This window comes from Dendropsophus ebraccatus, chromosome 6 (assembly GCF_027789765.1).
Source record: "Dendropsophus ebraccatus isolate aDenEbr1 chromosome 6, aDenEbr1.pat, whole genome shotgun sequence".
NCBI lineage: Eukaryota > Metazoa > Chordata > Amphibia > Anura > Hylidae > Dendropsophus > Dendropsophus ebraccatus.
The window spans coordinates 105350264-105422352 of record NC_091459.1 but is presented as its reverse complement, the minus strand read 5'-3'; the positions used below and the strand labels follow the sequence as shown (position 1 = coordinate 105422352).

The window sequence follows — 72089 nt, the reverse complement described above, 5'->3', positions numbered from 1 at the left end:
ATAATTTAATTCATCATCATCATAATTGATTTTCAATGATCATTCTCAGGCTTTATGGAGTATAAATGAATATGACATCAGGTTTATAGTCAGCAGGAAGCACAGGTGGACAGATGTGCCTCCCTCTATTTGCTCTCTATATTCAGCCATTTGACACAGATGCAGTCAGTGAAGGTAAAGATAATGTAGACTGGAAATTTCCCATTATCTTGCTTAAAAGGACACGCTTCATTTCAGGCGATCATGCTATAGATGTTTATGTAGGTACAGAGTGCATACATTGCTGTCCTGACCAGCCGGCTTCTTCACTTCTATACATTACTTCTTATCATCAGATATCATTAAGACAGGTGCAGTAACTATAATCAATACACCACGACCAGAGACAGCTAAAAGTTTCAGTTTAGTCCGGATTATGGCTGAGCATACACATCTCGTTCTATATACACTCAGTGATGTGCTTGGTCAAGCAGACATCCCATCTGTTGCTTCAATGTGACAGTGGATAGAACAGACAGAGAGGTAAAGCAATAGGCAGACACTCGCTGCAGTGGGATCTCTAGGTTATGGATATGGATTCTACCATTTTCTCCAATAACATGATCTTTGTGCCAAGATTTTGAGGACATGAGCTTTAATCCGAATGACATCGTTCATCTGGGGGAGTCCTGGATCTAAAGAACTGACATGAACTCTTCGGGCTGTGCTGTAGCACTGATGTTACAAAGAGACGTGGACAACTTCTCCCAAAATGTGGCCATGCTGTATCACCATTGGCAACCAGATTTTCCACTACGTCCCTTTCACCTGGGAATGAGGATGTTTCTGCTTCCTACCACCATCTGCTTTGTAGCTGCCATTCTAGTGACACCTCCAATCCTGTTCTCCATCTTTTCCAACTTCAGTCTACGCCAGGAAACTCGCTTCCTGCTGATTGGAAATGCTTTGGTTTCCGATTTAATATATTTGCTTTTGTACACTATAAGCACCATATGTAATATGGTGGACATACATATCTCGAAACAAGTGTGTGCATTGCTTCTGTTCTCACTGGCTGTGACCTATGGTGGCGGAGTTCTCACGGCAGGGGGAATGGTGGTGGACACATACCTGGCCATTCTGTGGCCTCTACATTATTTGATCCTTCTACCTCCATCAAGGACGAAAAAATTGATTGTCCTGCTATGGTTCTCCTCTTGCCTCTTTTCTGGAGTCTTGTTTTTAGTCCTGTACTTTACTCAAGAACCTGTTCCGTGCCAATACGACGTGTGTTCTCTTCCCGTCATACTTATTATGACATTGCACGGTGACCAGACTATAAGGTTGTTCCATATTCTTTTTATTACAGGCTTCCTTTTATTCTTTTCAATGATTTTGTGCTGCTACATATTCCTTTGTTACAAAACCAGAGAAAGTGGTTTGTGGAAAGGCGTTTCGTCCAGGGCGAGTGTTACGTTTCTGATGCATCACATTATACTAGGGTTCTACTTCTGTCCTCTTATTCTTTTGTTGGCAGATTCTTTACTATACATTAATAATGTCATAGGTTTAAAGATAGGGATAATAATCACATTGACTATCTGTAATGTCCTATTAGTCCTGCCAAAGGGCGTTTCTCCATACCTATATGGGTTCAGATATAGGGAGATATATAGATCTCTCAGGCTGTTCTGCAAATTCAATCGACACAGTCTTGTAGCTCCAGCTAACAGATACGCTTGAGGGTTATTGGAGGTTAAGTGAGATGTAGCGACAAAAGATACTATATCTATAGCATAAAAACAATGTACTCCCCCCGGAGATTATATCCTGCTTCTTTCTTTTCCATATGGAATTTTTAGGTTAACCATGGCTTCATCAACAATGTCTATTGAGCATAGTTAAGACGCTCTGTACATGGAAACCTTGGATTTTTAGAAATTGTAGTTTAAAGGATTAGAAGAAAAAAAAACAAAGCTAGATTTTTACAAAAACAGCACCGCCCTGTGTTCGGGTTGTGCATGGTATTGCAATTGAATGAATTGAAGTGAATGGAACTGAGCTGCAAAACCACACCCAAACTGAGGACAGCAGAGGCGCTGTTTCTGGATGAAAGTGGCCATGTTTTTCTAAGCCAGGATTATGCAATATACACAAGGAATAATAGTGTGTTTACCAGGTAAATAACTAAATGTATCTGTAGGAGATAAATTAGTACGAAGGGATGGAAGTAAAATCATTTTTATAAAAGAAATTATTCTGGTTTCTCATCATGGATGTTTATGTAACTGAAAATGTATATTTTGCATATATATTGCACAAGAGATTAACACGCTGAACAATGTTTAATGGTGATGTATTCTTTAGTCCACCAGTGCACTGGATTTCTTGAAGGTATTATTGTAATGTTGTATTGTATATTGTATTGTAATGTTTTGCTATTAGAAAAAGAACACAAAAATGAATGTACAATTTGCTTAGTATTTGGAGGGGGGGTAGCATTAGCTGCATGTAAAAGCATAGGAGGATACTTATCTTACGGTGTGCTTCTTATTGCAGATGTGTAATATACTTGATAAATATATAACCATATAAATGTTTGTTTGACAGTTAAATGTCTGAAAAATGTACCGGTTCTCAGAGCGTCAATGTAATACTTGGTGACTTTAAGTTTAAAGGGGATGCCAGGGCAAAATGGGCTGATGAGCTATCTACAGGATACGGGAGGATGCCAAATCTGGCATTTGTATATTGTGTCTCCGTTTGTTTTGTAGTGGTAGTGACCTGTACCTGCAGCTTGGGTCCAACACTACACAGCAAATGGAGACAAACTTCACTCACTGTGTAGTACGGGTGCTGATCTGCTGATTGGTGCCAGTGTTGGGCATTATCAACTGCTGATCAATGACTGATGTGCGGTCCTGTGGATCCTGTGGATAGCTCATCAGTCCATTTTGCCTGGAAAAAAACCTTTAAGTTCTTGTGCCTTCTGTTCTAGTGTGTTACAGCAATGTACAGCCCTCGAGATGTATGAACATTAGATGTGATGGATCAACATTTGCCATGTCACTGTCACCTGAGTTATGGTTTTGGCCTTGCTTGAAGCAGCTTTGAGGTTTTCACCAGGGGATTAGATCCGTGCCAGATTTTAGTGATCATCCAATTTTTGATGTGGCCTAAGATTACACGTTGCACCTTCTGGTAATGATTTAACATTATTAGCAGGTCAGAAAACTAGTCTTCACCTATAGCTGGCACCTTCCTGGAGTCTTAATAATGGCTCTCAGTACTCAGTTGCCCCTAGTCTCAAATAGTAGAGCAGGATGGGAAGACCCACCAGAAATCACAAGAGAAAGTACATGCAAGCTTTCTTCAAGTGAGAAACAATGAGTAACTACCCACCAGGATGACTGCAGTAGAACTGGAACGGTAGTTCCTACAGGACAATTCGGCAACAACAAACTTGGAGCTGGCTACACCAACCAAACAGGATCCTAGACACACTGAAGGGTAAATACAAGATCACCTGTATGTGCAAAAAATAAAATAACTCCTAAGTGAGCTTGGGAAGGAATAGGCCACAACAATAGGTAACCACTAAAATCCGACACTGATCAAATCCTTTGGTAAAAGCCCAAATCTTTTGCTAGCAATACTAAACTGAAAACATAGGTGAAATAGACATGGCTGATAAAAAAGAAGCCTTAAAGGGGTTATCCAGGATTAGAAAAACATGGTTGCTTTCTTCCAGAGACAGTATGGGTGGGGTTTTACAGTTAGGCTCCATTAACGTCAATGGAACTGAGTTGTAAAACCTCACCCAAACTAGAGACAAGAGTGGTGCTGTTTCTGGACGAAAGCGGTCATTTTTTTCTAATCCTTGATAACCCCTTTAATACTGCACTAACTGAAGTCTGTAGGGCTGTGCTGCACCCCTGATGAATCACAGTTTACCATGCCAGAGTCGTTCTCTTTACTCCACCTGGTTCTGACTATGCACAGGTGAAGAATAGCCTCAATGGTGGTGCCAAAAGAGATTTCAAGGTTTTGTCAAAGTTAGGTGGAGGCCCAGCAATAGGGACCCTCTCCATACTGAAAATAAGAGCAGTCACAGTCTTCTTTTGAACACATTTCTCATGTTGTATCTACATTACATAATATCCACTGTATATTACTTGTAATTTGAGTTGATGCAAAACAAGATTTATTATGTGTGTCTGTAATATATTCCTCTGTTTGTAAAATAAATGTTATTCTGGTATGCAGTCTGACAGTTTTCATTTTTCTCTATCCCTTGTATACATACTTTAGATTGTTTTGCTATGGCAGCACAGAATTCACATTAATCCTGGCATTTGGCTTGATTTTATTGCTCACATATTTGACTAATACTTAAAGGGAAAACTAGGTCTATACTGATGCATTATTTTAGAGGGTACTCCGGCAATTTTTTTTTTTTTTTTTTGCCTGTTTAAAACCAAGTGGTGTCACATTGTTATATAGTTTTGTAATTTACTTCTATTTAAAAATCTCCAGTCTTCCAGTACTTATCAGCTGCTGTATGTCCTACAGGAAGCGTTGTATTCTTTCTAGTCTGACACAAGGTTCTCTGCTGTCACCTCTGTCTGAGACAAGAACTGTCCAGGATAGGTTCAGGATAGGTTTTCTATGAGGATTTGCTACTGCTCTGGACAATTTCTGACATGGACAGAGATGGCAGCAGAGAGAACTGTGTCAGGCTATGTTCACACAACGTCAAAAATGGAGAAAAAACATCCGATTTCGCTATTTAAAAAAACGTCAGTTTTTCAGCAATTTAACTGACTTCAATGCAGTTGCATTGAAGTCAATGGGATGACGGACGTCCTATGCACACAATGCATTGAAAAACGGACGTTTTTGCCGCGGACGTCAAAATAATGAACATGAACATTATTTTCGGACGGGTTTTGCAAATAGCGGACGTTTTTTATTAGTTGTTCACACACAGTTTTTCTTTTGTCACCGTTCTTTCTCCGTTTTTACTATTAAATTCAATGGATTTTTCAATTAACCCACAACCAAAGGGCAATTGGTAACCCCAAACTAAAATAATGTGCAAACACCCGGGGATGCCAGGCTTCGAAAAACGTCCGTTATTTTGAGTCTAAAATCAATTGAGTCACTTTAAACGGAGCTGAAAAAAATGTTGTGTGAACAAAGCCTCAGACTGGAAAGAAAACAGCACTTCCTGAAAGACTTGAAATTTTTAAATAGACATAAATTACAAATCTATGTAACTGAAACCAACTGATTGAAAGAGAGCATTTTTTGCTGACATTTCCCATTAAATGAAACCTATTTCAATGAAAATGTATTATTTAAGAAAAATAGGCTCACTAATCCCCCATGTGCTGCACCCACTAGCTTGGGTCACTAATGCTGATAATCGTTTAGCAAGGGCTGCACTGACATAGTTAGCAATGTCCATGCAGCCCTTGCCCCAAAAATTTACATTACCGTGGCCAGTGACTGGCTGAGTACACTGTCAGCGTGCGGGATCGGGGAGAAGACCGGAAGCGTGGAGAGGTAAATGTATTACAATGTGCAGTCAGCACTCAATGATTTTCGGTCAGGGCTTAAAGAAACGATCAGCCGATAATCGTTTCATTGGCTGATCATTGTCTCTATTACACCTAATTCGGCGTATTATCGCTCTGTCTAATAGGGCCCTTAGTTTTCACTTCACATGCGAACATGGGGGATTGTGAAAAGTGTCTGCACTGTTGCATGGCAACAGCAGGGTCAAAGTTTAGAGGAAACCAGGAAGTGAATAGATTACTTTTCTAAAAACAGCATATTTGTTCTTCTTTACATATATGAATGTGGTACACATCTGATTTTACCTTCTTTGCTTTGTGACTCAACCTCTTAAACATTTTCCCCAGTGTGTTTATCTCTCCTTGTGTTTTTTCAAAGGGGTGATCGGCCATGCCTTGTCAGCCCAATCCACTTCCCTCATGGTTGATGTTCCCATCCCGGGGTTAGACCATTCTGCAGCACCAAACTAGAGTAAACATGACTGTATTCTGCAAGATTCATGGAGCTTAAAAAAGACCTTTTGGTTGAAACCTTGCTTGCCTTTGTAATGCCATGATGGAATTTCACATTGATATATTCCCCCTTAGAGTCAGATCTAAGGGAAAATCCATGAATATCAGCACACAATAGTTTTTTACATACAATTTTTTGATTTGAAATCTATCCTAAAAATTTACATGACACTCAATGTAGTTTCTACACTTAGGACCCGTTCACACCGAGCAAAAATGGCGAAATTCAGCGGCGGACCTCTCCACCGTGGAATCCTGCCGTGCTCAGTGTCCTGCAGTGAGTGAATTAGAGGGCATGCGTGTATCCGCTTCCTCCCCTCTCTTCTTAAAGAAGTGACATGTCGCTTCTTTAAGCTGAGAGCAGCGGGAGAAGACGCACACACCCTCTAATTCACTCACTGCAGGGCACTGAGCATGGCATGATTCCGGGGCGTAGAGGTCCGCCGTGGAATTCCACTGTTTTTGCTCAGTCTGTGCTACTGGCCCGCCATTAATATTATTTTCTTAGTAATTGATCACCAGTTACTTTAATGAGAAAAAACATACATCTTATGCATGCAGTCACACTATAAGGCTATGTTTACACAACGTAAGTAATTTATTAATCACGGCCGTTGTTGCTGATTTGCAACACAGCTGTGATTAATCCTTTCCCCACATTGTGCTGCAGGCTAAGGGAATCCTGGCCAGAGTGTATACACATAGTATACACTCCGGTCGGGACCCCTAGGGCACCGCAAAAAACTGAACCTGTCAGTGCACACAATGGAGCATGCAGCTCCGGCCTCATGCTCCATTGTGCGCATCCGAATTAAGCAGCAGTAAAGATCATCCGGCCAGTACAGCAGTACTGGCTAGGATGATCTTCTCTGACACAGGCCGTTACATGACCCGGCCTGGTCATGGAACGGCCGGTGTCTTACACCATGTGAACATGGCCTAACGCTACAACTGCCACACTAAAAGAAAACCAGAACCTACATTGTGATAGTAATGCTGGTCTGTATTTTCTATCAAAAAGACATATTGAAATGGCACAGCTGGTTTTTACATACAGTTTTCTTTGCTGTGGTTTAACCCATTGAAATTAATAGTAAAAAAAAATAAATAAAAATGAGAAAACACATGAGCTGAAGCATGCGAGAATTCAACAAAATTGCAGGATGGCGTAAAATAGGATTTAACTAATGTAATGAATAAATTTTTTAAATAATTTAATTTATAACCTACAAATAAATAAAGTACAAGTGCAAATGAACATTATTGGATACGTCGTCTAGATAATTGTGAGCTCACTCTGTTTCCAGAAAACCACTGTTTTAATGTAGCAGATATCTCCCGATATCGAAGTCCATATAGTAAGGGTGACAAGGCTCTTGGCATTATCATGATCAGTCCATTATTACATGATGATATCCACATTCTTGCTTCTATGGTTATGATGCTGTTTTTGAACATCATGACTTCAGCTGTTAGGATAAAGGCAGGGACAATATACAGGCACAGCAGAATGCAGTGCGTCAGGAGAGTAATCCGAGCTCTGGAGAAGCGACTTACCCAAATTCCTGACTTTCGCGTGATTGTGTATAACTTTACATAGAAATATGTGATCATAATGGCACAAATCCCCAAGAAGATTATTGCAATCGCACAGACTGCAGTCACTAGATTATTTTCCCTTTGGTCAGGGCCATAGTACAACAAGAGGCAGACATTTTGGGCTTGGAGAGGATTTCCATCAAATGATTCAGATGTTAAAAATACTAACAAGGGAAACAGTATAGAAAAAAACCATATGGTCAATAGTATTTTCCTTGTCCGTTGCATTGAAAGGAGAGCATAGTAACGAAGAGGGAAACAGATAGCGATATACGTGTCAACCACCATGACGGTAAAAGTCAAGACACAACTGGAGTAGGCCGTGAATGAGAAGAAAATCATTAAAAAACATAGAATCCTGTGCATGTACCATTGGATTATATTACTTATAGAGATGAATGAGTTAAACAATAGAAAGATTAAGTCTGAAACCATCACATTGACCAGCAGAATGTACCTGGTCTCTTTCCGAAGGTTGTCCTTCTTTAGAATGCAAGCAAGGATCATTGGGTTGACCAGTAATGTGACAATACTGAAAATGGCTGCTGGAATTAAAAACGTCCATAACAGAGAAGTTGATTGAGAACCGCATTGTGAATCTCCTCTTGTGCTCCAGTTGAAGGAACCATTGGATGTGATCAATGATAATGAGTTGGAGAGATATGATGTACAGTTTATGTAATCCATAAACATCTTTGCCTCATCATTCAGAAGAGTTCATTAACCATGAAGATTAGAACATTCCTAAAAGGCCATGGTCTCCAAGTTCAGTAAAAAAAAAAAAATCTGAAAAATAGAAAGAGTGATAAAATGGATAATAAAATGGGTTATAATTTAACCATACATATAGAAAATTGTGTAGAATTTTGGGCACCTTTGTAAAAAGGATATGGCTGACCCGAAGCACGGGCAGAGGAGGGCGACCAAAAGATTTAAGGGAATAAGTAGACTAAAGGACCAAAACTCATTAATAAAAGATAACAACTGAATTTTTGGATTGAGAAACTCTAATGAGTGACTGATGTGAGGACACGACACTGACCATAAATGTGATAGTGATGTGATAGTGACAATGATGCCCATTTGGACTTTGCAATCATGAAAACTAGAGACTTTAGTAAATCGTTTTCACTAATATGGTGAAGGCAATTAATCTTAAAAATTATATAAGGTGTCTTAAAAGGAAGGCAAAACAACCACATAAAACCAGAGCTGTTTGGCAGATGGTCATTTAGTCTTAACAGGTTTCATTGCCAATAAACTAGAAGCCTTATGTTTAAAAACCACTACAGGTGCAGCAATAGCAGTCAATGCTTACAATGAATCTGTCAGCTACAATTCACGCTCCAAACTGCTGACACTGTTAGATAGTTGTTAAGTCAAGGAGAAACATGATACTATATAACTGCCTGATTTTCATTAATCATCAATGAAAAAGTAAAATTGTAGGAAAAATATACAGTTTCGTTTTTTCCCCCCCTTCTTTCTTCTTTTCTCCAAACAAGTCAAAGGGGCGGGAATTGGGGTGGGGGTGGTTCAAATAGAGTTATCAATGGCAGGAGGATAAATAAAAATTACTGTCCTAGAGGTCTGGGAAATTATTGGAATCCAAAATTGTATTGAAGTTAACTTGTGTATTGTAACGGGGGTGGCCTTTCCGTTCCCTCAGGTGCACGTATTAAGATTAATGTTAGACGAAAGGGGAATAGTAGGGAGGGAGAGGCTGGTGGGAAGGGATGCCCCTCTTCGTAGCGAGTGTGCAGATGGAGGCCATAGATAAGAATACGCACTTTGGACACGGAAAGTTGGATAACAATAATAGGAAAAGGGTTATAGTGAGATTTGAATTGGAAGCATAAATCAGCTATTCAAGTAAGAAAAGAAAAGAAAAGAAAAGAAAAGAAAGGATAATTGCCAAGCCTGAGATGGATGAAGCTGGTTTGATCAGTTCTGTCCCTTGTGAGAGGGGGGAGCGGAATTAGATAGGCTAGTTTATTGCTTTCCTGAGTACGGTCTCCTTAGCCTTTACTAATCAAAGGTTGTAAAATGCCCCCTGTAGTTTGGTTTTATATTTTATGTGACAAATATGAATTATTCAAATGTTATAACTTAGGTCAGCTGCACCTAGTGGCAGAGGGGGGTCCCAGATCACCAGTCTTAGGATAGGAAAAATAATAGAGGATCATCAGAAGGGAAGTGGAAGGAGGCTTAGTGGTATACCAAAAGGTATAAGAGGTGTGCTCGGGGAACGGAGGGATCCCCACACCGTATGTAAAGTTGGTCTCTTGTATGAGAAAGGAATGTGTTGGATAATATATGCAGGGCTGACATTGATGTCAGAGGGTTTATATATAATTTTATATAAGGCAAAATTAGTTATAATATGGTTGTTAATTGTTTTTACTATTTATTGGTGTGAAAAATAAAGATATGAAATTAAAAAAAAAACTACAAAAAAAAATCATCAATGGAAAAGCGGAGTGACCATTAGACTAAGGGGGTGTGATAAGAAGGTTCATAATCACATCCTCCAAATGCTATTCATGCCTCCTGGTCTAGTGGTCCCTTCTCTTTTTTTAATAAAGTTCCCGCCCATCTGACGATTCAGTGAAAGGTACAGATAGTCATCCAAATAGTAAAACCTCTATATCTCAGGAACTGGGGAAAAAGAAACTAAAAAATAACTTACTTAGTTTTAACAAAGATTTAAAAGTACAGTTGTAAGTATGAGATATGATGTATGCATTTACAGCAATAAAAGTTGGTACAGTAGAGCTGGCACAGTCCAGTATAGATCATTGTAACCTCCATACCCCGTCACTACAAAAACAGTACACTAAGTAGGACTAGTACTAAAAGTAGAGAGGTATTACTAGATTGTTCTCCTCTTTTCCTGACCAATCTCCTGCTTTTTCCGTGGCGACTAGAACTCATGGGGCAGGGGATACTATCACAAATTTTTAATCTTTAGATTGAGAAACTCGGATGAGTGACTGATGTGAGGACATGACACAGGCTATAAATATGTGGAAGTGACAATGATGCCCATTTGGACTTTGCAATCATGAAAACTAGAGACGTCTGTAAATCATTTTCACCAATATGACAAAGGAGTTTTTTCTGCTATATTAACCAATGTTAAAAAGGATAAAAGGTGTCCTAAACGAAGGCAACAACCACATAAAAAGAGGAGTGACCACTAGACTAGGATGCACAGGAGACATGAATCATGTTTGGAGGATGTGACTATGAATCTTCATATCACACCCCCTTAGTCTGTCAGTCACACATTTTTTCTCAGTAAAGTTCCCACCCATCTGACTCTGTCAGTGAAAAGTACAGATAGTCAACTAATAGTAAAACTACAAAATGATAATTTTGTAGAGGGACCACAGATCCTTTTTAAATCACCAAAAAAAAGGTTTTTTTTACTATTTGCCGTCTATTAGATATTGACGTCTATTAGATATTTAGATATTTACTTTTCTTGATAAATCATCTCTTGATATTATAGTATAGAACTACTGTATTGTATTGTACTGAATTGCAGTTGGAAGCTCTAAATTTGGGGAACACATACACACAATCTAATGAAAAAATTTTAATACAAGAAACAACGCATTTTCTAATATCTCGGCTACAGGTTATGGAATAATTATACACTAACTGCTCATTGTGTTTAAGGGGGTTCCTACCTTGAAAATTCCTTTTACTCTCTATGGCTGCCTATGTCTGGTAACCTGGAACCGGGATGGGTCAGTAAAATGCACTTTTTATAGTTTTCTGCTACATATGTTGCATATTACAACCTGTTAGTAAATAAAGTGTGTGGAACAGTTTGTTTCTAGGACACCAAGTCCAAAGACCATGTCTGATTATTGAAGTATATCAAAAGCAACCTTGAGACTGGATTAAGTTTAAGACCAGGTAAGATAAATGAGATCAATGCAACATTAACTGTTATTGACAGAAATTACCCATTTATCGTCATTTGTGACCTCATATCTCAGTTATGGGACTTTTCTCCATAATACAACCTAAGGTTTACAGATTTCCCCCCATAACCTTTAAGTCATTATCTGAAGTAGCTATAAGAAAACATGATAGATCAACAGTGTCTGATCTATAAGTATACTGAATATGTAATGCAATATAAATATATATATATATATATATATATATATATATATATATATATATATATATATTCACCTGAACATAACAAATAGTCATACCAAACATTTTATAAATAATCAGTACTACACATGAATAAGATACCTTATATTACTTTACACTTACCTATGTTATTATTATACTTTATATCCTTGAGGAACCTTATATAATAGAATATGGAACGCTGGCTTAGAATCCCTTATGAAGAGAGAAACCCTTAAAGATAGCATTCTTCCTTACAGAGCACTGCACTCACCTGCTACACTGCATAGGAAATCATTTTCCTTCCTGCGTTTCAATATGTAATGAATTGGTTATCAGCAGATAACACATTGTTGACTCATTTAGCTGACTAATGTACTTATTGCTGGGATCTATGGAGCACCATGGGGACACTGTCCCTGGTTACTTGCCATTCTCAACATGTGTGCAAGTGGTCGCTGCATTAATAGATGATTTCCAGTTGAGCTCAATGACAATGTGGATATGTGTAATCTGAAGGTTTCTTTTATACATCCATTCCAGGTTTAGTTTTCTAACAGGTGAGATAAGATGAAGTGACTGGAAATATAGCCATTTAGAAAATGTCTTCATGTGATATAGTAAGATGCAACATTACTATAACATACTATTCTTTGTGCAGTGCCCTGGAGCGTGTGTCCATTGCTGTCATATCAGCATGTATACAGTAGGTCGGCACTGTGTGTTATAGGCTCTGGGGCTGCAGCCTGTAGTATGCTACTTCCGCCACTTGGTGTCACTGTACTGTTTGCATTGCTGAAGGTCAACATTTTTGACCAAATAGTCCCCTCCCCCCCTCGAAGGGCCTCTACATATAGTGGGGTTGGGACTAGTAGAGGTAGGTTTTAGTCAGTGATCTTTCAGAGAGTGTGTGTCCAGTGCCTGCTGTGGAGATGCTCCCAGGTCCAACAAAATGGCTCACGGGCCACACTGCGCTTTATCTCCTTCTAGTGTGTGTAAACAGGAGCCTGTCCTCCCTATGGAATCCAATGAGCAGATCAAACACACCAACGATAATGCTACTTCAATGTTTAATGTCTTCTTATTAACAAAATTTTCACCCTCTTGTGTATAATAAAATACGCTAAAATGAGGAGTAAAGCAAGGTGTGAACGTGGAACTCTTCATGCAATGCTAAATCCATGAGTGCAGCTGGCGTCCTGATGCAAATATGGATCTGGGTGAACATGGACTACTGTAAGAAGCCCGTACGGCCAATGGACTAAAACAAAAGACATTTATCTGCTTTACTCCTCATTTTAGCGTATTTTATTATGCACAAAATGGTGAAAAGAAGACATTAAACATTGAAGTAGCATTATCGTTGGTGTGTTGGATCTGCTTATGAGATTCTACCAGGGCCTGGCCAGGTGGCCAGGACTCATTTGGGGACTCCTGTTTATTTCTTCTGATAACTGATACCCTGGCCATTTCCGGTTAGAGCACTGTTAGGAGGGGCTGTGGTGAAAACCGTGACTAATCCTATCCACGCTGGGCTGCACAAGTTCATAGGAAATATTGTACAATGTGTACAATGTGCTTGTTAAACCTGGCTATGGTAGTGGTGATGGCACATGGAGTGTCGACTGCTCCTTGACCATTTTCACAGCTTCCTGCGTGTTAATGTTATTAGATTGCGTACGTGCTATTAATCTGTGCATGGTGATATAATTATGCTGGGAGATACCTATAGATACACCACTAAATTATATTGCAGTAGAAAACACTCTGGTATATGGGGGAGCCTCTGTGGCCCAGCCTTTTTTCAGAGAGAAGAAAAAATCCACACTTTTGCGAAAATAAGCTTACATATTCTGAATCCGCATCTAGTCCAATCTGAGAAAATACAGGAGTTAAACAGGATTTAATGAGACTTTGTGGTAAAACTTGTGCAAGGACCCCATAGCACATCTAGGACCTTCCAAGATTTCATGGTGGGGCTGAAGAGATTATCAAGTCATATATGTACTTTAACGCCTTCATCCCTCAGTGGATGTTTCAGCTCAACTACTTCGAAACCCATTGGAAGCCATCCAGTAAAGATGAGCTTAGTGAAGATATTAGGGACTAATACCTACACCTCAGGAGAAAGGCTAGAGGTGAGTATAGACTAAGGGTCCTATTCCACTGGCCGAGGAGGGCCGGATCAACGATGTAACCGAGCAGTGATCTGCTAGATCGCCGCTCGTTTACTGGGCCTATTCCACGGCCCGATGATCATTGAGCGAGGGCTGTAAGGACATCGTTACCAATGTCCTTGCAGCCCTTGCAGCATCATACATTACCTGTCCAGGCTTCTTCTCAGCGCTGTTTTTATCCCTGGGCCCCGCGCTCTCTATCTTCAGAATGGACGGTCAGCTGACAGGCCACACTCAGCCAATCACAGGCCGCGGCGGTCCCGGCCTGTGATTGGCTGGGCACTCCATCAGCTGACCGGCCATTCTGAAGATAGAGCGCGCGGGCCCCGGGGATGAAGACAGCGCAGAGAAGAAGCCTGGACAGGTAATGTATGCTGCTGCTGCTTGTCAAATTGTCGATCGCCCGCTGCATACCGCTATTCAACCGTAGCGATGCGTGGTGGGGGAATGATGATTTTAGGTCTGGCCCTAAATGAACGATCAGCCAATGACACGATCATCGGCTGATTGTTCTCTCTATTTCACCGAACGATAATCGGACGAATCGGGCCAAATGGGGCCGATCCGGCCAATTATCGCTACTGTGGAATAGGGCCCTTAGTGTTGTCGCACTAATGCACATTGCCATCTAGAGAAAATAGGTTATATAAATATACTAGAAGTGACAAAGGTGCTCAACTTTTTAGGATTTCCTATATTATAGAGCCCTTTAAATTCCCTCTCAATATATCCCTAAATCTTTTTTGTGAAAAAAAAATAATAATTCTAGAAGCCAGATCATTGCAATAAAATGATAGGATCAATGTGCACCAGGTGCTTTAGTTTTGCTTGAGCGCCTCCGGTTAGTAATAGGAAGTAAGCTTTGCTGCTATTATTACTGTTGTCTCTATCGTTTTAGTGTCCAACGACAGCTACAAAGCTACACAACTAGGCTTAATATGACTTTATACAACACAACTGTGAATTGGTGAGTTTATTAAACAACCACATCACATCACATAAATAGCCTACATTTTGAGGGATACATTGGGATTCTGGCAGAACAGTATGCTGATGATGCATTGAAAACCACTTCCATGTGTATTAATTCTATGGACCAAATATAGAGCATTGTTGGCTTTATTGAGTGGTTTTTAACTGCAAACAATTTGTTTGCACAACTCAAAAGCACAGTATTATAGCACTGTAAATCTCCAAGTTGCATGGAGCCATAATATGGTGCTCATATACTTACAATATCTATAGAACCTTACCATATTGCCACATGCTTCACATCTTATACAGAGCCAAAAGGACATGCCTCTTTACAGTTTCTAAGCAGACAGCTCTGACATGTGCATGATGCCCTAGGCCAAGTTCACAATGAAGTAATCCTTCCAACAAAAAATGTATTCACATTGGATCACAGTGGTTGTGGTGGTTGGGGTGCTTCCATCAGGATTTCTTTACTCTTTAGGATACTGCATGGATCAGGGAGTAGTAATCGGGTAGAATGATGTTAGTACTGCATGTATATGTGTCCTGACTACTGGGATTTGGGATGTCCTTGATGGTAATGGGCAATAAAGGCCAGACACATAGCATATGACTCACAGTTCTCTTTTCTTGGTCATTGGTAGTACTTCTGATGGAGGTGAATGTACACTTCACCTGTAGTTTAGAGGTAGGGTTGTTCATTGCTTGAGTCACTAGTACAGCATTTCCCAGCTGCAGGGTGCAGTTCTGTAGGGCTCATAGCATGATACACACACTGCTTTAGGCTTGGCTGGACACCTACTTAGGTCCTAATTTAAAGTTATGGTGTCCTTGTTCATCTTCCCCCTTAGGCTACGCTCCTCTTCCTCATTTTTCTGCTGCACCAAAACCTAGGATTTACCTAAGCATGAGCAGTGTCCTGGACTGAACTATTTAAGGCCAATTATAGGGCAATTGAGCATTTTTAGAACTATGTAAAAAGGGCCAGCGGTCATCTCTAGATCAACTGATTGAAACTTTTGCACAGCCAATAAAATTATGATTATTGGCCAGTCATCTCCCTTCCTAAACAGGGGATGTGCTGCAAGTAACAATGAGTTTAAATTAGCCAGGGATTGTTCATGTGGCCAAGGCAAACGATTGCTTTGATCTCACTGATTTAGACGCATTTGCTGCCTCTGGTCCGACCACCTTTATTGCTATCCTGATGTGAACTGCTCTCTCCTCCTCTCTCTGTGATGACACTGGACTTTAGTAAGCTTTTGTGCAGAGGGGTTCCATGCTTTGAAAACTAAATGCCATAAAAATGTTTAAACTATAGTACATTGAAATACATTCTTTTGAATGGGTTTTAAAAATCAAAGAGGCATAAAGGTGGCCAGGCGGGAAAACCTGTCCACCGAGGCATGTTATCTTACATGTCAGTTTTTTAGATGGACAAAGGAAACATAAAAATCATGGTAAGAAAGCTCAATTTTTACATGGATTAATAAGCAAAGTGGGACATAAAAAGTAGGGACTGTCCCTCCAAAAGAGGGACATTTGTGATGTATGTGTTACAGGTCTGGCATGGCTTGTAATTATCAATTGTCTGATTGGTTCCTTCTACTTGAAAGTCATTTTGAGATTGAACATTTCATGGCGATTTAGTGCTGTATATTTTTAGGTGTTTTCCTAGAGATTAGCAATTCTGTCAACTTTGGTTTCACCACACCATGAATATGAGCACTAATAATCCCAGAGGAAAAAGGAGCTGCAATGGGACCAATTATTAATTGCTATCATAAGCTTTACGCCTGTTTGAGGTGACATACCAGTAAAATCGTTTATGGCTGCACTTTTTCCTTTCTTCTATGTTTTTCTAGTGCAGTATGTTTATTCAAATGGTGGGGCAGACTAAGCAGAAAAGTAAGACATAAACTATACAGACAAGACACTAGTGACTTCTGTATCTGTAGTTCACCTTTCCTTAAAGGGGTATTCTCAAATCAATTAACATAGGTTTGACTCGTCAAGTTTTTCTGCCTTTTCCCTTTCGTTGTTTAACCCCTTTACGACATGGGGCAGACATTTATGCCCCGCAGCCTGGGCTTTGGCGCAAATGGGCGTAAATGTATGCCCCGCCGGGCTATGGAGCGGGCTCAGGAGCTGAGCTTGCTCCATAGCGGGTGAGGGTGATAGGCGGGCCCTTACCCTCAATGACGGGCTGCCGCAATTGTGCGGCCGCCTGCCATTAACCCCTTAAATGCTGAGATTGCAGTGTTTAAGTGTAAGTGACAAGAGCAAATCCTGTCACTTACCGATCGCGCAACCAATGAATTGATGTAAAAGTCTCCTAAGGGGACTACAAAAGTGTAAAAAAAATCTATACAAGTTTTAAAAAATGTCACAAAGCCCATCCCCCAATAAAAGTGAAAATCACCCCCCTTCATATTTTATATAAAAACACATAAAAATAATAAAGTTAATAATATACCGTAGTGTGCGTAATCATCTGATATATTAAAATAAAACAATATTATTCCCACACGGTGAACAGTGTGAACAAAAATCGGGGGGAAAAATGCAGAGATTGCTTTTTTTAAATAACATTTTATGATCATGGCGCAAAAAATGACGCCCCATATGACCCCGTAGGTGAAAAAATAAAAGCGCTATAAGAGTCCCAATAGGGCCATTTTAAATATACCTATTTACAAAAAAAAGTTTTAGGCTATGTTCACACTACATAAAATAACGGCCGTTGTCCCCCGTGAAAAAATGAACATGTCAATTATTTCTGGCCGATAATACTGCAACGGCCATGGATTTCAATGCGGCCGCGAACGTAAAACATATCTGCCGAATTAAACTTGATTTTGATGTAAAAAATTTGATGTAAAAAGAGTGGTTTCTCGGGCTGGGCGCAGTATTTAAAGTAAATGACCTGTTTCATCCCTTTTATAATCATGCTAGGAATCAAAATTAACCCCTTAAGGTCAAAGCCAATTTTCGGTTTTGCACTTTTGCTTTTTCCACTTTATGTTTAAAAGTCCATAGCACTTGCATTTTTTCACCTAGAGACGCATATGAGCGCTTATTTTTTACAAAACCAATTGTACTTTGCAATGACAGACATTATTTTTCCATAACATATGCTGCGAAACCGGAAAAAAAAATCATTTGCGCTGTCAAATTGAAAAAAAAAAAAGGAATTTGTTTTGATTTCGGGGAGTTTTGCATTTACGCCGTTCTCCCTATGGTAAAACAGACTTGTTATGCATGTTCCTCAAGTCGTTACGATTACAACGATATGTAACATGTATAACTTTTCTTTTATCTGATGGCTTGTAAAAAATTCAAACCATTGTTAACAAATATATGTTTCTTAAAATCGCTCCATTACCATACTTATAACGCTTTTATCCTTTGGTCTATGGGTCTTTGTGAGTTGTCATTTTTTGCGCCATGATGCGTTCTTTCTATCGGTACCTTGATTGCGCATATACGACTTTTTGATCACTTTTTATTACTTTTTGTCTGGATTTGATGCGACCAAAAATGCGCAATTTTGCACTTTGGAATTTTTTTGCGCTTACGCCGTTTACCGTGCGAGATCAGTAATGTGATTAATTAATAGTTCAGGCGATTATGCGCGCGGCGATACTAAATATGTTTATTTATTTGTTTATTTATATTTATAAAATGGGAAAAGGGGGGTGATTTGGACTTTTATTAGGGGAGGGGATTTTTTATTAATAAAAAAACATTTTTACTTTTATTTTTACTTTAACTAGAAGTCCCCCTGGGGTACTTGTATATAAACAGCACTGATCTCTCATAGAGATCAATGCTGTGCATATACACAGCAAAGATCGATGAGATCGGTCATAGATTGCTATGGCCTGTTGCAGGCCATAGCAATCTATTGCCGAGCCGGGATCAGCGTCATTCCGACGCTGAGGCCCGGCACGGGCAGAAGAACGGGTCTCCCCCCCCCCCCCCGCGATCGCCAACGGCTCCCTCTTGTCAGTGCTGCTGCTGCACGGTAACTATGAACGCCTGTTACAATCGCTCATAGTCAGTGTGCAGAGTGCAGCTCAGTATACCGGTATACTGAGCTGCAGCAGGGGTCCGGACAGCTGGCCTCCACGGTTCGCCAGTTGAGGACCCCTGTCCTAGCTTAAGGCCTTTTAACATGAGCCGATTCTTGGCATGGAATGTTCCTAGAAATGCTCATCCGACCGATAACCAGCCCTTGTAAAAGTGACAGCTATTGCTGTCCTCAGTACATCTCCCTGTGTAAACATAGCAATATACTGTATTTTAATGGCCAAATGAATGATGCAGGGATGACTCGTGTTGCCAAAGTGATCAATCGTGCCTTGCTGATTGGCACCCATTTGTGGCCACAGACGGCTAAAGATGGCTCCTTTCTGAAATTTTTGCACACTATGCATTCAAGACCTACATATCAGAATCCTTATCCCATGTATCTGATGAACTATTCTGCATCTCCAGCAGAGAACAGAACAGCATCTCTTGTATCCTGCTTAGTATCCATCATATACCCTCAGAACTGGAGAACCTCCATTTTCCTCCTCTCCTCTACCACATTCCCCAATTACTATCCATTTAAGTTTTTCAGCAAATGTTAGATAAAGTAGGAAACTTATTTTATACAGAGTAACATAGGAATCGTGTATTTTATTTTATAGGCATCCTTTAGCATGTTCTTATGTGTAAACCCTCGACTCCATGAAACACGGACATTGTACACGTATAGGAGAAAGCAAGTGTAAACAGTGTAGTCAGGCAACACGGTATAATACCAGTGAGATATGGGCTATAGGCTAAAGGAGCCAGGCCTGGCTGCCAGATAACAGGCGTCTCATTAAAACCTATATTTACCAGGCAGATATAACAAATATAGCTGGCTGCAGTCAGGTTAATAAGTTATAAGATGTTTTTGGCACAGTATATAGGTAACTACATGATAAGACCTAATGAGATTAATGAAAATTAATATTATCAGTCTAATAACTGACTCTTGGGTACATTTGGCTGTCTGAGAGTTATAGACCAATAGATTAAGCTCTCTCCATATGGCATCATGTATAACAACTGGTGCCAGCAAATAGGGGAATAGTCACTATAAAAAGAACAAAACCTGATTGGTTTGTGAACATTATTTGCATCTATTATGTGGCCATCATTTGGCTCTACAATGATGGCTGCCCATAAAGAAGTAGTGGGAACACTACCCAAAATCGGTTACATAATAAAAATGATAAAAATACTGGTGTTACCCATTGTAATATGTCTGTCATACTATAGCCATACTTCATAAATAGTATGGCTCTGGATATTAGTATCCACACTGCTTTCTTTAGTAATACAACAAAACTAAAAAAGATGCATATACTTCCAAACATTTCCCCTGCAATGTTGATCCAAAAGAAGGCATTAGACATTAGAAGGTTACATTAGACTAAAGTCAACAAATCCTTAAATCACTGGCCCTTTTCCAGTAATCTAGTCCATAAGGGGTAATATTATTAGACTTAAAGGGACGAGAAGAAGTGCCTCGCCCCAGTGTCCACCACTGGGCTTGCATATGCCTATGGTGGACACTGGGGGGCGGGGCATGGTCACATGCTCCTTCATGTTGGCCATCTTATGGACAGACTCGCCACAGAGGAGGGCAGCACAGCCTGGAGAAGGGGAGTCTGATTTTAGTTCTATGGGGTACACAGGGAGCTGCAGTCAGTAAGTGCTGTGAGTACACTCACTAACACTGTACACCGAACTATTTTACTATAAACTGGCCAACCCCTTTGAGTGGCCCTAATATAGTCAACTAGTGAGTAGGTTCGGGCAATATTCTGCATATATTTATTTACTTTGTGGTAAGCAGAGTCTGCATGTATATATGCAGGTGAAGGACCCAACAGTCTCTAGCTGACCATGTTACAAAGCAGTGATTTTTACCAATGAACCTTACACCGGTAGTGTAATAAAATCATTGTATTGTTTCCCACATCCTTCTCCCAGCTGCAGCATGTCTTTAGAGCTGCCATCTTGGTACCACATTCTTCATCCGCTTCTGGATACACTACACCAGGGGTATCAAACTCAAAAGACTCACAGTGGGCCAAAATAAAAAAATTACACAAAGTTGTTGGCCAACCTTGATATTTATTGAAGACTGCAAGTGGCACTCCTGGCACTGTCAGATTAGCGTGCGGCATTCCTGGCACTGTCAGTGGTGTGTGTCTCCCAGTGCTGTGCATTATGATTAATGATATGATAAATTGCTATGACATGATTGAACCTCAATGGTAGTTACACATTATTTCCCCCAAGCAGTAGGTAATCCCATAATTGTGCCCTATGTAGTAGCCAACCCCTTAAATAGTGTCACACATAGTAACCAGCCCTCCCAATATTTCCCCACATAGTAACTAGCCCTACTATTGGTGCCCCACATAGTAGCCAACCCTCCCAATGGTGACCCATATAATAGTCAGCCCCCTAAGTGTCCCATATAGTAGCCAGCCCTACTAGTCGTGTCCCATTTAGTAGCTAGCACCCAATAGTCTCTTATATAGAAGCCAGCACTCCCTAATAGTGTCTTATATAGAGGCCAGCCCTCCCTTATAGTCTTATATAGAAGCCAGCCCTCTCCAATAGTGTCTTATATAGTAGCCAGCCATCTCTCCTAGTCTCTTATATAGTAGCCAGCCCTCCCCAAGTCTCTTATATAAAAGCAGCCCTCCCCAATAGTAAAAAATTGTAAAAAAAAAAAAATCTCTTGTGGCCAGAGATAGAATCCTGACTGTAGCCACAAGAGTGACTGGCAAAGCCAATGGTTGCTTTCTCTGCCAGTCCACTACTATTTTGCCTATAAGGGCCCATTAGGAGCTATTATGGATAAATACATAGGTGCAGGAGCAGACTACCTTTTACTTAACCCCTTATGTGCTGCAGTGTGTAAGTGATCCAATGTTCAGAAGACAATGAGATATCTGCTTTACTGCTGGTGCATTGATAACCCCTGACCTTTGCACATTTTCCTACTTGATTGCAGCTGCAGGAGAACAGAGGTCAAGGGTTATCAGTGCAGTGAAGCAGAGATCTCCTTGTCCTCTGCTTATTAACCCTTTTTTTGTAATGCAGTAAGCAAACAATGGGTCACTTACATGCTGCAGTACATAAGGAGTTAAGCAGGACACCTTCTTCCCTGGGCCCCCCTCCTGCATGGGCTCCATAGCAGCTGCCTACCCTATCTCTATGGTAACTACGCCACAGGGCTGCTGAGAGAGTAGATCTATACGCTATAAGCCCTAACAATACACATTTTATGGCAACAGTCATTTTTTTTATTATTATGGGATAAAATAAATAAAAAATAATAATACCAATAAAGTACTAATAATAGTTTTTTGGTTGTTTCCAATGTAAATAAAGTTTTATCATGACATCATGACGGAATTCTGTATCAGCCGCTGCCGGACGAATACTGATGTGTAAGTATCATCTCTCACTGCCTCAGGGCCGGTCTCAGGGCCGGTCAGCCACTCAGTGAAGGAGGCGGGATCCGAGCGGACTTCAAACGGATCCCGCCTCCTTCACTGAGTGGCTGGGCGGCCCTGAGACGTAGCCGGGAACCAGGGACCGGAGCGCCGCAATGAGTGACCCACCGCTGGAACCGGGGAGGTGAGTGGACGTCTTTTATTTCAGCCACCTCCTCCCCGGTCCCCCCCAAAAAGTGCCCCCACACTGGATAACCCTTTTAAGTCAGAGCAGAACCTGGAGCACAGGCAGGTAAATTTGAACAGATCTTGGAACGAGGGTACGTAAGTCACAGCAAAATGCGGGCAGATAAGCGGGGCCTGAAAGAGGGCAGGTAAGTCACAACTGTACACAGGCAGGTAAGTCACAGCGGAGCCTGGAGCGTGGGCAGATAAGTTAGAGTGGAGCCTGGAGCGCAGGCAGGTAAGTCAGAGCAAAAACTGGAGAGTGGCCAGGTAAGTCAGAGCGCAGCCTGGAGCGCAGGCAGGTAAGTGAGAGCAGAGCCTAGAGTGAGGGCAGGTAAGTCTGAGCGGAGCCTGGAGTGCGGACAGGTAAGTCAGAATGGAGCCTGGACCTCGGGCAGGTGAGTTTGAGCGGATCCTAGAACGAGGGTAGGTAAGTGCGAACTGAGCCTGGAGCGAGGGCAGTTAAGTAAGATTGAAGCCTGTTGCGCGGGCAGGTAAGTTTGGAGCATGGGCAGGTAAGTCACAACGGAGCGTGGGCAGGAAAGTCACAGTGGAGCTTTGAGCGCAAGCAAGTCACATCGGAGGCTTGAGCTCGGGTAGGCAAGTCACAGCAGTGCTCAGGCAGGTAAGTCAGAGCGAAGCTTGTAGCATGGGCAGGTGAGTCAGAGTGGAGCCTGGAGCGCGGGCTGATGAGTTATAGAGGAACGTGGGCAGGTAAGTCAGAGCGGATTCGTGAGTGGGGGCAAGTAAGTCAGAGTGGAGCGCAGGCCGGTAAGTCAGAGAAGAGCCTGGAGCATGGGCAGGTAAATTTGAACGGAGCCTGGAACGAGGTCAGGTAAGTCTGAGCGGAGAGTGGAATGTGGACAAGTAAGTCAGAACAGAGCCTGGACCGCGGGCAGGTGAGTTTGAGCGAATCCTGGAATGAGGATAGGTAAGTGCAAATGGAGCCTGGAGGGCAGGTGAGTAAAATTGGAGTCTGGAGCGCAGGCAGGTAAGTCAGAGCAGAACCTGGAGTGCAGTCACGTAAGTCAAAGCACAGCATAGAGTGCTGGCAGGTAAGTCTGGAGCATGGGCAGATAAGTCACAGCGGAGCGTGTGCAGGAAAGTCACAGTGCAACTTGGAGCACGAGCATGTAAGTTACATTGGAAACTTGAGCTCGGGTAGGCAAGTCACAGCGGAGCTCAGACAGGTAAGTCAGAGTGAAGCCTGTAGCGTGGGCAAGTGAGTCAAAGCGGAGCCTGGAGCGCAGGTAGGTAAGTCAGAGTGGAGCACAGGCAGGTAATTCAGAGCGGAGCCTGAAGCATGGGCAGGTAAATTTGAACGTAGCCTGGATGGCGGGCAGGTAAGTCAGAGTGGAGGCTCTGCAGGGTCACAGCGGAGGCTTAAGCTCTGGTAGGTAAATCAGAGTGGAGCCGGGAGCGAGGGTAGGTAAGTCAGAGCAGATTCGTGAATGGGGCCAGGTAAGTCAGAGCAGAGCCTGAAGCGTGGGCAGGTAAGACAGAGCAGAGCCTGGAGCGTGGTCAGGAAAGTCAAAGTGGAGCCTGGAGCAGGGCCAGTTAAGTCAGAGCAGAGCCTGGAGTGTGGGTAGGTAAGTCAGAGCGGAGCCTGGAGCGGGGGTATATAAGTCAGAGCGGAGCCTGGAGCGGGGGTATATAAGTCAGAGCAGAGCCTGGAGCGGGGGCAGATAAGTCAGAGTGGAGCCAGGAGCGCGGAAATGTATGGGGCCCAGACCGCAATCACAGGCTGTGCAAATGTATGGAGCCCGGACCGTAATCACATGCTCCGCAAATGCATGGAGCCCAGACCGTAATTACAGGCTGGCCAAATGTATGGAGCCCAGACCGTAATTACAGGCTGGCCAAATGTATGGAGCCCGGACCGTAATCACAGACTGTGCAAATGTATGGAGCTCAGACCGTAATCACATGCTCCGCAAATGCATTGAGCCTGGACCGTAAGACTTGGGAGATGCCTTACTTTAGGCTAGTTGGTAGAGTAGTTGGGGTGTCTTATTTTAGGCCCCGTTCCCACTGAGGAAAGGTAGCGGAATTCCGCGACGGAATTGTCCGCCGCGGAATGCCGTTAGCCTCCCGCTCATAATGGGAGTCTATGGGAGGCGCGCGCTCCTGCTCTGTACGCGCCTCCCATGTTCATTCTTCAGCGCGGACAGGGCAGGAGCGTGCGCCTCCCATAGACTCCCATTTTGAGCGGGAGGCTAACGGCATTCCGCGGCGGACAATTCCGTCGCGGAATTCCGCTACCTTTGCTCAGTGGGAACGGGGCCTTAGGAGGGTGTCTTATTTTCGGGGAAACATGGCAGCTGCCTTAGGGCAAACAGAGAGTCTATTATTTGTTGTTACATCAATGACCAACCGTGTCACCTTTACACTCTACATAGCATTTCATTATGCAGCTGCGCCTATCCATGATGCTATTTAATACCCTTTGCTCTAGGATATATTTTATACTGCTGAGTCAATAGCATTGTGCCTTTGATGAAAGATAATTGGACTATAAGATTTCTGTGGACTTGAAGATGTCTGAGTATATTTCTCCAGTTTAACCTGTATGATATTTATATTGTGTTTCTATGGGCATTTATTGCTAGTATTCTCTAATAAGTGAAACATCTGAGCTAATCGCATACCGTATTCATATACATATAGAGAGAGAGAGAGTCACTTTTGAGATGTTTTTCATAGTCACTGTTTTTGGCCAAATAGTCTAATAGTTTGTTTTGGATGCTGTTTATATACAGTTTGATATGATTTGATATGCTGTTTTTTGCTGTTTTTTTGCACTGCAGGTAGCCTGAAGGAACGAGCAGGGCAGATGCGGGCACATAAATGCAGCACTCTTTGTCCAGGAAGAGAGGGGTTCCAGCTATGGAGAGATTACCTTCACAGTCCTGTCCCCTGATGCAAGCCCCAGCCTGAAGTGGATCTGACATGATTTGTAAGGTGAGGGAGACTTCCTGGGTCAGAGTACAGTGCTGTAGACCACACTATGCAGACCATGCCCCTCCTCTACTCACGCTCCCACCCAGTACAGGGAGCTCTTAAACCAAAGCAATGCTCTTAAACCAAGTTACAAAAAACTGTGAGATAAACTGATGCCTGATAGATGGGATTTGTAATTATGTTAGGTATATGCAGATTAGTGTAGGCAGGGGGTAGAGAAGCATTTTGCTTAACACACATCATCATTTTGTATCACAAAACAGAATGTTCCGGTTTATTTATATAAATGATTTAATAAAATGCACCAAGTTAGATTTTTCCATCCAAAGAAGACTTAATGCCTTGTGCCAAGAAAGCAATGTGCCGTGTTGTAAACTGTATAACTATAAAAAGACTTGTTATAGTTGTTACCATAATACTACGCTCTCACTTTCTAGATTGTAATCTACAATATTCCTAAAAAGACGCTTTATACCACATTTTACGCAGTTCCATTATACATATGTTGGCTGTGCGTGTTTGAGTAGGGGTATGTTCAGACATCTCTGATTTGATTAGGATTTAGGCACTGATGCCAAGAGGAATAGCATTTATGTCTGATATCAATCCTCTTGTAAAAATACATATGGTATTTGTCATAGGCAAATCTGTGACTTATGAACATACTGTAATAGCGATCTGCAGGCGCCAGAATTCTGTGACTACAGAGAGCAAAGATTTCCTAATGTATGACACCTCTATTTCAAAGCGACAGGGGAGCAGGATGCTATTTACAGGGAATGTGTTGCCCATTGGGAAGTGACCAGAGTGGGTAGAGAAGAGCTTCCCCACATGCTGAGAGACAGATCTTAATGTGTTTGAAAAGTTGAAAGGGTAAAGGCCGTATTACAGGGCCCGATAATCCAGGGAAAGCAAGCACCAATCTGTCAGCTCAGCACTGACTTTCCCCCTCTTTCCCTGCTCTCTGCCTGTGCTATTACACACAAACAATGCTTAGATCGTTCAGGTGGTCCATTGAAGTCAGGGGCGGACTGCTGCACACTGTTGCACGCTGCAGACCGTCGCTGCACAAATTAAGATATTTCAACATTTTGAAATCAGCCGATATCACGCATGTAGCCTTTCAACACGTCCTATTACACTAAACAGTTATTGGCCTGAATAGTCATTAAAGGCCAAGTAAGGCTGATAATCCATGTCATTTTTTTTTAAAGAGATAGGTACAAGAGATGAGCAAAGCGGGTTCGGGTTCGAGTCCATCCGAACCCGATCATTCGGCATTTGATTAGCGGGGCCTGCTGAACTTGGATAAAGCTCTAAGGTTGTCTGGAAAACATGGATACAGCCAATGACTATATCCATGTTTTCCACATAGCCTTAGGGCTTTATCCAGCTTCAGCAGCCACCGCTAATCAAATGTCGAAAGTTCGGGTTCGGATGGACTCGAGCATGCTCGAGGTTCGCTCATCTTTAATAGGTACCCTTTAAAGCAGTGTTTCTCAAACTTTGAGGCATCCCCTAGTTGTTGGTGAGGCCCAGCTGGGGAGGCAGTTTTCACAAAATTAACTATGATCTGCACAGTCCTTTTGCTGTTTGCAAAAATCTCCATTTTAGCAACATTATTTATTTATTTTATACTTGCTTTATTATTATCTAGAGCTTGGGAGATGGGTGAAACAGGCCCGCTCCTGCCATGAGGCAGACTGAGGCTTCTGCCTCAGGCGGCAGCTCCTGTGATCCTCCAGGGGGCGGCAGAATCTTCCCTGACACTGTCATTTTAGTGAAGTGTAACTTCACTAAAATGACAGCAGCCCCGATCTCCTAACACTGCTCAGTCCCTGGCCGGCCCCCTGCCGCCCTCCCCAGGAACTGCCAGGCTACGTCTCTGTTACGTGTGATGTCACCCGGCAGTCTTCCTGAGGATTGGGTACATGCCTGCTCGGCCGGCCACAGCGGCTCCACATTTAGTCCCTCCTCTGCTCCACTGCTAGTGAGTATTGTAAACAGGGCTGAGGGGGAGGCTGGTGGCTGAGGCTGCTGATTGTCTGTAGGTCAGGGCTGGGGGGTGGGTTGACTGTCGGGAGGGAGGGGGATCAGGTCTCAGAGCCGGGGAGGGAGCCAGCCAGGTATTAGCCAGAGTTGTGCTTCATGTGGGTGAGGGAGCTCAGTCAGAGCCCGTACAGACAGGGCAGTGTGCAGATAGGAGTGTGTGCACATCGGAGAGAGGACATATCATCCGTCTTTGTGACAGCTCCTGACCACAGCTGATGTGCAGACTGATAACAGCAGCAGAGGCTCCTCCAGCACCAGAGCAGCCTTGTATCCTATCAGTGTGCTGCTACTCCTCCTCCTCCTGCCTGTGCTGGACTCCAGTCCCTTCCTCCACTACTATGCTCAGTGTATACCCCAGTCTGAGGCATAGTGGTGGGGGTGGTATATATGGCAGCACATGTGGATATATATGTACACTGGGGCATAGTGGTGGGGGTGGTATATATGGCAGCACATGTGGATATATATGTACACTGGGGCATAGTGGTGGGGGTGGTATATAGCAGCAAATGTGGATATATATGTACACTGGGGCCCCCAGTGTACATATATATCCACACGTGCTACTATATACCACCCCCTCCACTAATATACTACAGCGTACATATGCATCCACATGTGCTGCCATATATACCACCCCAACCACTATGCCCCAGTGTACATATATATCCACATGTGCTGCCATATATACCCTATAAACTATACTGCCATATACCACACTATACTGTTAAATAGCGTGGAGCAGCAGGCTGCCATTCTGTGCAGACTAGTTATTAGTGAAGCACACAGCTTGTCTGGGTCCAGCCCTCAGCCTCTCTGCGATGGAACTTGTAGTACAACAATTTCAGCTTAAATATTATGCCTGGTTCTTTATAAAGTAAGAGTCTTATGAGGTTCTGCAGCAGCTGAGGTGTAGTATGAGGTTCTGCAGCAGCTGAGGTGTATGATGAGGTTCTGCAGCAGCTGAGGTGTATTATGAGGTTCTACAGCAGCTGAGGTGTGTATGATGAGGTTCTGCAGCAGCTGAGGTGTATGATGAGGTTCTGCAGCAGCTGAGGTGTAGTATGAGGTTCTGCAGCAGCTGAGGTGTATGATGAGGTTCTGCAGCAGCTGAGGTGTAGTATGAGGTTCTGCAGCAGCTGAGGTGTATGATGAGGTTCTGCAGCAGCTGAGGTGTATGATAATAATACGTTTACTGATAGCTGCGGTATTCACATGGGGATAGTTGATAAACAATTGATTCTAGGATTGGTGGGGGGGGGGGGGCGCCATTTAAATTTTTGCCTCAGGCAGCACAAAAGCTAGAATCGGCCCTGGGGTGAAAGGTAGCCCTAGTATTATTTTCAGCTTTTAAATGGACTTTCACCACATATGGTGAGGCCCAGGCACCCTCTTGGTCAGTCTGGTGAGGACCAGGCATTGCCTTGGTCTGTTGGGTAAGGCTCCAGTAGAAAAAATTTGAGAAGCACTGCTTTAAAGGAGTACTCCGGAGAATAAAAAAAACATTTCTAGTTATACAGATTTGTAAATCACTTCTATTTAAAAATCTTAAGTCATCCAGTACTTATTAGCTGCTGTATGTCCTGCGCCAGTCTGACAAAGTGCTCTCTGCTGCCACCTCTGTTCGTGACAGTAACTGTCCAAAGCAGGAAATGTTCTGTGGGGATTTGCAACCATTTGGACACTTCCCGTCACCAATAGAAATGGCAGCAGAGAGCACCATGTCAGACTGGAAAGAATATACTGCTTCCTGCAGGACATACAGCAGCTGATAAGTACTGGAAGACTCAAGATTTTTAAATATAAGTAATTTACAAATCTGTATAATAAATTTTTGGCACCAGATGATTTGAAAAAAAATTTCTCCAGAGTATCCCTTTAAGAAGTATGCCATAGCCTCAACTATGAGCATGTAGAACAGTTGTAACTAAGTACTATGTCTTTCTGTAAGAATCATCAAGTTCATGTGCATTGTACACATTCTTCCTGTGTGGTGGCCACCATCCGACTCCCCGACCAGCACCCTGCCTTTTATCATTCCTGGCATTTACCATGTTTGTAATTGTAGTTATTTTTATTTTATAAAATTCAATAAAACAGAATAAAAACGGTACAAAAAACAAATTTATTACACAGCTGTACAAATGTATACAAATAGATATTTTTGTGAGAGCAAATAAAACATGGACATGGACTGTGTTATTACATTATATTCTCCTGTGTTCATGAAGGTCTTGCCTTGTAGAAAACATTACATTACCTTGTGCAAATATATATACAAGAGACATAAATGGCCAATATTGTAGCTTAGGCTTCACCTTCTGATATCAAAATGAAAATGTTACCCATCATGCCCTGCAATATTATTTTAAAAATGATTGCAATAAATTAGGAAATAAGTTAAATAGGCAATGGTAGAGCAGTGGTGCCTTGGAGCTTAGACAGACACAGCCCCGGCGACTATCCTCCGGATGTGAGTGTATGACTTTCTTATAGTGACGCTGCTATGATGGGAAACTCCACGAGGGAGGACACATTCCTCAGTCAGTTTTCCTGTCTCCATGTCCCAGCACAGGACAGTAGCAATCACCTCATTCCTCTCATCTCGCCCGCCGGTGATGAATATCTTATTACAACATACAGCTATTCCGCAGCTTGCTCTTTCATGGCTAAACTTTGTTACCAAACTCCAAGAGTCATCTAGAGGGCTGTATGAATACAAGGCCTTCATTGCTCCTCCTGTAGAGGAAGAAAAAAAAACGTCAAGTTTATCTGTCTTATGAAATCATAGTACAGGATCTACTTTTATCTTCTATTCTTGTTTCTGGCATTGCAGTAAATGGGGTGTCCATACACGTAACTGCAAAATTGTCCCAAACCCATTGATTTCAGCAAAGCAGCCGGACAATCTTATATGTATGTATATGTATATATGTATGAGTGCTGAAGGAACGATCAGGCATGATAAATGGCAAATAAAGTAAGCCAACCCACTGGCTTTACCCACTGAGAACAAATGCATGCTGAGGTGAACTAAGCCTAAATGAGAATGAGTAGGATGGGTACAATAGTAGTCAACCAAACAAGCATTTCAGCCAACGCCCATTAAAGGTCTACTTATCCAGCGAAAGTTTTTTCCTTTCAAATCAACTGATTTTAGAAAGTTATATAAATTTGTAGTTTACTTCTATTTAAAAATCTCAAGTCTTTCCATACTTATCAGCTGCCGTATGTTCTGCAGGAAATTGTGTTTTCTTTTCAGTCTGACACAGTGCTCTCCGCTGCCTCCTCTGTCCCAGACAGGAGCTGTCCAGAGCAGGAGAGGTTTTCTATGGGGATTTGCTGCTGCTCTAGACAGTTCCTGACATGGACAGAGGTGGCAGCAGAGAGCACTGCGTCAGGCTGAAAAGAACACAACATTTCCAATAGAACATATAGCAGCTGATTTGTACTGAAATTCCTGTGTTTAGTCTGTTTTTTACAACCAGCACAAGTCAGAAAATCTGCCTTCAGGAGACTGGACCTGGATTTCTGGTAAGTTCAGCTTTGTTTTACAGCATGATAACAACAACAAAAAAATAATGAATGTATATTGCAAACTTACTTTATTTCACATCTACTGTTAATTTAGATGTTGAAAGTTATAACAACAGGCACACTTTAAGCCAAGATTGGCTGTAAGCAGTACCTTTTGTTAGTGTCCTGCTTGGCACAAATTATTACACCATAAAATGGCTTGTTCTAAGGGGCTTTTTACATAAGCCAATGTTCTTCAAGGAGGTATGCTAGAAATGCTCCTTCGGCCAATCATCAGTTTGTATAAAAGTGTCAGCGATCAGCCGAGGAGTGGGAAAATACCCGGCCCTCAGCTGATCACATCTTTTGTGAGGCATGATAATATATATGGCTAAATGCAGTAATATATTTCAATGGCCGTACGAACGATACAGTGATACAAACTATAGTTTGCTTCCATAGTCGACCACAGGTCGGACGGTCTAAAGGACCCCAATTACCATTCATGGTAGTGTTCAAAAATGGTGCCATACATTGGTCAAATAACCCTGCTTTGAGGTGCCTATATGGCTTCAATAACTGCTGGGTAAACAATTGTTCGGCCAACAGATATCTCTGTTCTCCCCCCACACATAAACATTCAGCATGGCCGAACGTTTGTTTTTTTCCCTCTATAGGGAGGAGTAAAGCGCAGCTGATGTTAGTATAAAGTGTATGGACATCTTTAGTGTTGATTACCTCACAGTGTTACATTGTGACCACATAACAGCACAATACAATTAGTAATCTAATAACAGTGTTATACATCTAAATAAGCCTGCTGTACAGTTACAGTTACACTAAGGCTAGCACCACATTGTGATCACCTGCCTGCCATGTTTTCCTGCCATAGTCGAAGCACTATGTTATACAGTAACAAAACTACTTACCGACAACATAGATGTGATCGTGAAAGCTTACAGCATTAATGCATTTTGCCTCAACCGGCATTGGTGACTTTAAACTCCACTTGTTGTTAGAGGGGTCATAGCACTGAGTTTTATCCGTGGCCAGTTTCCCATTGGGTCCTCCCCCAATGACATACAGCTTGTTTTTGTGACTTGCTGCAGCAAATGAACTCACGCTGACTATTAGTGGGGCCACCTGGATGGATAGAATTGAACAAGAATTGTAATGGAACCTATGAAATAAGTTTAACTTTGACTGTTCTCTTGCCTCACTGCCACGTGTTCTAGATTTCTGATGTATCTGACACTTAGGTTTCTGCTCTTGTTTTTTTTTTTTTTCACTTGCAGGTTACCGAGTCCTGGCCAGTCTAGCGATAAGATGAAATTGACAGTTTTCAACAGGAGGCAACACAAAGAAGTATTTTTGGGGACCCTGTATAAAAGAATGAACTCCTTTGTATTTGCTTCGGGTTAGTCAACGAGGCTGATCTCTAAAGATCAACCACTGTCTATAGTGGTAGATCCTGTGTTATCTACATACTTTCACTCTAATCATATAATGACAAAGAAGATACTGCTGAAAAGTAATCTGTACAGAACAGGAAGTCCCAGCTCATTGTTAGGCCTATTGTTAGGATTTTACAATAAGGGTACAAACCCACTTGACGTATTTGCTGCGTGAATCAGTCTTAAAAATAAGCAGGCAAAACGCAGGTTGGCTTTATACAATTGTTCTGCGTTAAAATACGCAATTGCGTATTTTTGAAACGTGAAGCTTGTTGTTAGCAAAGCATCAGTTGTTAACAACCTGTGCGAAAAACGCATGTAGCTTCACGCTTCAAAAATACGCAATTGCGTATTTTAACGCAGAACAATTGTATAAAGCCAACCTGCGTTTTGCCTGCTTATTTTTAAGACTGATTCACGCAGCAAATACGTCAAGTGGGTTTGTACCCTTAGGCTATGTTCACACAACGTTTTTTCAGCTCCGTTTAAAATGACATCTGTCATTTTGAGTCTAAAATAATGGATGTCATTTAGCTGCCTGGCCTTCTCTTAGTGCAATGACAGCTGTTGGCACATTATTCTAGTTTGGGTTACAAATTGCCCTTAATTGAAAAGTCCATTGAATTTAATAGTAAAAATGGAGAAAGAACGGTCACAAAGAAAAACTCTCAGTCCATTTACTTCAATGCACTGCATTGCAGTCAGTTAAAGGGGTAGTGCGGCGCTAAACAATTATTCACAAAATAAAACACATTACAAAGTTATACAACTTTGTAATGTATGTTATGTATGTGAATGGACCCCTTCCCCGTGCTTCCCCCCACCCACGCTAGACCCGGAAGTGTGGTGCAATATACTTACCGCATCTCGTGTCGACCCCCATCCGCCATCTTGGGACAATGATGTAGTCTTCGGGAAGCCGTCTAAGTTGCTCTATCCGTCCCTCATGCCGGCCCCCCTATGCCGCGTCATCAGCTGCTCAGCCGCGATTGGCTGAGCATAACTGTGCTCAGCCAATCGCGGCTGAGCACAGTTATGACATGGCAGAGGGGGGCCGGCATGAGGGACGGATGGATCGGTTCGGCCGGCCTCCCGAAGACTACGTCATTGTCACAAGATGGCGGACGGGGATCGACACGAGATGCGGTGAGTATAATGCAACACACTTCTGGGTCTCGCATGGGTGGGGGGAAACACGGGGAAGGGGGCCATTCACATACATAACATACTTTACAAAGTTGTATAACTTTGTAATGTGTGTTATTTTGTGAATAATTGTTTAGCGCCGTACTACCCCTTTAAATTGCGGCAAAAACGGATGTTATTTTAAAGTGCAAAAGCGGACACCTTTTCTCTCTTTTTGACGTTGTGTGAACATAGCCTTATAAAAGTGTAAAATGGGAAATTAAAAAAAAATCGGAAATCATGGACAATAGGTCACCTATAACTACGGATTCACTCTAAAATACACAGAATGCAGCAATTTCAGTTGTCCATCTGTTATTACTAGTGTAGAATACTATAGACAATATTGTCACGTGGGATATCACCCTACCGGACTATCCAACGTACGAACAAGTGGCTGATTGTAAATGTGTACAGAACACTAGTGCCCACCCATCTGTAATATGGACATGTAGTATATAATACCGTCATATGATTATGGCCTTTATAAATGTTAATGATCCCATTGCATCAGAGTGACACAGCTGGATCTTGGTGTTTGTTTGCTGTAACCCAGCAGTGATAGATATGCAGAAGTCTTCAGATCAATGTCATTCTGTATGCTCAAACCACTGAAGCATGAACAGCAAACATCACCACTGATAATAATGGGCACTATAAAACCAATGAATCCATGGATATTATTGTATAATACTGGCACCCGATCTTTTTTTTAAAGCACCAATGCCGCACCTATATTTTATCATGGCTGCTTTTAATGTCTTCACCAGTTGCCTTTGCATGGGACTTTCTTGGCGGGTTTTGCATTGCATAGGAGTAATGTTCATATCTGTGTAGGAGCTTATACTTTGTGTTGGCTGAATTGCTTTAAGGTAAAGCTTCAAATTTAAAGGTTGTCCAGGATTTTACGAGAATAGAAAACGCTATAAAAAAAAAACATTACTTACATGTTATATTGCCCTACTGATCCAGTGCCACTTCTACAGAAGTCTCCTCTGGTCCTGCAGCAATGAAGTGACATAAATCATTGAAATTCTGGAGCTTCTCACTGGCATTAGCATTGCAATCATCATTGCTGCAGGATAGATGGAGATTCACCATAGCGGCATGGTGATCTCACAAGTGGGACCCCATTTATTGTCATTCGTTGCCATGTTTCTGAGCGGAAACTGCAGAGGTTATCCAAAACACTTATTAGCCCTGTTGTAAATGGGCAAATCTGCATCCAACCCCATAGTAATATCTGCTGTATGCACAAAAAATCCATGTCAGGAAGCTGTGGAAATGTGTGGGTTTTTTGCTGCAGATTCCATGCCAGATTTTTCTGATGAAAAATCATAATATGCATGTGGCAATACCTATTTTTAACATTTCCTGCACTTAAGTAACTTTCCTTAAAGGAGAACTCTGGCATTATAAAAAAGGGGGGGGGGGCAGATAGATAAATAACATACATTACAAAGGTATATAAATGTGTAATGTATGTTAAGCAAAAAAAGTAGTGGTGAAAATGAAAACCGCAAGATATCAGGAACATTTAATAATATAGATAGAAAAATTGAAAATTAGAAAAAATGACACCAAAAATTCTTTAAAAATATGTTTAACATAAAAACATTATTATTATTATTATTATTATTATTATTTATAATATCACATAACAAATAATACAAATACATTTGAGTCAATAAGGGTTAGACTCTACAATAAGGTTAACTGAATTGCTAAGGTTCAGAAATTTTTAATGGCAAGATTATCCTGGCAGCTGCCTTATTCTTACTTTCAAAAATCTGTACATTTGAACAACTTGATATGAATGTGTTAACAGATTATATATACTCTGTGTTGCACTCTGTTTTTGATTGAGGTCACGACTTCATGCAATTTCATAATACAGAAGTAACCATAATCTATAATAATAAGAAATTATACCCTGTTTGGGGGTATAGCTCAGTGGTAGAGCATTTGACTGCAGATCAAGAAATAATACCCACCTCTGTCCAGCAGTTGTGGAAGGAGTCATAAGACTCCACACTGTAAATCCTTTGGCTGCCATCAAAACCACCAAGTGCGTAGACCTTGCCGCAAAGTGCCGCCATCTTGTGCCTCCACCTGCCCACATTTAAGTATTCAATCTGTATCCACTTATTAATAGAGGAGTTATATTTCCACACTTCATGCTGAGTTTCTTTACCACCTGTAACATAACAATTCCATGGTATGTTTTATTCTTTTATACATTGGAGGGTAAAATTTGGGCACAGCAGCCTTAGTATTTGTAGGACACTGAGTTTACTGGCAAAATGTTCTCTCTAAATATGTTAGAAGGTTCTGATATTAGTTTGTAGATACTGTGTTATATTAGCTTAAGAATGCAATATTATATATACGGCTAGGTTCACATCTCATTTATTGCCATACAGTGGCAGTATACATTACTTTTTTTACAAGACGTAAACCTAGCCTTAGTTTACAGACACAATATTATGTTAGTTTCTGCTTTTATGGTAGTTACATCACTGAGCACTGCCCTTCTATAGATCAGACATATATCCGATACCCTATGATATCCATGTTCTGTGAATTATTTATAAATATTATGCACAGCAGACTTTACTATTCCCAACCACCCATCCATCATGACACGTACCTGATATGTAGACCTCATTTTTGAAGGTTATACATGCAAACTCCACCCATTTCTTAAGTTCACCTTCACCTTCTTGCTCACATATTGGCAGTTTTGCTACTTCGAGGCGGCTTCTCCTTAAAGGATCTAAACAGGTGACCTCAGTAACAAACTTCTCATCTTTTGTGCAGCCTCCAATGATCATGAACACTTCAGACTGAAATTCATGAATCCGCGGTTTCGTTCTCTCTGAAATGATCTACAATAAGATAAATTTTTATTGTTACAATATAAGAAACGTATGTTGATACAATAAATATTTTATGGATATGATTATTGTATAGGTAGTGCATGTGTTCTTTACATTCTGCACAGGGACAGAAGTATTATTACCAAATATTATGCATATAGAGGAGGCACCCTGAACTGCCACTAGGGGGCGACAAAGGACTCAGAATTGCATAGGCCAATATTAATTCACTAATTCTGAACAGTTATTGGGCTTTATTTCTCAAAACATCTGATCAATATGGGAGAATTCATACACATTGTTATCAGACAGGATTAGAGAAAATGGCTTAAATTTCCTAAATGGCGCCCACTGCATAATATATGTGCTGCAATTCCTGCTAGCAATGTTAGCAAATTTAACCCAAATTTAACCTAAAACAGAAAAATATTAATTATTTAACAAAGTCAGAATTAAAAAAAAACAGACAATATGTAACAAAATTTGAAACAAAAAATATGCCACCAAAAACTGAACAAATATGAAGAACAATGGATCTGTGTCACAAATCCGTATTAGGATGTGTGAATACGGATTAGGGCTGGGTTCTTACATAGTTGCTAATGTTCATACGATTTTCCAATGAAACTATGGTATTGCCTGCAAAATAGTGTGTCAATATGGCTGTATCTGTATGTGGCAGTTGCTGTGTCAGAGCTGGACCTAAAGGGGTACTTTACTTTTTTCTATAAAAAAAAAATATATATATATATATCTGGCTGTGTGTCCTGATGGAAGTGGTTTATTCTTTCCAGTCTGATATAGCACTCTCTGCTGACACCTCTGTCTGTGGCGGGAACTGTCCAGAGTAGGAGAGGTTTTCTATGGGGATTTCCTACTGTTCTGTTCCTGACACAGAGGTGGCAGCAGAGAGCACTGTATCAGACTGGAAAGAATACACCACTTCCTGCAGGACATACAGCAGCTGATAAGTACTGGAAGGCTTGAGTTCTTTAAATAGAAGAAATTTACAAATCTGTATTTCTGACACCAGTAGATTTAAAAAATATTTTTTTTTCCTCCAAAGTACTCCTTAGGCTATGTTCATACAACGTATCTTTTGCATAAATCACGGCCGTTGTTAGAATTTGCAACAATGGCCATGATTTATACAAAACATATGTTGTATTGTAATGAATGGAATCCCGTCCGGAGAGTATACACATAGGGGGACATTTATTAAGTCCGGCGTTTTCTGCGCCTGACATAAAAATGTCCCTGCAGCTCCGCCACTATGGAGAAATCCTGTGCGCTCCAGTGCGTGTGGCAGGAAACCTGCGCCAGCTCAGAGCTGGAGTAGGTTTCCTCCTTATTTTTATGATAAAAAAATTATGAATTGCGTGGACTCTGAGTCCACGCCCCCCATACCGCCCCCTCCACACCCCTTCCCCGCCCCCCCAGTGACCTGGGCGGAAAGTGACCATTTGCAAATCTTTTATTTGCAAAACGGCCATTTGCGAATAAATTTATTGGCAAATGGCCCCCCGCCGAAAAATACGATTTCGCCCCTTGATACATGTCTCCCACAGTCTATGCTCTGGCAGGAACTCTATCCGGCCACACGAAAAACTGACATGTCAGTTTTCTGAGGCTGTTATTCATTGAATAGTGTTGGCACAAGACATGTCAGTTCACACAATGGAGCGTGCGGCTCCGGCCACACACTCTATTATGTGAGGCTGTGAATTCACGAGAAATGAAGATTATCCGCCCTTTACTGCAGTACTGGCCGGGATGTTGTTCAGTAACACCAACCGTTCTGTGACCCGGCCAGGCCCGGTGTTTTACAATGTGTGAACATGGCCTTAAAGTGTAACTCATTCACCATTAAAAAAAAAAAATCTTCGGTGGTATTTCTTTCCCACAGAATTTTTTTTTTTTTGCCCCAAACATGTCAAAGGCAAAAAAAAAATGAAAAAAGAAAATCTTGGAGGCCGGAAAATTGCCATATAAAAGCTGTGTGTGAAGTTCCCCCCTAATGTACTCAGTTTCTCTAATAAATCACATTCAAATACAAACACATGCGACAATTCAGAACTGTTCCCCAACATAATTTGCTTAAATAAGATCAAGTGTATCACAGAGACCTCATTGTGGACAGAAGAAAGAGAACTTCCCACCCAACAACAGCTGAGAGGAGGACGGCAGGCCGGAGAGGCATGGCTCTGTGTAATCTCGGTGACTGGGTCAATCCCTCCTTCCTTGCAGATTGCCAGCTTAGTGACAGATCTGTTTTTATGCTGATCAGGCATGAAGGCGAGATCAACGCTCTCTGGCACCTTTACAGAGCTGCCGATCACATTATCTCATATTTTCCTCCTCACACAACTCTGGAACAGAATGCAATCATTTCCATGGATGGAAAAGAACATCAGTTAGCTGGACATAGAAACAGTTATGTGAGGGGGGACGTGAATGTAAGGCTAACACATTATCTAATGATCCATTAATGTTTATAAAATTCTCAAGGGTAAAGGGTAACCAAGTGCAGCATAAGTTTGACAGCGGCCAATAACTGCACCAGCATGCCGCTTTAACACGCATCTGAACAGAGCTTGTGTCTATCTAAATTTTGCAGCTTAGAGACGTTTGGATGCAAGCAAGCACTGCAGAGCAACCCAGCTCCCAGCTAAGCTGCATACTGGTATTGTATTTATCCAAACCACAGCTGCCGTGTATGGCCTTATTCTTTGTCTTTTTGAATATCCATTTATAGGTTTATAGATGTGGTTAAGCTCATTGAACCATTACTGCACAGCTACAAACTTTTTTGTTGTTTTTTTGTTTTAAACTCATAAAACTATGAATGGCCATGCAAAAAAAAAGATTGATTACAGCTATTCTAATGTAAAAGTTAAAAAAAATCTGGAGAATGAGCATGTCTGTCCAAGCAGCTCCATAGATTTATAATGAAATATGTCCATGAAATACACTACTGTGCACTTCTCCTGGCTCATTCTTCTGATTCATGAGGGTGTTGACTTCACATCTGGCTTACACCCAGATATTCTAGTATTAAGGCTGCCATCATATACTGCAGTTGTCTTAGAACTCTGCCACTGTGGTTGTTGAGCCAAAGATGGATTTGAAAGAAAGCAATAACAAATATAAGTCAGGGCTTCTGCTTCTTTCTGGATCCACTTTGCCTTAAAGCAAAAATACCACTGGCACATCCCTTTTTTGTTTTTTACATAAATAGACAGGTGCAGGGGTGACGGTGCCTCGGTCCTTGTTTTGAACCATGACCCAATTCCCGCACACAGCACAGGTCTATTACCGAGCACGGGCTGGGCGTGAAGCAGTGGAGGCGGGCCGGCCGGCCCCCAAAGTGACGATCTGCCCTCCCCTTTTTGACGCAGAATCAGGCTGCAGTTCAAAAAAAACGACCACAGCATCGGCATTCCCACTCTGGCCTTTTCATGTAAAAAAAAAAAAAAAAAAAAGTGATGTACCGGCAGATTTCTAAAAAACTCCTGTGACAGCAGCGTAAACGGGTTAAATTGGGCATCCCACTGCCTTTCTTCTTCTTAGGCCTTATTCTCACACTCCGTAATCCACATACCCTACAGTGTGACTGGGTTCACACTACGTATATTTCAGTCAGTATTGTGGTCCTCACATTGCAACCAAAACCAGGAGTGGATTGAAAACACAGAAAGGATCTGTTCACACAATGTTAAAATTGAGTGGATGGCCGCCATTTAATGGCAAATATTTGCTGTTATTTTAAAACAAAGGCTGTTGTATTGAAATAATGGCAGTTATTTACTGTTATATGGCGGCCATCCACTCAGTTTCAACATAGTGTGGACAGAGCCTTTCTGTGTTTTTAATCCACTCCTGGTTTTGGTTGCAATATGAGGACCACAATACTGACTGAAATATACGTAGTGTGAACCCAGCTGAAGCTGCGCAACCATGCAGCTGTATAAGTACAGTCCCTTGAACACTTTTAACTCTCCCAGCATCATATTGATACATGATGCCAGGAGATTCCAAATCTACTACACAGCTTCTCGCTACTTAGGGTCTGTGGATTATGGACTATGAGAATAAGGCCTATGGGTTAAACATAGAAAACATACTACTGTCACTTTTACTTACAGTACACACAAAAAGATGAAACAGAGAAAGATGAAAAATTCACTGGGGAGCCCATTGTTATATAGTATTTTGTATGAAAGATGCTATGCTATAAGAGGACCCACTGTGACTCTATTTTCAAAAGGCCTATGCAAGCCTGAAGCCTGGACCAAGACATATAGGGGAGACCAAGTGGTTATAAGATGAACACTTAGCTCATTTGTTTCATTTTTGGACTTCTCTTAGCTATTCCCCTATTTCATATTTTAAACCATAAAGGGGTCAAAATCACAAATTTGGCAAAATTCTGGTGCCTTTTACCATTGTCACTGTTACTTGTTTGATAAGGAGCAGTAATCCACAGCTACACCATCTGGTGCAACACTTCCTTTCTCACCATGGGAGACTTTCTGTAAGCTCTAGACGTTATTGCTTAAATTATGAGGAGAAAGATGGTGAATGCTGTCCGCTTGTCATATGGAATCCTTTTAGCACTCCAGGAGTGGTTAAACATAATACATAACATAACCAATTTTATCATATCATGTAACTGTTGTTTGTCTATATACATGACAACCAGAAGTTAAAAAAAAATAAAAAAAATATCTAAATGTCTTGTGTGCCGTCTGATACCACAAATTCTTGGCTACTTGGACTGAGGAGCTAATAGTTAAACATACCATATGTGTAACCTGAGCAGCTGCAAGGGAATCCAGCAGCCACAGCCCGCACAGCTCTAGAAGTCAGGTCGTGACATCACTATTTTATCCAGGAAGTGAAGCCTTGATGCAGTAGTAAGTGCAGGGAAAAAAGCACTTTATGTGCATTTCCCGTAATAAGTGAATATTGATGATTTGTATAACTTTTGGGGGGGCGATACAATACTTAAATAAAAGTTTTTGCCAGACTTCTCCTTTAAGAAAGACTCTATAAGTAAAGAAGTTGTCATACAAAGGCAATCCATAAGCCACATTAGTTCATAAGCAAAAATACTGCAGAGACACCATCACATGTTTCTCAACGTCATTGAGCTAGCCAGACCTCCCTCCGGGAAGGAACAACCAAGCCAAGGAATGTCCAAGCCAAGTTAGGGAAACAAGCCAAGAACAACCAAGCCAAGTTAAGGAAACCATCCAAGCAAGGTATCCATCCATAGGATTCTGGCTAGTGGGAGCAATGCCTAGAAAGGCATGCAAAAGGACGCTGGTTGACCTCAGGGAGATCAACTAAAACACTGCAGAGACACAATCATGTGTTTCGTCGTCAGTGTACCTAGGACATTGCCCCCTGGGAAATCAAATATGCAAAAATACTACAGATACACAATCACTTGTTTCTCAACGTCAGTAAGCTAGCCAGACCTTCCTCTGGGAAGGAACAACCAAGCCCTAAGGAATGTCTCCAGTTAAGGAAACCACCCAAGCAAGGTATCCATCCACAGACCGCTGTTTTGCCCCTCACCAGTGTGGAGTAGGTTTCTGGCTAGTGGGAGCACATGCAAAAGGATGCTGGTTGACCTCGGGGAGATCAACCAAAACACCGCAGAGACACCATCATGTGTCCCGACGTGTGTATCTTGGACATTGCCCCCTGGGAAATCAAATATGCAAAAATACTGCGGAGACACCATCACGTGTTTCTCAACGTCAGTGAGCCAGCATCCTTTTGCATGTGCTCCCACTAGCCAGAAACCTACTCCACACTGGTGAGGGGCAAAACAGCGGTCTGTGGATGGATACCTTGCCTAGAAAGGCATGCAAAAGGACGCTGGTTGACCTCAGGGAGATCAACTAAAACACTGCAGAGACACAATCATGTGTTTCGTCGTCAGTGTACCTAGGACATTGCCCCCTGGGAAATCAAATATGCAAAAATACTACAGATACACAATCACTTGTTTCTCAACGTCAGTAAGCTAGCCAGACCTTCCTCTGGGAAGGAACAACCAAGCCCTAAGGAATGTCTCCAGTTAAGGAAACCACCCAAGCAAGGTATCCATCCACAGACCGCTGTTTTGCCCCTCACCAGTGTGGAGTAGGTTTCTGGCTAGTGGGAGCACATGCAAAAGGATGCTGGTTGACCTCGGGGAGATCAACCAAAACACCGCAGAGACACCATCATGTGTCCCGACGTGTGTATCTTGGACATTGCCCCCTGGGAAATCAAATATGCAAAAATACTGCGGAGACACCATCACGTGTTTCTCAACGTCAGTGAGCCAGCCAGCAGACCTTCCACCGGCTAGCCAAAATCCTACTCCACATTGATGAGGGGCAAACACCCCGAAACAGCTATCTGTGGATGGATACCTTGCTTGGGTGGTTTCCTTAACTGGAGACATTCCTTGGCTTGGTTGTTCCTTTCCTGAGGAAGGTTTGGCTAGCTCAGTGAAGTTGAGAAACAAGTGATGGTGTCTCTGCAGTATTTTTGCATATTTGATTTCCCAGGGGGCAATGTCCTAGATACACTGACATATCTACATCATAAAATGGGGGGGGGTCCATTGCTCAGTATCCCCCTCTACAAGCCAGCACAGTGAGCCACTTGGTCAGAAGAGTGCCCATTCTGGTAGACTCGCACCATGTCCTATTACATGGATAGCAAATTCATCTGAATGGCCGTTCCATTATAATAAAACATCTCCCCTGCAAAGGCTGCTTCAGGGAAATGCCTGGATGGCTGTGGCTACCTAAAACAAATTGATCCTGTCTTTCCTAGAATATACAGTAGGAATAAATGAAGACAAAGTAAAAAGTTATTTGCCATTTAAAGTGTTTGTTTTGTGTCATTTCAGACTGAACATTTGCACATACTCTGTACTCTGTGGTACTAAGTTCCCCTTCGCAGAGTCATGGTATTTGGAAATTTTGATGGTGAACTTATGAGATGGAAACAAACAGATCTACAGATGTACAAAAAGTCAGCTGCAAGAAAGAGGAAGAGCCAGGTGTCTAGACGCTTGGAATTTGTACATATGCCCTCCGCAAAGTACAAATGAGGAAGTGGCAATATTTTTAGAAGTAACAGCCTACACTTTTCTATTGTGAATGCAGCACATCTGTTTGATTTGACAGTTTACTAATTACTATAATAGTATTGTTACAGTATTGTATCCGTCATGGTAGTCCCATTTACTATGCCACTAAACAGTCACACTCGCTTCAAGATGGACGTTCCCAGCACTAGTGGGTTTTCCATGACCTTATCATTAATGGTCTAAAGCCCCCATTACACGGGGCGATTAGAGGGAGCAAGGGAGCATTCACACTATTACACATGTTGGCAGCAAGCGGGTAAGAGCCGGGGGGAGACGTGGGGAGCTGCGGGGGGGGGCTTACCGGGTGATCGCTAGATCGTCCAGGCAGCCCATAGGCGATAGTGGCAGTCTGCTGCCACCGCTCCTATTGCACGGTGTGACGGCACCGTGTGACTGCTATCGTGATAGTGGATTTTTCAACATGTTAAAGACAACGATCAGCGCCAGCGATTATTGTGCGAAAAATCGTTATATCGTTCGAATTTAAACTATACTCATTCGGTGTAATTGCAGCCAACAATCGAAAAATTGTTCGTATGTCGTTGATCGTTTATTTTTATCTGAACCTAAAATGATCGTAAATTGTTCGCAAATCGTTTGCTGTAATTCCACATTCGTTCGCTCAAGTTCCACATTTTTTCACTAGTCGTTCAGTGTAATTGCACATTGTTCATTGATTTTTGGGATCAAATGGAGTAAACGTTCATAGTAATGATCGCAATAAAAATCGTAGTAACGATCGTAACTAACGAATGATTTTAGGTTAACAATAAACAATCTCATTCGCAATCGTTTATCGTTAGTCGTTAATCATTAAAAATCGCTTTGTGTAATAGGATCTTTAGTTAAGATGGGGATACCCTTTTAACCCCCAGACGACCCATGACGTACGGGTATGGTATGGGGGGGGGGCCTGTGCCTGACTGACTTATGGGGTGAGGACCTTACTGTCATGACAAGCAGCAGCGATCGCAGCAGTCAGTCATTCATTTCAGCGACAGGAGTGGCTACAATTATCCGATTATTAATTATTATTTAACTAAAATACAACAATATTGTTCCCGCACAGTGAATGGCGTAAAGGGAAAACAAGCCAGGACTAGGGATAGTCCGAACCCTCCGAGGTTTGGGTTCGTATGAACCTGAATGCTCGGCATCAGATGCACGCTGTCTGCCCGCTCCGTGGAGCGGGCGAATACAGCGGGAGGACCGCCTGGAAAACTGGGATACAGCCTATGGCTATGGCTGTATCCCAGTTTTCCAGGCGGTCCTCCCGCTGGATCCGCCCGCTCCACAGAGCAGGCAGACAGCGGGAATCATTACCGAGAGTTCGGGTTCGTACGAAACCGAACCGAACTCGGTTCGGACTATCCCTAGCCAGGACAGATGATTTTTTTGTTACATTATATATTTTAAAAAATTAGAAAATTGCTCAAAACCTCCCATTTACACAAATTTGATACCAATAGAAAGAAGACATCATGGTGAAAAAAAATTACATCCTATACAGCCCCATAGGTGAAAAAATAAAACCATTTTAAGAGTCACAATAGGGCCGTTTAAATTACAATTATTTGGAAAAAAAAACATGGATATTGTCAGTTTTACTGTAAAGTGCATTGCGTAGACATAGGAATTCCCCCCAAGTTAGTGAAATTGCATTTTTTTCCAATTTAACCACATTTGTAGGGTTTCTTCATACATTTGATGGTAGATTGAAAAGCGCCATTACAAAGTGAACTAGACAAAAACATGGATGGATGGAAAAATAAAAGCGCTATAGCTCTTAGAAGGTGAGGAGGAAAAATGTTTACGTTGAAACAGCATCATACATAAGAGTGTGGTGGTGTCTGGTACTGCAGCTCAGTACAATTCATTTGAATAGCCCATATAGAAAAACTTTTGTTCCTGTCTGTTGCTGGTTTACTTTAGATCAATACCTTGAGGGTGGGTTCGCATGTAACGGATCCCTGTGAATCCCTTCACTTTTCACTTTCAACACAATTACATACGTGCAGCAGAATTGTCATTGAGCCTGTGAAGCAAGCCACAGCGCACACCCAGTAATGTATGCACTGGGCGGTGGAGGGTTAAGGGGGCTGCCTTTTACATACTCGCAGAGGGATGACAATTCCGCTGCGAGTATGTAAACGTATTGAAAGTGACAGTGAAGGGATTTGTAGCGGATCCATTGCGGATCTGTTACGTGAGAACCCACCCTGAAACAAAAAGTTAATCAAGAACATAAATGTGGATGGAAGAGATGGGTTAACAAAGAAGGAAGTAAAAATAGCAAACTAATATGAGAAACATTAGAGGGGTTGTGCAGCATAGGGCAATTTTTAACATATCGCTGTTGGTATGCAGAAATCTCTCGAGATGTTTTCTCCTGAAATGAGTTTGTCTCGGAAATGGGGGTGCTAAAGTCAGCGGGGACCCGGAGACATGGCAACAGGACACCGGAGGAGCGTGGACAGGTAAGCATGCACTCTTTATTATTTTTTATATACCAGCCGTAAATTAAAAAATGTCCTTACACCAGAGAACCCCATTTAGAAAGCCCCACAGAGAACCATAGCTAAATGATTTCTCAGCTCATCAACCATTTACTATATGTGTCCATGCCCTGATTTCTCACCCTGGAAAAAGATCATCTTCAATGACTGCAGAGGTGAAACGTGTTGAAGTATATGTCAATATTAGGATAGACAGGATAAGGATGGAGTGTCGATTTTAGGGCAGGTCCCTATGTTGGTCACGCAAGAGCAGTAAGAGGGAGACATGTTAAGTTCAAAAACAGTAAAATGTAGGACTTGTCCAGTCAGATGTCTGAATCACACTGCATAAATCCCACTACATCTGAGCATTTACATATGTGGTGAATTGTGGTGTTTATCACACAGTAACTTTTTGAATTCCTATAAATAAATATTTTATTTTAAATATAAAAATATGATTTTTAAGACTGCTTTAATTGTCCTCCTCCCAAAAACCTGTTAAGCTGGCTTTACACGGTGTGTGTGCAATCCGTTTAACGAATCCATTTTTAAATAGTTACTCTTAGGGTGCGTTCACACCTACAGGATCTGCAGCAGATTTGATGCTGTGTTCAGTTATTTACATGAAATCTGCTGCAGAAAATCAGCTGCAGATCCTGTAGGTGTGAACACACCATTAATGTACACAGTAACGTGGTCAGCCACGTTTTGGTGTGCTCTAAAAAAAACCTTTTTAATCCTTTTTTTTATAAAAATCAATGGAAAAATGGATCCCAATGGATGAACACAAATACATTCATTTTTGCATCTGTTTTTTTTTTCATTAAACGGATACATTAAACAGACTGCAAAAATGGTTTAATTTTTTATTTATTCTGCAAGGTTTTGTCAGATTAACCGTTTAGACTGGTGACAAGGTTATTTTTGTGCTCACTGTTATTGGGCCCCTCAGTGGTGTACAGTTATTTCTCATTCTCATTCAGGGAAAGGCACCAAAGCTGAACTGTTTTCCAGTAGTTCATAAACAGGCCTTCCTTTCCCTTACTTATCTGGCTAATCAATGCACAGTCATCTGCTATGCCACAAGATGACACATTTGCTTGACGTTGTGTGAATTCCTCATACTTGTCTAGGAGAATGAATACATGGCTTGCTAAATAACTTGCTAATGCGCCTTAGTAATCCATTTCGGTTATACAGTATTTGGGTAACTTGGACATTGGGAAAGGATTTGCTGTAACTTCACTTACCTCATTTCCTGTCAGATAATACATGCGGGCTTCTTGCATTAAATTGAATACATCTGGGCACTGTCTAATCAGTTCATTGGTTTCTACAGTACCAACCAGGTACCAGGGATCCAATAAGGGTAGCCGGACACATTCTAACATTTTCGGGAGAAGAGAAGTCCTCTCTTGTTTATACTGGACCCATTTTATTACAGTCTCAAATACATGGGCTTCCTCCGTGATGTATAGCTCATCGCTCTTTAGAATATGATATAGAATATCATAAGTCAGTTCAAGGAATTCTTCATGGTTTACAACCTGAGAAAAGTTTTGGATGATGTAGTTCTGGACTTGTAACTTTAACAAGTCCAAACAATGGGTATCTGCAAGTCTTAAAATCCCAACACAGTTTTCAGGGTGAAGAGCTTCTGTAAGGAAACTGGAACATGCATCCACCATCCGAAGGAACTGAAAGAAAAACAGGAAGTTGTGAAACTTCATCTGCTGTACATCTGTACATGTGGAGACATGCTATAGCAGGATATGATGGATTGACCTCTACATCTATAGAGATACAGACTGTTACTTAGATAAGATTCTAGGGTGAGAACATGTTGGCTGATGATGTAAGGTTTATCAAGACAATTTTACAACTAACTTTTTTTAAAGGCAAAATGTAATACAGTGTAAGGCTATGTTCACACAACGTGTGAGACCGGCCGTTCAGTGACCCTGGCCGGGTCACGGAACGGCCGGTCTCTGCACAGATCATCCCAGCCGGTACTGCAGTACCGGCTGGATGATCTTTATGGCCGTAGTGTTCTAATGTGGGCGCATCAGTGCGCGCCCGCATCAGAACTTGCAAGTGACAGGTCTTTCTACGGCCGAAATTCACTGAATTGCGGCAACAGAAAACTGACATATCAGTTTTTTGCGGCGCCATATGAGATCCCGGCCAGAGCGTATACAATGTGGATACGCTCCAGCCGGGATCCCATAGAGGAATAGGCAATGTTCCACACTGCATAAGGTATGGCCGTACTTTTACGTAGTGTGAACATAGCCTAATACAGTAAAACCTTTTTGAGAAAACCTCCTAGAATTGCCCTGAAATTTGGGGAAAGTCTATGGGGAAGGTCTTCTTAAAGAAAGGGTGACTATGCATAATGTATAGGTGAACTGAAAATCCATCGAAGTCTATTCTTTGATAAGGGGGGTTGTCTCTTGGAGAGGTTTTGCTGTTTTTTAAATACGGTCCATCATAATAACAGAATACATTTAGAAATTGACCTGACATAGTCCCTAGGAAACTATTTTCAGTCTAAGGGTACTATTACACAGAACGCTAATCTGCCGAATCGGTTATCGATCCATGTAATAAATACAACGATCAGCCGATGACAACTTTCATCGGCTCATCGTTGATATAGGTTTGGACCTATTTTCGTCGGGCGCCGATCGTGCACCGCTACATGTAATAGCGGTGCGCGGCCGGCGACTGACCATATACAGGCGGTCCCGGCCTGTGATTGGCTGAGCGGCCTGTCAGCTGACAGGCCACTCTGAAGTTAGAGCGCGCGAGACCCATGGAGAAGAAGACCGCAGCAGCAGCCCTGGAACGTGGATAGGTATTGTATATAGTTAAGCAAGGGCTGCAAGGACATCGGCAACAATGTCCCTGCAGCCCTTGTTTATCGATTATCAGGCCGTGTAATAGGTCCAGTAAACGAGCAACGATCTAGCAGATCGCTGCTCGTTTACAGGTATTAACGAGCCCCCATCGGCCGGTGCAATACCACCCTAACTCAATGGACATCCCAAGGTCTATGTCGGCATAGTGTTCTGCTGACATATATCATGAATGCAGGGTCATCTTTGGATGTGTATATAGCCTACAGCCTCTGGTAACAAATTATCTCCAGTGGGAACAAAGGATCAGACTTAAAATCCAACATGCCCAATCCATGTGTTCCCTAATATCTGCCATCAGGGGAGAGTCGGAAGGCTTCCTTACACATTAGATACTTATTGTTGACAGCAGAACTGGCTGATAATCCTACGTGATGACACTCACTGGATTCATCTGCGTGAGCTGTTTTTCTTAAACTTATCCCACCCTGCCACAATCACACAACCAATACAGATAAGAAAGTAGTGCAGGGGTCCTTAGTTATGCAAACATCGGCTGAACACACACAGATAGCAGGCTAAAGTGGACGGCTACAGGAAGCGATGCAGGAAAAACTCTAAGCTATCCTATCAATTATTGATTTCTATCAGGAGGATTGTGGAAATGTAATCCCATCCTATGCATAAGATTTCATAATTCAAAAGAACATAAAATATTTGGCAATGATCCAAAAACACCATTCTTTAGAAACAAACAGTAAAAAAAATTAGTGCCCGACAGGCTGTTAAGCAATAGACTAACATGACCCCAGGGCTTTTATGTGTTAAAAACATCTGTGTAAAACAGCTAGTAAAGGCACAGTAAAGCCTCTAAATCCCAAGATGTGTATTTTGCAATTATCTCAACTATCTATCTATATATACTAGCTATTTTTATAAAGGGGTAAAGTTGCACAGGTTTGGGGTGATCCCAATGCTATGCTGAGTCATCGGAGAACCTTCCAGGTATCACCACATGTTGTCTCTTTCTGTAAGGGATAAGGGGTAAGATGGGGTAAATCCCAATGGGAAATAAGTCCAGAGAGTCAGGGCCCAGCCTCCTAGACAAAATTCTCAACCTGAATAAAGATTTTTTTTTTAATGACAATACAAACATAGACACAGCCAACAAAGATATGTTCTGAATGCTAAAGTCTAATCCGAGGAAGATCTGACCTCAGAGTTTTGAGAAATGGAATCTGATTCTCCTGATAGAATGGTGTGGCAGTATGCACGTCACTGCCACTTCCATCATTATGTATCTGGCTATTTTTTAGAGAATAAATGGAGCTCACATGACTGTCACTCAGTTCTAAAGGGATGGGACTGTCGGGGGGGGGGGGGGGGGTCCCATCAGTTGGAACCTTCACAACAAGACAGTTATACTGAGGATAGGGAATAGAGTCTATTGTGGGACAACAAGATTTCAGAAACAGGAAGAAGACCATAAAAAGCAGTGTACATAATGACGCTCAATCACACATGGTAACCCTTTGAAATGCACCATCTTTATATTTTTGCTACAGTAAAGAAAATATTTTTTGCGAATGTATTAAACAATTTCTTATAAAACTGACCAAGGATTTCTCTAGCAGCGGTTACACGCAGTCTTGATATTACTTCGTATTGCATTTGAAGCTTCATTGACACTAGTCTGAGGTTTTATTGTGCAACACAGAAACCAGAAATGCTGCAATATTTTTCTCCTTCCCACAAGAGTAATTCTCAGAATTGTTTGCTTTTGAACAGCACATGACATGTTCTTTCATATGGTCTATGCATGAAGGTGTCTATCTACTCCAGCTTGAGCATATGGCTTCTGCAGCTACAAGCACAGATGCCAGTCTGCTGCAGCAGACGCTGTTTAGGACCACTGCTTAGTTTATAAAAGCATGGCTCCATAATCCCTGTATGGCTAGAGTACATCATATGCAGTCACATCTGTGGCCAGGGGGGATGCAATTGGAACAACTAGGGAAGAGCTGGTTGGAAATGTGAGGGTTGTGGTCCTCTAGCAGTGACAGTTTGCGTCCTAGGAGCCCAGTGGCTAGAGCGCTTTCACCAGGACTCCCACACTCCTGGTATCAGTAGTTCCCTAGGATATTCCCTCTAAATGTGCCCAGGCAGGTGATGCTTAGGGTGCCCTTGGTGTTAATGTGCAAAAAAAGCCTAACACAAAGGGGCAACTTGCAAAAGCAATGATTCACAGTTCTCTTTACTGAATATAACTGGTAACGAGAATACCGGCCAGACCCATTTTTTTAGCAAGTGCTGGGGAGGATAAAAGTAATAACATGCTCTTACCTCCCCCGCTCCGGTCCCCAGGTGCTGGTTGAATTCCCAACTGCGGGGTGCAATTTTCTGGGGCTCATGACATGGCGGCCACAATGCACTAAGCCTTCACTGAAAACGTACTTGGGTCCTAGTATAAAACTATGGGTTTCTTGTTCAGCTTACTCAGGCTAAACCTCTCCGCACTACTCTCCCTTAGAATTTGCCTGGACTGAACCATTTAGCTGAAACATTTTTGTCACATCACGTCCCAATGGAATAAAAAGTAATCAAAAATTCCCATCTACCCCATTAAAAACTACAGAACACCACAGTGCAAAATATGAGCCCCAACACAGTTCCGTAGACAGAAAAATAAAAAAGTCATAGGAATATGACAAAGCAATATAAAGCAATGCTTTAAAAAGGTTATGTTTTTTAAACGACTCTGTACCCACAATCTGACCCCCCTCCCCCCCCCCCCCAAACCACGTGTACCTTCGGATAGCTGATTTTAATCCAAGATCTGTCCTGGGGTCCGTTCGACAGGTGATGCAGTTATTGTCCTAAAAAACAACTTTTAAACTTGCAGCCCTGTGCCCAATGGGCGTGGCTTAGAATATCTGTGCCCTAACTTTGCACCACCCCTCTGTCCCTCCTCCCCACCCTCTTCATCATTAGGAATGCCACTGGAACATTTTCTCCATGCTGAACATTGTACAGGTGCTTAACGATCCAGCCCATGTTCAGTATTCACACAGCTGATGAATAGGAGAAAATCTGCCTGGAGCATTCCTAATGATGAGGAGGGTGGGGAGGAGGGACGGAGGGGTGGTGCAAAGTTAGGGCACAGATACTCCTGTTTGGCACGGGCTGCAAGTTTAAAAGTTGTTTGTTAGGACAACAACTGCATCACCTGCTAAACGGACCGCAGGACAAATCTTGGATTAAAAGCAGCTATCCGAAGGTACAAGTGGTTTTGGGGGGTCAGATTGTGGGTAAAGAGTCGCTTTAAGCCTGACAAGACTTGCACTTGCATTTTCTTTCAACCGCATCCCACAAATAATTTATTATATATATATATATATATATATATATATATATATATATATATATATATATATATATATAAAATTAACAGTGCCAATAAAAAGTACAACTAGTCCTGCAAAAGATAAGTCTTCATACAACTCTCTGTAACGTCTGATTTTGTCTATATTTGTACCCTCAGAATTGTAAAGGGCTATTAGCTATTTTAAACAATATTACATTGTGAAATATAGAATATGAAAGTGCAAAATGTGAGCAGCAAGTTAATGTGGTGTACTTACCTGAAAAAGACTGGCAGCCTCTAATATTTTCTGCACGTTTTGCTTTGTGATCACTACTTTGCTAGTGTAAGTATAATCCAAAATAATCCTCATGGTCTCTGCTTCTACTCCTTGGATCATAATCTTCTCCTCATACTTTTCTTTAAGATCATTGCAGAACATAGCTCTAGGGAACAAAGAGACAGTCGTGTCAGGAAAAGTAGCATCAATGCATATTGTAAAAAAAAAAAAAAGTAAAATAATTTTAAAAAGTGGCATTTCAGACATCGGTCTTAAGTAGAGGTAAGATGGAGTAAGTTGTGTCAAATGAAGTAAGAAGTCGTGTACATTACCATGCATTATTTTAAGTTTTTCTTTTATGGTTTTAAGCGTTTTAAATGTCTTACAATTATTGGTTGTGTAATAACAAATAAAAGTATTGATATTTTTGTATACAACTTTTAGATGTAGCTCTTCTATATCAGCTTTTTTTCCTTGAGTCTACTCATAAATATATTAAGAAGAGCACACCTCATAATTAATCTGGCACATTTGTGGCTGTTCATCCTACTGACAGCCTGCCTGAAACTGCCACAGCTCCAGTCTTAGGCCATGTTCACACTGTGTAAGACACCGGCCATTCTGTGACCCAGCCATGTTACAGCCGGTGTCAGTGAACTTTATCCCAGCCGTTTCTGTAGTATCGGTCAGGATAAACGCATCTGTGTGCGCTGCATCCCAATTCACTATTGAACACAATGGAGAGTGCAGCCCTGGCCACACTCTTCACTGTGTGACCTGTCAAATGTGCGGCCGCTATTCAATGAATAGCGACCGCACAAAACTGATGTTTCAGTATTTGCTGCGACTACTAGGGATCCCGGCCGGAGCGTATACTATGTGTATACACTCCGGCCGGTATCCCATTGACTGCAGTACAACGTAAGTTTTGTATAAATCCTGTCCGTTGTTGCAAATCGGCAACAACATCAGTGATTTATACAAAACTTACGTTGTGTGAACATAGCCTTAATATCCATTGATGGATAACAATATTGCCCTTCACCTGCAGAGGTTGCTCCTAGGGAGAAATGTGGTATTACATGTCAGCCAGTCACATAAATAGGTACCGAAGGTTGGTTACCCAGCTCCATAATGTCCACATGCCCTCCTTTATCTTTACCATTGGGGTTCTAGTGATCTAATATATTTAATACGTTATTTATCATAAAAAAAAGTGTTTTTAATTTTTTATTGCTAATCTGGATTGTAGTACACCCTAGGTACTGGTGGGCCAGGGCCTAAGGCGCCACTTAACAGGAAGCGGCATGGGCATAAGAAAATTAAATAAACATTTTTTTTTCTAATGCTGCCTCGAGAGTGTTTGGCCGCATTGAACAGCACAGTAGAAATATTCTTATTTCAGCATATCAGGTATCAGGATAGCGCTGTTAAGGGGGCAGCAAGATAAGGGGATTTGTAAATAGTGTGGAAATGTTGTAATAGCAATATGAACAGGATGGGGCCGTGAACAATTTCATGATGTTACCTGTAAGTCAGTGGTATATATATATATATATATATATTGTAGACAGGTCACAGGAGATGTGTTCGAGGGGATGTACATCTCACCTAGGCTGATGCATAGTGTGAGATGGTAAGTCCAGGAGGGATCTGTTGCTCAGCAGTGCTATGCTGCTGAGTTATTATTTATTTTTACCGGGCCTGGATTTACATGGAATGGCAGGTAGGTTTTGGTAGTGGGACTTGCCATTCCCTCCCCCCCGATCCAGTTTGGGTTTTGCCATCAGGTGAGCAATCAGCCTGAGAAGGTAAGAGCTCCACAGAGATGCAGGTGGGGGCTCTCAGACAGGAGTAAACAGCCTGCGTGGTCTGTTTGGTGAGAGCTGGGAAGACAGCCGCTGCTGGGGCCTGTTCACACCCCGCAATACTGCCGACTGAAGTGCCAGAGAGGTAACCTGCTTTGTTAGTTAGCGCCCAGACGGGCAAGACCTTTTGTTTTGTTCTTAAAGCACAGTGTTGCTATATTTCTGTTATGGACTGTTTATGCTGCAAATAAACTCCAAGTCTGCTGTGAACTGTGTCCAAACACACCATCCCCCGGGAAGATCCCTACTATATATATATATATATATATATATATATATATATATATATATATATATATATATATATATATATATATATATATATATATATATATATATATATATATATATATATATATATATATATATTGCTTTTCACTACGTCTAGTAGTATTTTAGCATTTTGACCACTCTGCAGTGTGGTAATACTCTGCAGACCACTTGGATGGTATCCAACCACTATGTGACCACTATTTTCTATCCCAGTATGATTGTAGAATTTATTTACAGTATAGTGGTAATTTTGGTATCTGTGTAGTGGATGGCAACAGAATAAAGGTAATTCTTTTATACAGCCCTCTTCCATTTAAGATCTGTTCGTGGCTTTGTATTTAAAGGGTACCCATCATTTGGAGCGGGTAACAGGCTACGCCGCAAAAATCCTGCCCACAGGCTGTCCCATCGGGCACACGCAGGAGATAGATGTCTTGTAAGTGTATGCAGCCAAAGGCCGAACCAAAAGAACACGGTCTCCTACTTGCACCTACATGGAAATAGATATGTCAAAAGTTTTGATCGGTCCAGGGACTAAGTGTTCAGACCAATTGTGAGAACGAGCGGGGAGAGGTCAGCGCTGTAGTTAGTGATATCAGTCGGGCTCCATAAACTGGCACAGAAAATCAGTTGGAGCCCGTCTGATCACGTGACACGAGATCACGAGTCAGTATCTGTCTTCTCCCGGCTCATTCTTACGATCGGTACAGGTACCCTGTTCTAGTGTTAGAGGATTCATATAATGAATCCATAGACACTCAGTGTAGCACCATAGGGTACCTCCATAAAGCACTGTACCCTCTTCTAGTATTAATGTTTCCAGAGGACAAGCTGACATACGTTTTATCTAATATATGCCATATGAATCCATGAAAAATGGACAAACACCCCTTGTCACATGCACAACAGACACAGATGTTGTCTAGACACGTGTAGACATAATGATTAAGATGGTAGATAAGAAGTCACTAATAGCTCAGCAGTTCAGTTCTGTCTATGGTCATCAATATGTTATCTTAATAGTCCAAGACATAGAGAACAAACTCACTTATAGTGAGGAGCACTCTGACCTTGAATGTCCAAAGCCTCTAGGCTTCTTCTCTGCCGATCTGCCAAGCCTTCCTATTAGTTCTGTTTCCATCTAAAACTATTGGCAGCAGCAGATGGGAAAAAATATTATGTGGATTTTAAGTAAATGCAGTAAATTGGTACCCAGATTGCTTCCTTATACCTAGTCTCTGCTCTTCAATTCTTGTCAGCACTACATTAGAAAATTATTTAGCGATAGGATGAAAGGGATCAAGATTCTTGTGACAGGTCAGGGAAAATGTTACTAGGTGCAAAGGATCAGATTCCATGTGTTTAGTATATTGTGTGGATGATATAGAAGAAGGTCTGCCATCTCTACAGTTAGGGCAAGGTTACATGGAACAGGTGCATCATGACTATAGATGTATAAAAATCCACTATTAGGCGGCCTTTACAAGCACCGTATCACAGCGGATTTCACACTGCGAGTTCCGCAGCAAAATCTGTTGGGATACTGTGTACTGTTACAGCCTATGGGCTCTACATTCTAAGTAAAGTATACATACCAAATCACTGTCGACCCCATCCTCTTCTCCCGGGCGCCATCTTGGGTCGATGCCGTCACAGCAGGGGGCGGTCCTTGTCTCCGTTCTCATCGCTGTCTTCCACAGCAGTAAATGGGAGAGGTAAAGGCTGCTGGTGCACATGCGCACCAGCAGCCTTTTCATTGGCTGAAGCACATCACATGGCTTCCAGTTCACTCAGCACTGATTGGCTAAGCTTGCTGGAAGCCTTGTGATGTGCTCCAGCTAATGAAAAGGCTGCCGATGCACATGCGCACAAGCAGCCTTTTCTCTCCTATTCACTACACCCGAACTTGGAAGTGAAGACGAAGACTGAAAATGGTGGGAACGCAGCCAGCGGGAAATTTGAATGGCGATCATCACCGGAGAGATGGTAAGTATATATTCTGTGCGTGTTTGTGGGTGTTTGTTTTGTTGTTGTTTTTTTGTTTTTTTTTGGGGGGGGGCGCTGCAATACCCCTTTAATGATCATTATTGACTGCCATCATTGTCAAACAACGGCCATTATTTTGCCTCCCTTTCCAAATGTCCTGTCATAAAGCATCCACGGCTCCTTATACTAATAAAAGTGGGTATCTAGAAGCAAAGAGCAATTCCCATTCTTGCTCACTAAACTTAAAAACATGCAAATTAACTTTAGTCCTGAAGGAAAAAGATTGGTCCTGTAATAACACTTATTGGAGGTCAGGTGACCAGTGTTCCAATGATGCATCCCTCAAAACCCCCCAAACACAGAGAGCTAAGCAGAACCAAGTCGTAACCACCAAAATTACAAAGCCCCCAGGACCTGACAGTCTCCCCTCAAAAAATATACTCGGACGCAGACCTTATTACCATTAGTGGTTTGTCATTCAAGTCTAATTTATGGAATTTTGTCTTTTCTTAAAAGGCTCACACACGGTAGAAATGATGTCCATTTTTATTGAATGGTTGTCATTCACTGTCCGTTATTTTTCCTGTTATATAATAACATCCGTTATTTGCCGTTAAATGACGGATGTTCAATAAAAACTCCCATCATTTCTACAGTGTGTGAACATAGCCTGTGTCTTGTTGGTATCCAACTCTGTTGAATGGATAAAATTGCAGTCTGCTTTATAATAGTCATTACCTTTGTATCAATTTAACTAAAAAAAAGGCAAATGCATTTACTGCGTTAGGCTCTGTTCACACTTGCGTTCCCACTCTTTCAAGTATATAGCAGTCTCTAACTCTATTGTTATAAAAATACACGATTCATGATGGAAACTTGAAAGACCCCACTATAAGTCAATGGTATCCACCTGGATTGACTGGGATCTACTCAATAATGGATCCATCATAGCTATCACGGTTATGTTAGGACCATAAGCCATGCCACTAGTGTGATTAGTATTGTAGTGTGCCATTGGTTATTACTCACTTTTTTTTATTAAACTTTTTTTTTTTTACCTTTTTCTGTCAATGTTTTGTTTGTAAGAAATAAAAGCCATATGAATACAGAGACAGATGAAGAATTTTGAATGACAGACTATGGAACTTCTCATAAATAAGGGAATTATTATTACCGATTTTAAGTTACAACTATTGTTTTATGCACAGATGAGAAATGGCATCTTGCTTTAGTCATCTCTTACCTAAAGTAATTGCTGGCGGCAGCCAGGACAACCCGATGGCATGAGAATACTCTATTGCCCACGCACAACTCTACATCTGTCAACGAATTCTCCAGCCTTAGGTTTTCTAGCCCATTCTGAAGAGACAGTGTAAATCCGGTGTCCTCAAACCTTCGGACGTCTCCGTTCGATTTTTCGATGAGTTCCCCCAATTCTTTGGGGCATTCTCTATTGAATGACACAGTAAAGTCATCAGTGCTGTTTTCCACGGATTCTCCCATAATTGTGACCTGTAGGTAACACAGAGTGTCTACTTCTCTGCTGCTGATGCAGTTAGGTCACACTTAACAAGTGAAGCGGATTTCCTGCCCATGACTCTAAACTTATCTAAAACTGTCACACGCAAAACAGGAAATCTTAAACCTTTCTTAGTTGACAGCCGACATAGATTAATCTCATTGGTCAATGCAGCTTGTGTCGGAGTACAAAACACAGGCCAAATAAGATGCATAGGAAATAATACAGCTAGTGTAGCTATTGTAAAGAACGGAACACACAAATTAGGTGATTTATTTACAGAAAATTGTAAAGAATAGGTACAGAAGTGATAGTCACGGTGATGGCATTGGAAGGGGTGATACACACAATGAAATATGTTCACACAATGTCAAAAAAAGAGTAAAGGCATCTGCCTTTTCTATTTAAAAAGACATCTGTTATTGCCGCAATTTAATTAACTGCATTGAGGTCAATGGAATGACGGACGTCCAGTGCACACAGTATATAAAATGATGGTGTTGTCTGTGTGAATGTCAAAATAATGATCATGTCAATTATTTTCGGACGTCTTTTGCAAACAGCGGTCGTCAGTTTTTACCTATTCAAGCACAGTTTTTTTCTTTTTTCACCATTATTCCACAGTTTTTACTATTAAATTAGTTACATTACAATTAGTCCACCCAAACTAAAGTAATGTACCAACAGCCGTCCCTGCAATGACGGGCGGCCAGACAAAGAAATTACGGATGTCATTTTAAATGGAGCCATATTTATACGGAGCAAAACTGGTGGAATTCCACTGCAAATCCCACCAGCCTTCATGTCATAATGACAGTCTATAGGAGGCTCGCCCGCACCTCTGAACATGGAAATCTCTGAATATGGACGAACAGGGGAGCCTTTACTAGAAACAGCATGGGTCGCCATTCCTGTTATGAAAAGTATTTATCTTTACAGGGGAAGATTACTTTTAAAGAGAGTACATTGCAATTAGGTTTAGAAACCTGTTCTGCAGTAAAATAAATTTAGGTCAGTTGGTGGCAGAACCCCTTTAAGTATACATTATTTAACAGAGAAGTGAATTTCTGTGCTCCCCCACCCACACTGTTAGCCAAACACTACTTATCAAATCCAACAACAGCAACTGGTCTGCTCTCACCACATTAAGTTGCTCAGACTCCAGAACCTCCCAAATATTTTGAAATCCAAATTTATTGTAAACTAGACATGGCATAATAAACAGCATCAAACCACAAGAATAATACACACATTGATATCACAGGCATGGGAAAAAACAGCATAAGAATAAGGGAATAATAGGAGATTGTGGGGGGTCTGACCTCTGTACCCCCGCTGATCTCGGTATCGAGCCCCAGCTTGCGTATTATGAATAGAACCGCGGGTACGGCACATGACCCATGGCTCTATACTTTCCTATGGTGCATAAGCGAAATTTGTGGGGTGCAGGGGGGGCAGTGGCTCCTGGGCCCACACTGGCAGGGGCCCACTGAGGTCTTAGAGGCTTAATGCTGTCTGCAAAAGCTATTTCTTTTGCAGACAGCCTGCAGAGCGATGAGGAAGGACCTGTGGTGACGTCATAAGGGGGCGGGGCTGAGAACTGGAGAGGATTCTTGTGGATGAAGGAACTGTGGTGATGTCATGAGGGGGCAGGGCTGAGAAGATGCTGGTGCATGAAGGACATGTGATCATTGTCCTCTTATATCTCCTCCTGTAATGTGATAGATAGATAGATAGATAGATAGATAGATAGATAGATAGATAGATAGATAGATAATAGATAGAGAGTTAGGCTGCATTCCCACGTTCCGTGATCCTGACGGATCACGGACGTGGAATGCATGTACCGGAGCCCCCCCGCGCCCGGGCAGCATCTGTAATTAGATGCTGGGAGTGGGGGAGACTGTATTCATAAGCGCCGCACTGTAATGAATCAGCCGCGCGGTGCTGTTACTACAGCGCGTCGCTTATGAATACAGTCTCTAATTACAGATGCTGTCCGGGCGCGGGGGTCTCCGGTACATGCATTCCACGTCCGTGATCCGTCAGGATCACGGAACGTGGGAATGCAGCCATAGATAGATGATAGATAGATAGATAGGGAGATAGATAGATAGATAGATAGATAGGAGATAGATAGATGATAGATAGATAGATAGATATCTAGCAGCTCATCACATATCTTGGATTGTACATGTATGATCACAACCAGCTCACCCCTTCGAGGCTATGTTCACACTGCGTATGTTTCTGCACATAGTTTTGAGGTTGATGCGTTCGCTTTAAAGTATACGATATACGGCTGCACAATGCACCGCCGTGAAAAATGAACAAGACCATTGTTTGAGGACGGAAATGTTCCAACTCACGGCCGTGGATTCCCATGCAGTCCCGTATGAAGTACTTATTTCAGCCAAATTGAACTTGATTTTTCGATCCAAAAGGTTCTGTGTGGTTTATGGGGCTGGGCGAAGATTTCCAAGTAAATGACCTGTTTCAGATCGCTTCGAAACAAGCTAGGGAAGCATAACTGTACTACCGGCGCATGTCGATTTTTCCCACGCCCGTAGTTTCAGCCGCACATGTACGCCGGCGTACGAAATGCGGCCGGACTCATACGCAGTGTGAACATAGCCTTAATGTCTAAAAACTTATTACCTATACCACTATTATTTTTAGGCAAAGATAATCTGGTTAAAAGGGTTCTCCAGAATTAAGAAAAAAAAACATAGTTGCTTTCTTCCAAAACACCGCCACCCCTGCTCTTAGGTTGTGTGTGGTATCACAGCTTGGCACTATTCACTTCAGTCGAATACCACACACAAACTGAGGACAAGAGTGGTGCTGTCTGTGGAAGAAGGCAGCTATATTTTTCTAATCTTAAGCACTTTAAATTTTTTTGTGGTTCTATATGTGAAATGTACAGAAGCCTCTTACACTGCTCTTTATCCTTATTCACTATAAGTAATGTAGAAGAATATTCCCTTTATTATTCACAAAGCCTTGTCACCTGCTGAGGTTCCCTATGGGTAAGGTTGGTTGGGGGCCCACTCAGACTCACTCGCCCCCCCTAGGCTGAACCCCTAGCTACGCCCCTGCTATGGAGCCAACAGAAAGAACCGAGTACATCGCTCTTCTGGCTTACTCGGTTTTGGATAGAGCAGCGGGTCACGTGCCATACAGTATCTGCGGCTCTATTTATAATACAGAAGCCGGGTACATTACAGTACATTTTTTGGAGATAGCTTTTGCCAATGTTGTGTTGAGTATCTGCCTGACTACTCCCCCTGCTGGTTAAGAACAATTAAGTCGTTTCTACACAAGCAAAGAAAGATCTTCTAACTCATAGCATTGTATTCTTCACTAATCTTCTAATCCTATAGGTGTGTCCTCATTTCACACTGAAAGCAATAACTAATACTATATGTTTTGTGTCTATAATTTCACTAATACAGTAACATTTCTTTGATCTGGAACAAAGTACAGTGGTACCTTGGTTTAAGAGCATTTTGGTTTAAGAGCTCACAGTTTTTCAAAATTATGACTTGGTTTAAGAGCATTGCTTTGGTTTCAGAGCTCCCTGTACTGGGTGGGAGCGGGTGTGGGGGAGGGTCATGGTCTGCATAGCAGGGTCTACAGCCCTGTACTCTGACCCAGGAAGTCTCCCTCACCTTCCAAATCATAGCAGATACACTTCAGGCTGAGGCTTGCATCAGGGGACAGAACTGTGGGGGTAATCTCTTCATAGCTGTAACCCCTCTCTCCCCGGACAGAGAGCGCTGCATGTATGTGCCCACATCTGTCCTGCTCATTCCTTCATGCTCGCTGCAGTCTCTGTCCGCCCTTGTGTTTCCCATCTCTCCATTACTGTACAGTAACTTATAATATCACATATTCTGCTGCTTCTGAATGTTTGTTTCATTTGTTTTACATGTTATTTAACCCTTTGAGGACCAGGCCCAAAATGACCCAGTGGACCGCGCAAATTTTGATCTTTGCGCTTTTGTTTTTCCCTCCTCCCCTTCTAAGAGCTCTAGCACTTTCAGTTTTCTATCTACAAGGCCATGTAATGGCTTGTTTGTTACAGGAATAGTTGTACTTTGTATTGGCGTCTTTCATTTTACCATAACATGTATGATGGAATTCCAAATATATTATTTATGAAGATATAAATAGGTGAAATCGTAAAAAAGAATGTAATATGGTAATGTTTCGGGGGTTCCTGTGTCTACGTAATGCACTATATGGTAAAAGCGACATGATACTATTACTCTATAGGTCAGTCTGACATACCGGTACATCCTAGGTCGTCCAGGGGTTAAGGGTGCGTTCACACATACAGGATCTGCAGCAGAAAATGTGCTGCGAATCCGGTACGTGTGAACGTACCCTTAAATAATAAATCATAATTTTTGGGGTGGGGAACCAATTGTCTGCATTTCAATGATTTCTTATGGGAAAATCTGCTTTGGTTTAAGAGCACGGTCCCGGAACGAATTATGCTCGTAATCCAAGGCACCACTGTAGTCTTAAAAATCTAGGTGTTCCATAAATCCATTAAAACAGTCTGATAATCTAAAGTTTAGGTTATGGTAACATAGGTACAATTCTGCATGGAGTACTACAAAGTAGATTCTATATTAAAATACACATGGAATCTGCATGTAAACCAAGTGCCATTGTTTTTAAGTCCAAGAAAGAAGTTATTAATCAATTCTTGATGTTGACCCCACATGAACCCCATTAAGAAACGGCATCAGCTAGCCTGTACATAGACTGAGTGGGGCTCGTCCATGTGACATTGATCTGCCAGGTTAGTCTGCAGGGTGGTTGGCATGATTGCTTATATAAATGATCCCATTGTGTGGCCAATCATGCTTGTGGCCATAAATCAGGACTGAAATACAAAGCCACATAGCAGGGAGTAGTGAGCCACATGTGGCCCCTGAGCCACTAGTTTGGGGCCACTGCTTTACATTAATGACATCTCAGTTCACAATGGAGCTGGATAAGTCTTTTCAAAACTACTCACTATGACTATTCAGTGGCTGCAAATGACCTGCATTGTCTGATGGGAGTACACAGGCATAGTAGGCGCAAAACTAACTTTTTTGTCCATTTAAAGCAAAGTCTAGCTTCTGCTCTGGGAATGTGAAATAGTCATGCACCATTAGAGCAACCTACTCTCTGAATACAGCCTACCCATTATCAGTTGTTATTGATGTGATCAGCTTCAATAGCTTTCCATTGCAGGGGATATATAGCATTATATATATAGCCTCCATTTAGGGTGCACTTAGACAGAGAGAATTATCTGACAGATTTTGAAACCAAAGCCTGGAACAGACTATAAACAGAGAACAGTTCATAAAGGAAAGACTGGGATCTATCCTCTTTTCAAATCCATTCCTGGCTTTGGCTTCAAAAAATCTGTCAAATAAATCTCTCTGTGTAATCGCACCATTAACTAATGCAATGATCATGTAACACATAAGGCCTCCAGAGTAGGAGAGTTTGGATCCTTTTTTCTATTGGATTCTATTGTAAAAAAAAAAACAAAAAAACAACAAAAACAGACGGTTGGCCCTGTTTTTCTGTATGTTAGAAGTATCCATTCAAAAACAGATCTGTTAAACAGACTGCAAAAATGCATTCTGAGTCTTATGTTTGCAAAAATACCATAACCCTTTAAAGGAGAAGTCCAGTGAAAAATTTTATTAAAGTATTGTATTGCCCCCCAAAAGTTATACAAATCACCAATATACACTTATTACGGGAAATGCTTATAAAGTGTTTTTTTTCCCTGCACTTATTACTGCATCAAGACTTCACTTCCTGGATAAAATGGTGATGTCACGACCCGACTCCCAGAGCTGTGCGGGCTGTGGCTGCGGGAGAGGATGATGGCAGAGGGATGCTCAGTGTCTCTCCAGTGCCCTGTGTCCCTCAGTGTCCCCCTGCCATCATCCTCTCCAGCAGCCACAGCCCGCACAGGGGGTCGGGTCGTGACATCACCATGTTATCCAGGAAGTGAAGCCTTGATGCAGTAGTAAGTGCAGGGAAAAAAGCACTTTATGTGCATTTCCCATAATAAGTGTATATTGGGGATTTTCATAACTGTTGTTGGCAATACAATACTTTAATCAAAATTTTCACTGGACTTCTCCTTTAACAACTGCAGACACAAGGGGCTTTATTCTGGAGAAGCATATTTGTACTGTAGTCCAGATTATTGTCTGAATGGAAAGGAAAGGCAGAAGCATTTTCTCTATTTGTACCTTGTCACTCATACATACAAAGGCCTCAGTGTATGTAATAAGAGGAAAGAGAAGTGCCATTACCTCCACTGACCCTCACAATCACTATATCAACTAGACATCTGTACAACACATAACTATATAATTCAAACAATTGTATTTACCTGTAAATTTATGACTTAGCAGAGGATGTCAATGTGCGATCTTTGGAGATACAAGCCAATGATCAAGGAAATAAAGGTAATTTAACCCTTCACTGTAGTTTAGGGCTGAAAATGACAAAAATCTACAACATATAACAGTACCAGCAAAGTGTACTGTATACCTCTATATAGTAGTACATAAATACCTCTATATAATAGTCCATACATAAATATGTACAGTTACCAAATAATTACTAAATTTCCAGTCCTGGTTGCCTTGCATTCTATATCTTTGTCATCTTTGTCCAGCCGTCATTTGCAGGTCATAGAGTAAATGGAGTCTACAGTACAAAACTAGAGGGACAGAGAGGAGAAGAGTAATGTGTCAAAAGATGCTAGACAGTATGATATATGGCCACTCCATGGAACATGCCGCTGCTCTAGGGAGCATGCCACCCACTTGTAATTTACTGCCTGAGGTGAAATACTTATCTCGCTTCATGGCAGATACAGCTCCCTATACGTAAATGGCTGATTTACAGTATTAGACATAGAAGTATGGATAAAAGTGCCTCAAGATAGGGCCTAGGGGTTAGTTCCCACATTGACTCCCTACCCTATGTATAGGTCTTATATTCAGAAAAATACTGTTTTGTCAAAAGGAACACCTGTATTAAGGGGTTAAAATAGTAAGTACCAGCTTTTGTTTCTATTGTTGAAATGGGTGGATTTATACACAAAGCTCATATAGCAAAGGCATTTGTGTTAACTGGCTGCAACAGTCTTTACCCAAATCTCCCATGTAACCCTATTTCACATTTGTAAGTGCCACAGCTTGTAAAAGCTCATATTACCCGAATATAAATAGAACTGAGCAGTTCACATGATGTTCTCTACTAGGCAGAACTCTATTTCAAATACTAATAATGCCACTTCAAACAACGCTGCTAGAATGCTAATCCTCCGAAATCCCCGCCAGAGAGCTAGCATGGACACATTCAATACCGACTTGGTTTTATTAGATCACCGTTCACACACAGCATATTTTTTGCAGGTTTTCTTTTGCAAAATCTCCACCAACAAGGGTCAGTCCAATGCTGGCTGCCTAAAAAATTCTATGTAGATAGCAGGGACCCTGTTGGAGAAGTGTGGGACTTATGTGTACCTTGTTGGGGTGCCCTTGGTTTTACCAGTAACATCTTGTGCCTTTTACTGTATTGGTAATTGTTTATATTTCTCACTGTGTATCATGTATATGTTCTATATACTGTTTCCTTATATTTATTACACCCTGTGTATAGGGTGTGGTACCTGTGGGTTAATCCTGTTATTGTTGTACTGTTGCCTAAACTTACTCTTCAGAGTTGGTAGACATGGCACGTGGGGTACATCGACTAGTCTTGTGAGTGACTGAAGCCAGTGGGGTGATCACATCCTTGGGAGGGTATGATGGTTTTCTTGCTGGAAGTGCACCTAATGTTGTAGGAAGGCTAAATGGGCAAGAGTGAGAGAGTGTGTAAGTATGCTGCAACCAGTGTGTGACGGGGAGTGTATGGCACGTGATTTATGCTTGGTGAGGCCAAGTAATATGGAAGAGACTGAGAGCTATGAGAGCCACTAAAGTGTGTGAAGGCCACCAAGGCGCCAGGTAAGGATCTACCATGGTGTACCAAAGACACCGTGACTTTACTGCCTGTATATTGTAGAGTTGGCTAGTGACCCTTGAGGGTAAAAGAAAGACGTCTGCACACTTTATGCAATGTTCAAGCGTATATGTCGAGCGTGCCTCCCTCATGGTCTCTGCCCCTTCATTTTAGCCATTAGTGGGGGTCTCATCCCCCAGACCCTCACTGGTACAAACTTTGGACATGTCTATATACAGTTTAGGTACACTTTAAAGGGGTTATCCAGCGCTACAAAAACATGGCCACTTTTCTCCCTACTGTTGTCTCCAGTTCAGGTGCGGTTTGTAATTAAGCACCATTTACTTCAATGGAACTGAGTTTCAAAACCCCACCCAAACTGAAGACAACAGTAGGGGAAAAGTGGCCATGTTTTTGTAGCGCTGGATAACCCCTTTAGCCCTGCCTGTAGTTCCTGTGTATCTATACCAATCCATTAACGAATCACTTAACCACAACCAGCAATCATTGGAAATAAGGATACCTACAAATGTCCTTTCAACCAATAATCACCTATTTAAAAGTGCTTAAATGGGGCCGTCTGGCCATGAACACATAAAAGAGAAGTCCTGTGAAAATTTGGCCCCCCCCCCCCCAAACGTTATACAAATCACCATTATACACTTACTATGGGAAATGCTTGCAAAGTGCTTTTTTTTCCCTGCACTTACTACTGCATCGAGCCTTCACTTCCTGGGAAAAATGGTGATGTCACTTCCTGGATAATATGGTGATGTCACTTCCTGGATAACATGGTGATGTCACGACCCGACTCCCAGAGCTGTGCGGGCTGTGGCTGCTGGAGAGGATGATGACAGGGGGATGGTCAGTGTCCCTCCAGTGCCCTGTGTCCTTCAGTGTCCCCCTGCCATCATTCTCTCCAGCAGCCATAGCCCGCACAGCTCTGGGAGTCGGGTCGTGACATCACCATGTTATCCAGGAAGTGAAGCCTTGATGCAGTAGTAAGTGCAGGGAAAAAAGCACTTTATAAGCATTTCCCGTAATAAGTGTATATTGGTTTTGTGTATAACTTTTGGAGGGCAATACAATACTGTAAGAAAAATTGTCACCGGACTTCTTCTTTAACTCCTATCGATAGGAATGTGAATAAGTATACTATTGTGGGGGCAGTGTAATAGGGTAGTAAATAAGTATATGATTATGAGGGTTGTGACTTCTGGGTTCTCCTTCAATTTTATGAATGGGTTCTGAGTCTCTTGTCCCAGTGGAGAGGAGGACACTGTACTCAACTAACTCCAGCATTAAATGGTGTGACAATGCACACACATGTCCTCTGCTCCTTTCTGACAGGAGTCTCTGGAGCTCATTCCTGTGGATAGAGGATAATAAGTGTTTATGGCCAGACAACCCCTTGCTCCGCGCAGCACTGTATGTAAAGTGCCTGGCCAGCTTTAGATATGAGTTGATGATAAGTCTTCACAGCAGTGGAATAGAGAAGGGGGAAGAGTTACAGGGTCAAACCTGCCATTCGATGTTCACATTGCTGGGTTGGGTATGGATGCCAGACTGCAAATCCAAGCCATAACATAAGTCATGGGATCTGCTGTCATTACAGGAAAACAGCAGGTGGTGGGTTTCTCCTGATAGTTTGTGACCCTTTCATGCTGTGACACATGCTGGACTTCAGGGCTTATGTATGTTTTTGTAGTTAGATATGTAAAAGAAAGTTACACTACAAAGGGCAACCTCAATGGCATGTGCTTTTCCTATATGCCCTTTGTTTTCAGCATCTTGTTCAGCAGAACACATACTGTACATACTAACTACATTGTGTGATGTTGTGCCTCCATTTATTAGTAGTAGTGGACACTTATCTAAAAATGTCCCTATGTGAACTTGGCCATAGTGGAAGGTGGTGAACAGGAATCTATAACTTAGCAGATGAGCACTGATCCTTCCTTGTACCACAGCTGTGTTTCCAGAGTAAGCTTGGCTCGATGACAGAAAGATGGATAGCAGGGGATTTCTCTATTCTTGTCCCATCAGCGGATCAGAATTCCCTGGCAGAATCCCTGCACTGACATATGAGGAGCCCCAGCCATGGAATCAGCCTTATTTTAAACAACAACAAAAAAAAAAACATTAAAGCCAATGTTGTTTTCCAAATTATCCATCCCTTGACATTTATATATCTCTGCTCTATCTAAAAATGAAGGGGGAAAAAGACAGAACAAAGATCACTGAAAAGACTTGGATAAATAAATGGAAAAAACACATAAAAGAAAAGGAAAGGAATGAAGCACAACATAAATAGTAATAACAATAGATGTGTCATTGTGAAAAATGTTCTCAACAACAAACATTACAGTTGTGTTCTTCCGAAATACCAAGTTCAGAAGAAGCAGGAGTTTTGGTCATAAAGCCGTGAGGTCTACAATGGCCGAATGCCCCAACCTTACACAGCCATAAGGACAAAAAGGGAGGGTCAAAGGGCTGGGATGCAAGCTCTGACAGCATTGCACTACAAAAGTGTTCTTAAAGGGAGATGACACTTTCAGCAATGTCAATGGCATTTCAGGAGATATCAGAAGAATGAGGACCTTGTGACTGCCATTGACCACTTCACAACACCTGTTTTCCACGTAGATGCCATTGAAGTCTATGTTAATTACTAAAAGAAAACTTGGCTCTTTTAGTCCTCTTGTGATGTTTATCTGAAAAGCACTTAGTGTAAATGGGTGAGATTTGTACAATACTTATCAGGTCATTGTAATTCTCACACAAACTCTTGAGAGACTTTGCCCTCTAACAACTCTCCTTCCAGTCTACTACACAACAGGCCTAGACTGTCCAGGCCGCACTTTAGGCCTCAGGGAACCAATCTCCTGCTATACTTTTACAGTTGCCAACAGTTGTCCCGATTCTGAGAAGACAGCCCCAGTGCAAAACCATGTCCCAGGTATGTCTGGGGATTTGAGTTACTGTTCATGATGCACTTTACTTCTATTTTTGCTTGTAGCAATTGGTAGTATTGTGTTTACGACTCTTAGCTGTGTCTGTTTACTATGCCGTGGCATTTAGTGGCAATACATTTTTAGTATAGACAAACTGAGTCTTTTACATCATATGATTAGCCTTCCCGTTTTTTCTTATTTATATACCGTTCTGAAATCATTAATACTATATTCTTGTAATTGGTCTTTAAATCCAGATTTGTTTGTTACCTGGCTCATTGTACTACAGACACCCTTTCTTCTATTTTTATGTATTTTGGCAAATCATGTTTTTTATGAATAAAGATTGATATTTTAGTAAGAAAAGTGTGCTCATTTGCATTTTTAGTGGAATATCAAATATATATTGGACTCACACATTCTATAATTCACTCTATGAACACCTGTCTATTTAGGCGCAATAGAAAATATATGTCTCCTTTTGTGTTATATATCTGCATGTGACGGAACCTTTTAACCGTTGTTAGGCAAATGAGAGCCTGGAGGATATGTCATTTCTTCAGCGATCATCTCAAGAACAAACAGCGGACTTGCACAATAACTGAAGAGATAATTATAGATTTGACTATGTCAGCAGTATAACCGGTCAGACTACCCGTGTCTAATGCTAGGTAAGAATCTTCAGCCATGCTTCCTATAAACCTGGACTGTTTATCCAACCACCAAACAAAGCACCTGGGAAGGAAACTACTGCCTGTCTCCATGATACCTAACTACGCCTCTGCTTTATATTCTCCATCCCACACTATGTAATCTGATCATCAGAGATTGGTACTGTCACTGATCCAGATTTCCCAGTTGTATACTTCTGTGTCTTTATGTTTTAAAGAGCCCCTACCACTTTTACATTTTGCCATGTAGTATAAATACAATGGCTCATCCGCCAGATTTTAGGCTAGAAAGTGTTATGTTATTGTCCTTTCTATCTCCATGACCCATCGCTCACACTAACATACTCTATTTTGGTGCAAAGGAATTGCATAACACATCTATTATTTTTAAATTATGCAATCCACTCCTAGTGAACAAAATGGAATAACACATGTTTGTTTTTTTTCCATGGAAACTAAAGCACAGAATGCGGAATTATGATTTCCAGGAAATTGTTTGATTTACATTAAAGGAGTACTCCGTAGAAAAAAAATTGTAATTAAATCTGGTGCCAGAAAGTTATACAGATTTGTAAACTACTTCTATTTAAAAATCTCATGTCTTCCAGTACTTATTAGCAGCTGTATGTCCTGCAGGTACTGGTGAATTCTTTCGAGTCTGACACAGTGTTCTCTGCTGCCACCTCTGTCCATGTCAGGAACTGTCCCCAAAGAGCTATGTTCCTACAAGTTTCACAGCTGTTTTGGCACCAAAACATGTCAGTTTTATGCAAATTATAGGATTATACAGATTTATACATTACTGGAAGTTTTGAAATTTTTAGACAGAAGTAATTTACAAATCTGTATAAAAACATTGTTTTTTCTGGAGAACCCCTTTGTGGATTATTATAGATTCAGGAGATAAATGTTATTCTTATAAAAGAAAAAATTATGCACTTTTCTAATATTCTTTTTATATTAATTCCTAGTTGTCAATAGAAATGCAGTATCCCACAGTCCATTTGCTGTATGGTTGACTGCATGAGTAAATCCATTAATTGACAGCCTGAATTAAACTATATTGTTTTCATGCTTTCTAAGGTTATGACAGCAGCCCCACCGGCCACGCTCACCACTGTGCCCACGTCCCGCCGGGCTCCCGCAATGTCACCCAGCAGCTCTCATTGCCCTCCTGGCTGTGGTGAGTGCCCGGGGTCATCGGGGGGTCGAGCTGTGGCGAACGGGTCTCCGGTCAGTCAATCAGTAGTTGAGGTTGGACTCAGCTGCAGCTGCTGATTGGCTGAGCAGATGTGTGATGTCACATTCCCAAACTCAAAAGCATCACAAATATGGGACCGGAGCACCATGGATGTGAGGTATGAAAGTGTATGTCCTTCCCACATAACTCCTTTAATAATGTCACACACACAGTAATAAGTTGTAGGTTCTCTTTGCTGCCATCTACTGGTTGTAATTAGTGAAGATATCCAGAACTTTAGAGAACAAAGGGCCCTAATAAACCCAGAGATAATCTGCTGAATCAGGCTGATCCAGGTAGATATTGTTCTGTGTAAACATTGCTAACAATGATATATGCATGATTCATTACAGTTATCAGAGCCATATTTTTTTTTATATTGAATGACCGCAAGCACAGTCACAGTCAAGACCTAAGATATATAATGGGAAAACAAGGTGATTGATGGAGTTTTAACTGGTGGGACCCCCACTAATCATGAGAACAGAGGAAAATTGCCCCCTTGCAATATATATATATACATACAGTGGTACCTTGGTTTAAGAGTAACTTGGTTTAAGAGCGTTTTGGTTTGAGAGCTCACAGTTTTTCAAAATTGTGACTTGGCTTAAGAGCA

The 72089-nt window shown here is 41.7% G+C and overlaps 2 protein-coding genes across 2 annotated transcripts; one reads left to right on the top strand and one right to left on the bottom strand.

Moving 5' to 3' along the window:
• The first annotated feature begins 687 nt into the window (after window positions 1-687).
• Window positions 688-1722, top strand: LOC138795247 (probable G-protein coupled receptor 148). Its single transcript, XM_069974241.1, has one exon. The coding sequence runs from the start codon at window positions 688-690 to the stop codon at window positions 1720-1722; it is 1035 nt and encodes a 344-aa protein (XP_069830342.1).
• Window positions 1723-29849: 28127 nt separating this feature from the next.
• KLHL6 (kelch like family member 6) lies at window positions 29850-58569 on the bottom strand. Its single transcript, XM_069973908.1, has 7 exons — window positions 58290-58569; window positions 52920-53085; window positions 47671-48117; window positions 36535-36772; window positions 35879-36081; window positions 32175-32388; window positions 29850-30468 (listed from the first exon to the last, which is right to left on the bottom strand). The coding sequence occupies exons 1-7, from the start codon at window positions 58547-58549 to the stop codon at window positions 30167-30169; spliced, it is 1830 nt and encodes a 609-aa protein (XP_069830009.1). The 5' UTR covers window positions 58550-58569; the 3' UTR covers window positions 29850-30166.
• Window positions 58570-72089: the final 13520 nt, after the last annotated feature.

Bases quoted from the DNA above. Each gene is read 5' to 3' on its own strand.
- KLHL6 (XM_069973908.1), bottom strand. From the start codon at position 58,549: ATGGGAGAATCCGTGGAAAACAGCACTGATGACTTTACTGTGTCATTC. The intron at 36,773-47,670 runs GTAAGTGAAGTT...ATCTTATTGTAG, and splicing joins ATTATCTGACAGGAAATGAG to ATCATTTCAGAGAGAACGAA. The intron at 30,469-32,174 runs GTAAGTAGTTTT...CTTCCTCTACAG, and splicing joins CGATCACATCTATGTTGTCG to GAGGAGCAATGAAGGCCTTG.
- LOC138795247 (XM_069974241.1), top strand. From the start codon at position 688: ATGAACTCTTCGGGCTGTGCTGTAGCACTGATGTTACAAAGAGACGTG.